Consider the following 72,089-nt stretch of genomic DNA (forward strand, 5'->3'; position numbering starts at 1 on the left):
AGAATATCACAGTACTCCTGCCGGGAGCTTCTCGAGTTTGCCGATGTATTTCGTCTGTTGACGAGGCATTTGGATACCTTAAGAGAGTCATAGTTACCACTTGCTGTTGCTCCCCATTTTACAACAGGCACATCTACAAGCTTTCTCTGGCCAATTCTCCTGAAGCGATACGCTAATATCTGTTGACATAAAGACTTTCACAGTACTCCTGCCGGGAGCTTCTCGACTTTGCCGATGTATTTCGCCTATTGACGAGGCGTTTGGCTACCTTAACAGAGTCATAGTTACTCCTGCCAGTGTCTCTCCGTTAAACCACAGTCACATCTACCATTTTCCTCTGCCCCTTTCACCAGACGCGATACGATATTATTCTTCGACATTATGACTTTCACAGTTCTCCTGCTAGGGGCTCCTCCTGTTTACCAATGTATCTCGCCTGTTGCCGAGGCATTTGGCTACCTTAAGAGATTCATAGTTACTCCTGTCAGTTGCTCCCCGTTTTAATAAAGTCACATTTTCAATCTTATTCTGGCCAGTTCACCTGAAGCGATACGCCATTTGCAGTCAACCTAAAGAATTTCACAGTACTCCTGCCGGGAGCTTCTCGAGTATGCCGATGTAATTCCCCTGTTGACGAGGCATTTGGATGCCTTAAGAGAGTCATAGTTACTCCTTGCTGTTGCTCCCCATTTTACAACAGGCACATCTACAAGCTTACTCTGGCCAGTTCTCTTGAAGCGATACGCTAATATCTGTTGACGTAAAGACTTTCACAGTACTCCTGCCGGGAGCATCTCGACTTTGCCGATGTATTTCGCACATTGTCGAGGCATTTGGCTACCTTAAGATAGTCATAGTTACTCCTGCCAGTGTCTCTCCGTTAAACCACATTCACATTTACAATTTTCCTCTGCCCTTTCACCAGACGCGATACGATATTATTTATCGACATTATGACTTTCACAGTACTCCTGCTAGGGGCTCCTCCAGTTTACCAAAGTTTTTCGCCTGTTGAAGAGGCATTTGGCTACCTTAAGAGAATCATAGTTACTCCTGTCAGTTGCTCCCCGTTTTACCAAAGTCACATTCTCAATCTTATTCTGGCCAGTTCACCTGAAGCGATACGCTATTATCAGTCAACCTAAAGAATATCACAGTACTCCTGCCGGGAGCTTCTCGAGTTTGCCGATGTATTTCGTCTGTTGACGAGGCATTTGGATACCTTAAGAGAGTCATAGTTACCACTTGCTGTTGCTCCCCATTTTACAACAGGCACATCTACAAGCTTTCTCTGGCCAATTCTCCTGAAGCGATACGCTAATATCTGTTGACATAAAGACATTCACAGTACTCCTGGCGGGAGCTTCTCGACTTTGCCGATGTATTTTGCCTATTGACGAGGCGTTTGGCTACCTTAACAGAGTCATAGTTACTCCTGCCAGTGTCTCTCCGTTAAACCACAGTCACATCTACCATTTTCCTCCGCCCCTTTCACCAGACGCGATACGATATTATTCTTCGACATTATGACTTTCACAGTTCTCCTGCTAGGGGCTCCTCCTGTTTACCAATGTATTTTGCCAGTTGACGAAGCATTTGGCTACCTTAAGAGATTCATAGTTACTCCTGTCAGTTGCTCCCCGTTTTACCAAAGTCACATTTTCAATCTTATTCCGGCCAGTTCACCTGAACCGATACGCCATTATTAGTCAACCTAAAGTATATCACAGGGCTCCTGCCGGGAGCTTCTCGAGTTTGCCGATGTATTTCGCCTGTTCACGAGGCATTTGGATACCTTAAGAGAGTCTTAGTTACTCCTTGCTGTTGCTCCCCATTTTACAACAGGCACATCTACAAGCTTACTCTGGCCAGTTCTCCTGAAGCGATACGCTAATATCTGTTGACATAAAGACTTTCACAGTACTCCTGCCGGGAGCTTCTCGACTTTACCGATGTATTTCGCCTATTGACGAGGCATTTGGCTACCTTAAGAGAGTCATAGTTACTCCTGCCAGTGTCTCTCCGTTAAACCACAGTCACATCTACAATATTCCTCTGCCCCTTTCAAAAGACGCGAGACGCCATTATTTGTCGACATTATGACTTTCACAGTACTCCTGCTAGGGGCTCCTCCAGTTTACCAAAGCATTTCGCCTGTTGACGAGGCATTTGGCTACCTTAAGAGAGTCATAGTTACACCTGTCAGTTGCTCCCCGTTTTACCAAAGTCACATTCTCAATCTTATTCTGGCCAGTTCACCTGAAGCGATACGCCATTATTAGTCAACCTAAAGAATTTCACAGTACTCCTGCCGGGAGCTTCTCGAGTATGCCGATGTATTTCGCCTGTTGACGAGGCATTTGGATGCCTTAAGAGAGTCATAGTTACTCCTTGCTGTTGCTCCCCATTTTACAACAGGCACATCTACAAGCTTACTCTAGCCAGTTCTCTTGAAGCGATACGCTAATATCTGTTGACATAAAGACTTTCACAGTACTCCTGCCGGGAGCATCTCGACTTTGCCGATGTATTTCGCACATTGTCGAGGCATTTGGCTACCTTAAGATAGTCATAGTTACTCCTGCCAGTGTCTCTCCGTTAAACCACATTCACATTTACAATTTTCCTCTGCCCTTTCACCAGACGCGATACGATATTATTTATCGACATTATGACTTTCACAGTACTCCTGCTAGGGGCTCCTCCAGTTTACCAAAGTGTTTCGCCTGTTGAAGAGGCATTTGGCTACCTTAAGAGAGTCATAGTTACTCCTGTCAGTTGCTCCCCGTTTTACCAAAGTCACATTTTCAATCTTATTCTGGCCAGTTCACCTGAAGCGATACGCCATTACCAGTCAACCTAAAGAATTTCACAGTACTCCTGCCGGGAGCTTCTCGAGTATGCCGATGTATTTCGCCTGTTCACGAGGCATTTGGATACCTTAAGAGAGTCATAGTTACTCCTTGCTGTTGCTCCCCATTTTACAACAGGCACATCTACAAGCTTACTCTGGCCAGTTCTCTTGAAGCGATACGCTAATATCTGTTGACATAAAGACTTTCACAGTACTCCTGCCGGGAGCATCTCGACTTTGCCGATGTATTTCGCACATTGTCGAGGCATTTGGCTACCTTAAGATAGTCATAGTCACTCCTGCCAGTGTCTCTCCGTTAAACCACATTCACATTTACAATTTTCCTCTGCCTCTTTCACCAGACGCGATACGATATTATTTATCGACATTATGATTTTCACAGTACTCCTGCTAGGGGCTCCTCCAGTTTACCAAAGTATTTCGCCTGTTGAAGAGGCATTTGGCTACCTTAAGAGAGTCATAGTTACTCCTGTCAGTTGCTCCCCGTTTTACCAAAGTCACATTCTCAATCTTATTCTGGCCAGTTCACCTGAAGCGATACGCAATTATCAGTCAAGCTAAAGAATATCACAGTACTCCTGCCGGGAGCTTCTCGAGTTTGCCGATGTATTTCGCCTGTTGACGAGGCATTTGGATACCTTAAGAGAGTCATAGTTACCCCTTGCTGTTGCTCCCCATTTTACAACAGGCACATCTACAAGCTTTCTCTGGCCAATTCTCCTGAAGCGATACGCTAATATCTGTTGACATAAAGACTTTCACAGTACTCCTGCCGGGAGCTTCTCGACTTTGCCGATGTATTTCGCCTATTGACGAGGCGTTTGGCTACCTTAACAGAGTCATAGTTACTCCTGCCAGTGTCTCTCCGTTAAACCACAGTCACATCTACCATTTTCCTCTGCCCCTTTCACCAGACGCGATACGATATTATTCTTCGACATTATGACTTTCACAGTTCTCCTGCTAGGGGCTCCTCCAGTTTACCAAAGCATTTCGCCTGTTGACGAGGCATTTGGCTACCTTAAGAGAGTCATAGTTACTCCTGTCAGTTGCTCCCCGTTTTACCAAAGTCACATTCTCAATCTTATTCTGGCCAGTTCACCTGAAGCGATACGCCATTATTAGTCAACCTAAAGAATTTCACAGTACTCCTGCCGGGAGCTTCTCGAGTATGCCGATGTATTTCGCCTGTTGACGAGGCATTTGGATGCCTTAAGAGAGTCATAGTTACTCCTTGCTGTTGCTCCCCATTTTACAACAGGCACATCTACAAGCTTACTCTAGCCAGTTCTCTTGAAGCGATACGCTAATATCTGTTGACATAAAGACTTTCACAGTACTCCTGCCGGGAGCATCTCGACTTTGCCGATGTATTTCGCACATTGTCGAGGCATTTGGCTACCTTAAGATAGTCATAGTTACTCCTGCCAGTGTCTCTCCGTTAAACCACATTCACATTTACAATTTTCCTCTGCCCCTTTCACCAGACGCGATACGATATTATTTATCGACATTATGACTTTCACAGTACTCCTGCTAGGGGCTCCTCCAGTTTACCAAAGTATTTCGCCTGTTGAAGAGGCATTTGGCTACCTTAAGAGAGTCATAGTTACTCCTGTCAGTTGCTCCCCGTTTTACCAAAGTCACATTTTCAATCTTATTCTGGCCACTTCAACTGAAGCGATACGCCATTATCAGTCAACCTAAAGAATTTCACAGTACTCCTGCCGGGAGCTTCTCGAGTATGCCGATGTATTTCGCCTGTTCACGAGGCATTTGGATACCTTAAGAGAGTCATAGTTACTCCTTGCTGTTGCTCCCCATTTTACAACAGGCACATCTACAAGCTTACTCTGGCCAGTTCTCTTGAAGCGATACGCTAATATCTGTTGACATAAAGACTTTCACAGTACTCCTGCCGGGAGCATCTCGACTTTGCCGATGTATTTCGCACATTGTCGAGGCATTTGGCTACCTTAAGACAGTCATAGTCACTCCTGCCAGTGTCTCTCCGTTAAACCACATTCACATTTACAATTTTCCTCTGCCTCTTTCACCAGACGCGATACGATATTATTTATCGACATTATGACTTTCACAGTACTCCTGCTAGGGGCTCCTCCAGTTTACCAAAGTATTTCGCCTGTTGAAGAGGCATTTGGCTACCTTAAGAGAGTCATAGTTACTCCTGTCAGTTGCTCCCCGTTTTACCAAAGTCACATTCTCAATCTTATTCTGGCCAGTTCACCTGAAGCGATACGCTATTATCAGTCAAGCTAAAGAATATCACAGTACTCCTGCCGCGAGCTTCTCGAGTTTGCCGATGTATTTCGCCTGTTGACGAGGCATTTGGATACCTTAAGAGAGTCATAGTTACCACTTGCTGTTGCTCCCCATTTTACAACAGGCACATCTACAAGCTTTCTCTGGCCAATTCTCCTGAAGCGATACGCTAATATCTGTTGACATAAAGACTTTCACAGTACTCCTGCCGGGAGCTTCTCGAATTTGCCGATGTATTTCGCCTATTGACGAGGCGTTTGGCTACCTTAACAGAGTCATAGTTACTCCTGCCAGTGTCTCTCCGTTAAACCACAGTCACATCTACCATTTTCCTCTGCCCCTTTCACCAGACGCGATACGATTTTATTCTTCGACATTATGACTTTCACAGTTCTCCTGCTAGGGGCTCCTCCAGTTTACCAAAGCATTTCGCCTGTTGACGAGGCATTTGGCTACCTTAAGAGAGTCATAGTTACACCTGTCAGTTGCTCCCCGTTTTACCAAAGTCACATTCTCAATCTTATTCTGGCCAGTTCACCTGAAGCGATACGCCATTATTAGTCAACCTAAAGAATTTCACAGTACTCCTGCCGGGAGCTTCTCGAGTATGCCGATGTATTTCGCCTGTTGACGAGGCATTTGGATGCCTTAAGAGAGTCATAGTTACTCCTTGCTGTTGCTCCCCATTTTACAACAGGCACATCTACAAGCTTACTCTAGCCAGTTCTCTTGAAGCGATACGCTAATATCTGTTGACATAAAGACTTTCACAGTACTCCTGCCGGGAGCATCTCCACTTTGCCGATGTATTTCGCACATTGTCGAGGCATTTGGCTACCTTAAGATAGTCATAGTTACTCCTGCCAGTGTCTCTCCGTTAAACCACATTCACATTTACAATTTTCCCCAGCCCTTTCTACAGACGCGATACGATATTATTTATCGACATTATGACTTTCACAGTACTCCTGCTAGGGGCTCCTCCAGTTTACCAAAGTATTTCGCCTGTTGAAGAGGCATTTGGCTACCTTAAGAGAATCATAGTTACTCCTGTCAGTTGCTCCCCGTTTTACCAAAGTCACATTCTCACTCTTATGCCGGCCAGTTCACCTGAAGCTATACGCTATTATCAGTCAACCTAAAGAATTTCACAGTACTCCTGCCGGGAGCATCTCGAGTTTGCCGATGTATTTCGTCTGTTGACGAGGCATTTGGATACCTTAAGAGAGTCATAGTTACCACTTGCTGTTGCTCCCCATTTTACAACAGGCACATCTACAAGCTTTCTCTGGCCAATTCTCCTGAAGCGATACGCTAATATCTGTTGACATAAAGACTTTCACAGTACTCCTGCCGGGAGCTTCTCGAATTTGCCGATGTATTTCGCCTATTGACGAGGCGTTTGGCTACCTTAACAGAGTCATAGTTACTCCTGCCAGTGTCTCTCCGTTAAACCACAGTCACATCTACCATTTTCCTCTGCCCCTTTCACCAGACGCGATACGATTTTATTCTTCGACATTATGACTTTCACAATTCTCCTGCTAGGGGCTCCTCCAGTTTACCAAAGCATTTCGCCTGTTGACGAGGCATTTGGCTACCTTAAGAGAGTCATAGTTACACCTGTCAGTTGCTCCCCGTTTTACCAAAGTCACATTCTCAATCTTATTCTGGCCAGTTCACCTGAAGCGATACGCCATTATTAGTCAACCTAAAGAATTTCACAGTACTCCTGCCGGGAGCTTCTCGAGTATGCCGATGTATTTCGCCTGTTGACGAGGCATTTGGATGCCTTAAGAGAGTCATAGTTACTCCTTGCTGTTGCTCCCCATTTTACAACAGGCACATCTACAAGCTTACTCTAGCCAGTTCTCTTGAAGCGATACGCTAATATCTGTTGACATAAAGACTTTCACAGTACTCCTGCCGGGAGCATCTCCACTTTGCCGATGTATTTCGCACATTGTCGAGGCATTTGGCTACCTTAAGATAGTCATAGTTACTCCTGCCAGTGTCTCTCCGTTAAACCACATTCACATTTACAATTTTCCCCAGCCCTTTCTACAGACGCGATACGATATTATTTATCGACATTATGACTTTCACAGTACTCCTGCTAGGGGCTCCTCCAGTTTACCAAAGTATTTCGCCTGTTGAAGAGGCATTTGGCTACCTTAAGAGAATCATAGTTACTCCTGTCAGTTGCTCCCCGTTTTACCAAAGTCACATTCTCACTCTTATGCCGGCCAGTTCACCTGAAGCTATACGCTATTATCAGTCAACCTAAAGAATTTCACAGTACTCCTGCCGGGAGCTTCTCGAGTTTGCCGATGTATTTCGTCTGTTGACGAGGCATTTGGATACCTTAAGAGAGTCATAGTTACCACTTGCTGTTGCTCCCCATTTTACAACAGGCACATCTACAAGCTTTCTCTGGCCAATTCTCCTGAAGCGATACGCTAATATCTGTTGACATAAAGACATTCACAGTACTCCTGTCGGGAGCTTCTCGACTTTGCCGATGTATTTCGCCTATTGACGAGGCGTTTGGCTACCTTAACAGAGTCATAGTTACTCCTGCCAGTGTCTCTCCGTTAAACCACAGTCACATCTACCATTTTCCTCTGCCCCTTTCACCAGACGCGATACGATATTATTCTTCGACATTATGACTTTCACAGTTCTCCTGCTAGGGGCTCCTCCTGTTTACCAATGTATTTTGCCAGTTGACGAGGCATTTGGCTACCTTAAGAGATTCATAGTTACTCCTGTCAGTTGCTCCCCGTTTTACCAAAGTCACATTTTCAATCTTATTCTGGCCAGTTCACCTGAACCGATACGCCATTATCAGTCAACCTAAAGTATATCACAGTACTCCTGCCGGGAGCTTCTCGAGTTTGCCGATGTATTTCGCCTGTTCACGAGGCATTTGGATACCTTAAGAGAGTCTTAGTTACTCCTTGCTGTTGCTCCCCATTTTACAACAGGCACATCTACAAGCTTACTCTGGCCAGTTCTCCTGAAGCGATACGCTAATATCTGTTGACATAAAGACTTTCACAGTACTCCTGCCGGGAGCTTCTCGACTTTACCGATGTATTTCGCCTATTGACGAGGCATTTGGCTACCTTAAGAGAGTCATAGTTACTACTGCCAGTGTCTCTCCGTTAAACCACAGTCACATCTACAATATTCCTCTGCCCCTTTCAAAAGACGCGATACGCCATTATTTGTCGACACTATGACTTTCACAGTACTCCTGCTAGGGGCTCCTCCAGTTTACCAAAGCATTTCGCCTGTTGACGAGGCATTTGGCTACCTTAAGAGAGTCATAGTTACACCTGTCAGTTGCTCCCCGTTTTACCAAAGTCACATTCTCAATCTTATTCTGGCCAGTTCACCTGAAGCGATACGCCATTATTAGTCAACCTAAAGAATTTCACAGTACTCCTGCCGGGAGCTTCTCGAGTATGCCGATGTATTTCGCCTGTTGACGAGGCATTTGGATGCCTTAAGAGAGTCATAGTTACTCCTTGCTGTTGCTCCCCATTTTACAACAGGCACATCTACAAGCTTACTCTAGCCAGTTCTCTTGAAGCGATACGCTAATATCTGTTGACGTAAAGACTTTCACAGTACTCCTGCCGGGAGCATCTCGACTTTGCCGATGTATTTCGCACATTGTCGAGGCATTTGGCTACCTTAAGATAGTCATAGTTACTCCTGCCAGTGTCTCTCCGTTAAACCACATTCACATTTACAATTTTCCTCTGCCCTTTCACCAGACGCGATACGATATTATTTATCGACATTATGACTTTCACAGTACTCCTGCTAGGGGCTCCTCCAGTTTACCAAAGTATTTCGCCTGTTGAAGAGTCATTTGGCTACCTTAAGAGAATCATAGTTACTCCTGTCAGTTGCTCCCCATTTTACCAAAGTCACATTCTTAATCTTATTCTGGACAGTTCACCTGAAGCGATACGCTATTATCAGTCAACCTAAAGAATATCACAGTACTCCTGCCGGGAGCTTCTCGAGTTTGCCGATGTATTTCGTCTGTTGACGAGGCATTTGGATACCTTAAGAGAGTCATAGTTACCACTTGCTGTTGCTCCCCATTTTACAACAGGCACATCTACAAGCTTTCTCTGGCCAATTCTCCTGAAGCGATACGCTAATATCTGTTGACATAAAGACTTTCACAGTACTCCTGCCGGGAGCTTCTCGACTTTGCCGATGTATTTCGCCTATTGACGAGGCGTTTGGCTACCTTAACAGAGTCATAGTTACTCCTGCCAGTGTCTCTCCGTTAAACCACAGTCACATCTACCATTTTCCTCTGCCCCTTTCACCAGACGCGATACGATATTATTCTTCGACATTATGACTTTCACAGTTCTCCTGCTAGGGGCTCCTCCTGTTTACCAATGTATCTCGCCTGTTGCCGAGGCATTTGGCTACCTTAAGAGATTCATAGTTACTCCTGTCAGTTGCTCCCCGTTTTAATAAAGTCACATTTTCAATCTTATTCTGGCCAGTTCACCTGAAGCGATGCGCCATTTGCAGTCAACCTAAAGAAATTCACAGTACTCCTGCCGGGAGCTTCTCGAGTATGCCGATGTAATTCCCCTGTTGACGAGGCATTTGGATGCCTTAAGAGAGTCATAGTTACTCCTTGCTGTTGCTCCCCATTTTACAACAGGCACATCAACAAGCTTACTCTGGCCAGTTCTCTTGAAGCGATACGCTAATATCTGTTGACGTAAAGACTTTCACAGTCCTCCTGCCGGGAGCATCTCGACTTTGCCGATGTATTTCGCACATTGTCGAGGCATTTGGCTACCTTAAGATAGTCATAGTTACTCCTGCCAGTGTCTCTCCGTTAAACCACATTCACATTTACAATTTTCCTCTGCCCTTTCACCAGACGCGATACGATATTATTTATCGACATTATGACTTTCACAGTACTCCTGCTAGGGGCTCCTCCAGTTTACCAAAGTTTTTCGCCTGCTGAAGAGGCATTTGGCTACCTTAAGAGAATCATAGTTACTCCTGTCAGTTGCTCCCCTTTTTACCAAAGTCACATTCTCAATCTTATTCTGGCCAGTTCACCTGAAGTGATACGCTATTATCAGTCAACCTAAAGAATATCACAGTACTCCTGCCGGGAGCTTCTCGAGTTTGCCGATGTATTTCGTCTGTTGACGAGGCATTTGGATACCTTAAGAGAGTCATAGTTACCACTTGCTGTTGCTCCCCATTTTACAACAGGCACATCTACAAGCTTTCTCTGGCCAATTCTCCTGAAGCGATACGCTAATATCTGTTGACATAAAGACATTCACAGTACTCCTGGCGGGAGCTTCTCGACTTTGCCGATGTATTTTGCCTATTGACGAGGCGTTTGGCTACCTTAACAGAGTCATAGTTACTCCTGCCAGTGTCTCTCCGTTAAACCACAGTCACATCTACCATTTTCCTCTGCCCCTTTCACCAGACGCGATACGATATTATTCTTCGACATTATGACTTTCACAGTTCTCCTGCTAGGGGCTCCTCCTGTTTACCAATGTATTTTGCCAGTTGACGAAGCATTTGGCTACCTTAAGAGATTCATAGTTACTCCTGTCAGATGCTCCCCGTTTTACCAAAGTCACATTTTCAATCTTATTCCGGCCAGTTCACCTGAACCGATACGCCATTATTAGTCAACCTAAAGTATATCACAGGGCTCCTGCCGGGAGCTTCTCGAGTTTGCCGATGTATTTCGCCTGTTCACGAGGCATTTGGATACCTTAAGAGAGTCTTAGTTACTCCTTGCTGTTGCTCCCCATTTTACAACAGGCACATCTACAAGCTTACTCTGGCCAGTTCTCTTGAAGCGATACGCTAATATCTGTTGACATAAAGACTTTCACAGTACTCCTGCCGGGAGCTTCTCGACTTTACCGATGTATTTCGCCTATTGACGAGGCATTTGGCTACCTTAAGAGAGTCATAGTTACTCCTGCCAGTGTCTCTCCGTTAAACCACAGTCACATCTACAATATTCCTCTGCCCCTTTCAAAAGACGCGAGACGCCATTATTTGTCGACATTATGACTTTCACAGTACTCCTGCTAGGGGCTCCTCCAATTTACCAAAGCATTTCGCCTGTTGACGAGGCATTTGGCTACCTTAAGAGAGTCATAGTTACACCTGTCAGTTGCTCCCCGTTTTACCAAAGTCACATTCTCAATCTTATTCTGGCCAGTTCACCTGAAGCGATACGCCATTATTAGTCAACCTAAAGAATTTCACAGTACTCCTGCCGGGAGCTTCTCGAGTATGCCGATGTATTTCGCCTGTTGACGAGGCATTTGGATGCCTTAAGAGAGTCATAGTTACTCCTTGCTGTTGCTCCCCATTTTACAACAGGCACATCTACAAGCTTACTCTAGCCAGTTCTCTTGAAGCGATACGCTAATATCTGTTGACATAAAGACTTTCACAGTACTCCTGCCGGGAGCATCTCGACTTTGCCGATGTATTTCGCACATTGTCGAGGCATTTGGCTACCTTAAGATAGTCATAGTTACTCCTGCCAGTGTCTCTCCGTTAAACCACATTCACATTTACAATTTTCCTCTGCCCTTTCACCAGACGCGATACGATATTATTTATCGACATTATGACTTTCACAGTACTCCTGCTAGGGGCTCCTCCAGTTTACCAAAGTATTTCGCCTGTTGAAGAGGCATTTGGCTACCTTAAGAGATTCATAGTTACTCCTGTCAGTTGCTCCCCGTTTTACCAAAGTCACATTGTCAATCTTATTCTGGCCAGTTCACCTGAAGCGATACGCTATTATCAGTCAACCTAAAGAATATCACAGTACTCCTGCCGGGAGCTTCTCGAGTTTGCCGATGTATTTCGTCTGTTGACGAGGCATTTGGATACCTTAAGAGAGTCATAGTTACCACTTGCTGTTGCTCCCCAGCCGGCCAGAGTGGCCGAGCCGTTAAAGGCGCTACAGTCTGGAACCGCACGACCGCTACGGTCGCAGGTTCGAATCCTGCCTCGGGCATGGATGTGTGTGACGTCCTTAGGTTAGTTAGGTTTAAGTAGTTCTAAGTTCTAGGGGACTTATGACCACAGCAGTTGAGTCCCATAGTGCTCAGAGCCATTTTTTTTGTTGCTCCCCATTTTACAACAGGCACATCTACAAGCTTTCTCTGGCCAATTCTCCTGAAGCGATACGCTAATATCTGTTGACATAAAGACATTCACAGTACTCCTGGCGGGAGCTTCTCGACTTTGCCGATGTATTTTGCCTATTGACGAGGCGTTTGGCTACCTTAACAGAGTCATAGTTACTCCTGCCAGTGTCTCTCCGTTAAACCACAGTCGCATCTACCATTTTCCTCTGCCCCTTTCACCAGACGCGATACGATATTATTCTTCGACATTATGACTTTCACAGTTCTCCTGCTAGGGGCTCCTCCTGTTTACCAATGTATTTTGCCAGTTGACGAAGCATTTGGCTACCTTAAGAGATTCATAGTTACTCCTGTCAGTTGCTCCCCGTTTTACCAAAGTCACATTTTCAATCTTATTCCGGCCAGTTCACCTGAACCGATACGCCATTATTAGTCAACCTAAAATATATCACAGGGCTCCTGCCGGGAGCTTCTCGAGTTTGCCGATGTATTTCGCCTGTTCACGAGGCATTTGGATACCTTAAGAGAGTCTTAGTTACTCCTTGCTGTTGCTCCCCATTTTACAACAGGCACATCTACAAGCTTACTCTGGCCAGTTCTCCTGAAGCGATACGCTAATATCTGTTGACATAAAGACTTTCACAGTACTCCTGCCGGGAGCTTCTCGACTTTACCGATGTATTTCGCCTATTGACGAGGCATTTGGCTACCTTAAGAGAGTCATAGTTACTCCTGCCAGTGTCTCTCCGTTAAACCACAGTCACGTCTACAATATTCCTCTGCCCCTTTCAAAAGACGCGAGACGCCATTATTTGTCGACATTATGACTTTCACAGTACTCCTGCTAGGGGCTCCTCCAGTTTACCAAAGCATTTCGCCTGTTGACGAGGCATTTGGCTACCTTAAGAGAGTCATAGTTACACCTGTCAGTTGCTCCCCGTTTTACCAAAGTCACATTCTCAATCTTATTCTGGCCAGTTCACCTGAAGCGATACGCCATTATTAGTCAACCTAAAGAATTTCACAGTACTCCTGCCGGGAGCTTCTCGAGTATGCCGATGTATTTCGCCTGTTGACGAGGCATTTGGATGCCTTAAGAGAGTCATAGTTACTCCTTGCTGTTGCTCCCCATTTTACAACAGGCACATCTACAAGCTTACTCTAGCCAGTTCTCTTGAAGCGATACGCTAATATCTGTTGACATAAAGACTTTCACAGTACTCCTGCCGGGAGCATCTCGACTTTGCCGATGTATTTCGCACATTGTCGAGGCATTTGGCTACCTTAAGATAGTCATAGTTACTCCTGCCAGTGTCTCTCCGTTAAACCACATTCACATTTACAATTTTCCTCTGCCCTTTCACCAGACGCGATACGATATTATTTATCGACATTATGACTTTCACAGTACTCCTGCTAGGGGCTCCTCCAGTTTACCAAAGTATTTCGCCTGTTGAAGAGGCATTTGGCTACCTTAAGAGAGTCATAGTTACTCCTGTCAGTTGCTCCCCGTTTTACCAAAGTCACATTTTCAATCTTATTCTGGCCAGTTCACCTGAAGCGATACGCCATTATCAGTCAACCTAAAGAATTTCACAGTACTCCTGCCGGGAGCTTCTCGAGTATGCCGATGTATTTCGCCTGTTCACGAGGCATTTGGATACCTTAAGAGAGTCATAGTTACTCCTTGCTGTTGCTCCCCATTTTACAACAGGCACATCTACAAGCTTACTCTGGCCAGTTCTCTTGAAGCGATACGCTAATATCTGTTGACATAAAGACTTTCACAGTACTCCTGCCGGGAGCATCTCGACTTTGCCGATGTATTTCGCACATTGTCGAGGCATTTGGCTACCTTAAGATAGTCATAGTCACTCCTGCCAGTGTCTCTCCGTTAAACCACATTCACATTTACAATTTTCCTCTGCCTCTTTCACCAGACGCGATACGATATTATTTATCGACATTATGATTTTCACAGTACTCCTGCTAGGGGCTCCTCCAGTTTACCAAAGTATTTCGCCTGTTGAAGAGGCATTTGGCTACCTTAAGAGAGTCATAGTTACTCCTGTCAGTTGCTCCCCGTTTTACCAAAGTCACATTCTCAATCTTATTCTGGCCAGTTCACCTGAAGCGATACGCAATTATCAGTCAAGCTAAAGAATATCACAGTACTCCTGCCGCGAGCTTCTCGAGTTTGCCGATGTATTTCGCCTGTTGACGAGGCATTTGGATACCTTAAGAGAGTCATAGTTACCACTTGCTGTTGCTCCCCATTTTACAACAGGCACATCTACAAGCTTTCTCTGGCCAATTCTCCTGAAGCGATACGCTAATATCTGTTGACATAAAGACTTTCACAGTACTCCTGCCGGGAGCTTCTCGACCTTGCCGATGTATTTCGCCTATTGACGAGGCGTTTGGCTACCTTAACAGAGTCATAGTTACTCCTGCCAGTGTCTCTCCGTTAAACCACAGTCACATCTACCATTTTCCTCTGCCCTTTCACCAGACGCGATACGATATTATTCTTTGACATTATGACTTTCACAGTTCTCCTGCTAGGGGCTCCTCCAGTTTACCAAAGCATTTCGCCTGTTGACGAGGCATTTGGCTACCTTAAGAGAGTCATAGTTACACCTGTCAGTTGCTCCCCGTTTTACCAAAGTCACATTCTCAATCTTATTCTGGCCAGTTCACCTGAAGCGATACGCCATTATTAGTCAACCTAAAGAATTTCACAGTACTCCTGCCGGGAGCTTCTCGAGTATGCCGATGTATTTCGCCTGTTGACGAGGCATTTGGATGCCTTAAGAGAGTCATAGTTACTCCTTGCTGTTGCTCCCCATTTTACAACAGGCACATCTACAAGCTTACTCTAGCCAGTTCTCTTGAAGCGATACGCTAATATCTGTTGACATAAAGACTTTCACAGTACTCCTGCCGGGAGCATCTCGACTTTGCCGATGTATTTCGCACATTGTCGAGGCATTTGGCTACCTTAAGATAGTCATAGTTACTCCTGCCAGTGTCTCTCCGTTAAACCACATTCACATTTACAATTTTCCTCTGCCCTTTCACCAGACGCGATACGATATTATTTATCGACATTATGACTTTCACAGTACTCCTGCTAGGGGCTCCTCCAGTTTACCAAAGTATTTCGCCTGTTGAAGAGGCATTAGGCTACCTTAAGAGAGTCATAGTTACTCCTGTCAGTTGCTCCCCGTTTTACCAAAGTCACATTTTCAATCTTATTCTGGCCAGTTCACCTGAAGCGATACGCCATTATCAGTCAACCTAAAGAATTTCACAGTACTCCTGCCGGGAGCTTCTCGAGTATGCCGATGTATTTCGCCTGTTCACGAGGCATTTGGATACCTTAAGAGAGTCATAGTTACTCCTTGCTGTTGCTCCCCATTTTACAACAGGCACATCTACAAGCTTACTCTGGCCAGTTCTCTTGAAGCGATACGCTAATATCTGTTGACATAAAGACTTTCACAGTACTCCTGCCGGGAGCATCTCGACTTTGCCGATGTATTTCGCACATTGTCGAGGCATTTGGCTACCTTAAGATAGTCATAGTCACTCCTGCCAGTGTCTCTCCGTTAAACCACATTCACATTTACAATTTTCCTCTGCCTCTTTCACCAGACGCGATACGATATTATTTATCGACATTATGATTTTCACAGTACTCCTGCTAGGGGCTCCTCCAGTTTACCAAAGTATTTCGCCTGTTGAAGAGGCATTTGGCTACCTTAAGAGAGTCATAGTTACTCCTGTCAGTTGCTCCCCGTTTTACCAAAGTCACATTCTCAATCTTATTCTGGCCAGTTCACCTGAAGCGATACGCAATTATCAGTCAAGCTAAAGAATATCACAGTACTCCTGCCGGGAGCTTCTCGAGTTTGCCGATGTATTTCGCCTGTTGACGAGGCATTTGGATACCTTAAGAGAGTCATAGTTACCACTTGCTGTTGCTCCCCATTTTACAACAGGCACATCTACAAGCTTTCTCTGGCCAATTCTCCTGAAGCGATACGCTAATATCTGTTGACATAAAAACTTTCACAGTACTCCTGCCGGGAGCTTCTCGACTTTGCCGATGTATTTCGCCTATTGACGAGGCGTTTGGCTACCTTAACAGAGTCATAGTTACTCCTGCCAGTGTCTCTCCGTTAAACCACAGTCACATCTACCATTTCCCTCTGCCCCTTTCACCAGACGCGATACGATATTATTCTTCGACATTATGACTTTCACAGTTCTCCTGCTAGGGGCTCCTCCAGTTTACCAAAGCATTTCGCCTGTTGACGAGGCATTTGGCTACCTTAAGAGAGTCATAGTTACACCTGTCAGTTGCTCCCCGTTTTACCAAAGTCACATTCTCAATCTTATTCTGGCCAGTTCACCTGAAGCGATACGCCATTATTAGTCAACCTAAAGAATTTCACAGTACTCCTGCCGGGAGCTTCTCGAATATGCCGATGTATTTCGCCTGTTGACGAGGCATTTGGATGCCTTAAGAGAGTCATAGTTACTCCTTGCTGTTGCTCCCCATTTTACAACAGGCACATCTACAAGCTTACTCTAGCCAGTTCTCTTGAAGCGATACGCTAATATCTGTTGACATAAAGACTTTCACAGTACTCCTGCCGGGAGCATCTCGACTTTGCCGATGTATTTCGCACATTGTCGAGGCATTTGGCTACCTTAAGATAGTCATAGTTACTCCTGCCAGTGTCTCTCCGTTAAACCACATTCACATTTACAATTTTCCTCTGCCCTTTCACCAGACGCGATACGATATTATTTATCGACATTATGACTTTCACAGTACTCCTGCTAGGGGCTCCTCCAGTTTACCAAAGTATTTCGCCTGTTGAAGAGGCATTTGGCTACCTTAAGAGAGTCATAGTTACTCCTGTCAGTTGCTCCCCGTTTTACCAAAGTCACATTTTCAATCTTATTCTGGCCAGTTCACCTGAAGCGATACGCCATTATCAGTCAACCTAAAGAATTTCACAGTACTCCTGCCGGGAGCTTCTCGAGTATGCCGATGTATTTCGCCTGTTCACGAGGCATTTGGATACCTTAAGAGAGTCACAGTTACTCCTTGCTGTTGCTCCCCATTTTACAACAGGCACATCTACAAGCTTACTCTGGCCAGTTCTCTTGAAGCGATACGCTAATATCTGTTGACATAAAGACTTTCACAGTACTCCTGCCGGGAGCATCTCGACTTTGCCGATGTATTTCGCACATTGTCGAGGCATTTGGCTACCTTAAGATAGTCATAGTCACTCCTGCCAGTGTCTCTCCGTTAAACCACATTCACATTTACAATTTTCCTCTGCCTCTTTCACCAGACGCGATACGATATTATTTATCGACATTATGACTTTCACAGTACTCCTGCTAGGGGCTCCTCCAGTTTACCAAAGTATTTCGCCTGTTGAAGAGGCATTTGGCTACCTTAAGAGAGTCATAGTTACTCCTGTCAGTTGCTCCCCGTTTTACCAAAGTCACATTCTCAATCTTATTCTGGCCAGTTCACGTGAAGCGATACGCTATTATCAGTCAAGCTAAAGAATATCACAGTACTCCTGCCGGGAGCCTCTCGAGTTTGCCGATGTATTTCGCCTGTTGACGAGGCATTTGGATACCTTAAGAGAGTCATAGTTACCACTTGCTGTTGCTCCCCATTTTACAACAGGCACATCTACAAGCTTTCTCTGGCCAATTCTCCTGAAGCGATACGCTAGTATCTGTTGACATAAAGACTTTCACAGTACTCCTGCCGGGAGCATCTCGACTTTGCCGATGTATTTCGCACATTGTCGAGGCATTTGGCTACCTTAAGATAGTCATAGTCACTCCTGCCAGTGTCTCTCCGTTAAACCACATTCACATTTACAATTTTCCTCTGCCTCTTTCACCAGACGCTATACGATATTATTTATCGACATTATGATTTTCACAGTACTCCTGCTAGGGGCTCCTCCAGTTTACCAAAGTATTTCGCCTGTTGAAGAGGCATTTGGCTACCTTAAGAGAGTCATAGTTACTCCTGTCAGTTGCTCCCCGTTTTACCAAAGTCACATTCTCAATCTTATTCTGGCCAGTTCACCTGAAGCGATACGCAATTATCAGTCAAGCTAAAGAATATCACAGTACTCCTGCCGGGAGCTTCTCGAGTTTGCCGATGTATTTCGCCTGTTGACGAGGCATTTGGATACCTTAAGAGAGTCATAGTTACCACTTGCTGTTGCTCCCCATTTTACAACAGGCACATCTACAAGCTTTCTCTGGCCAATTCTCCTGAAGCGATACGCTAATATCTGTTGACATAAAGACTTTCACAGTACTCCTGCCGGGAGCTTCTCGACTTTGCCGATGTATTTCGCCTATTGACGAGGCGTTTGGCTACCTTAACAGAGTCATAGTTACTCCTGCCAGTGTCTCTCCGTTAAACCACAGTCACATCTACCATTTCCCTCTGCCCCTTTCACCAGACGCGATACGATATTATTCTTCGACATTATGACTTTCACAGTTCTCCTGCTAGGGGCTCCTCCAGTTTACCAAAGCATTTCGCCTGTTGACGAGGCATTTGGCTACCTTAAGAGAGTCATAGTTACACCTGTCAGTTGCTCCCCGTTTTACCAAAGTCACATTCTCAATCTTATTCTGGCCAGTTCACCTGAAGCGATACGCAATTATCAGTCAAGCTAAAGAATATCACAGTACTCCTGCCGGGAGCTTCTCGAGTATGCCGATGTATTTCGCCTGTTCACGAGGCATTTGGATACCTTAAGAGAGTCATAGTTACTCCTTGCTGTTGCTCCCCATTTTACAACAGGCACATCTACAAGCTTACTCTGGCCAGTTCTCTTGAAGCGATACGCTAATATCTGTTGACATAAAGACTTTCACAGTACTCCTGCCGGGAGCATCTCGACTTTGCCGATGTATTTCGCACATTGTCGAGGCATTTGGCTACCTTAAGATAGTCATAGTCACTCCTGCCAGTGTCTCTCCGTTAAACCACATTCACATTTACAATTTTCCTCTGCCTCTTTCACCAGACGCGATACGATATTATTTATCGACATTATGATTTTCACAGTACTCCTGCTAGGGGCTCCTCCAGTTTACCAAAGTATTTCGCCTGTTGAAGAGGCATTTGGCTACCTTAAGAGAGTCATAGTTACTCCTGTCAGTTGCTCCCCGTTTTACCAAAGTCACATTCTCAATCTTATTCTGGCCAGTTCACGTGAAGCGATACGCTATTATCAGTCAAGCTAAAGAATATCACAGTACTCCTGCCGGGAGCCTCTCGAGTTTGCCGATGTATTTCGCCTGTTGACGAGGCATTTGGATACCTTAAGAGAGTCATAGTTACCACTTGCTGTTGCTCCCCATTTTACAACAGGCACATCTACAAGCTTTCTCTGGCCAATTCTCCTGAAGCGATACGCTAGTATCTGTTGACATAAAGACTTTCACAGTACTCCTGCCGGGAGCATCTCGACTTTGCCGATGTATTTCGCACATTGTCGAGGCATTTGGCTACCTTAAGATAGTCATAGTCACTCCTGCCAGTGTCTCTCCGTTAAACCACATTCACATTTACAATTTTCCTCTGCCTCTTTCACCAGACGCTATACGATATTATTTATCGACATTATGATTTTCACAGTACTCCTGCTAGGGGCTCCTCCAGTTTACCAAAGTATTTCGCCTGTTGAAGAGGCATTTGGCTACCTTAAGAGAGTCATAGTTACTCCTGTCAGTTGCTCCCCGTTTTACCAAAGTCACATTCTCAATCTTATTCTGGCCAGTTCACCTGAAGCGATACGCAATTATCAGTCAAGCTAAAGAATATCACAGTACTCCTGCCGGGAGCTTCTCGAGTTTGCCGATGTATTTCGCCTGTTGACGAGGCATTTGGATACCTTAAGAGAGTCATAGTTACCACTTGCTGTTGCTCCCCATTTTACAACAGGCACATCTACAAGCTTTCTCTGGCCAATTCTCCTGAAGCGATACGCTAATATCTGTTGACATAAAGACTTTCACAGTACTCCTGCCGGGAGCTTCTCGACTTTGCCGATGTATTTCGCCTATTGACGAGGCGTTTGGCTACCTTAACAGAGTCATAGTTACTCCTGCCAGTGTCTCTCCGTTAAACCACAGTCACATCTACCATTTCCCTCTGCCCCTTTCACCAGACGCGATACGATATTATTCTTCGACATTATGACTTTCACAGTTCTCCTGCTAGGGGCTCCTCCAGTTTACCAAAGCATTTCGCCTGTTGACGAGGCATTTGGCTACCTTAAGAGAGTCATAGTTACACCTGTCAGTTGCTCCCCGTTTTACCAAAGTCACATTCTCAATCTTATTCTGGCCAGTTCACCTGAAGCGATACGCAATTATCAGTCAAGCTAAAGAATATCACAGTACTCCTGCCGGGAGCTTCTCGAGTATGCCGATGTATTTCGCCTGTTCACGAGGCATTTGGATACCTTAAGAGAGTCATAGTTACTCCTTGCTGTTGCTCCCCATTTTACAACAGGCACATCTACAAGCTTACTCTGGCCAGTTCTCTTGAAGCGATACGCTAATATCTGTTGACATAAAGACTTTCACAGTACTCCTGCCGGGAGCATCTCGACTTTGCCGATGTATTTCGCACATTGTCGAGGCATTTGGCTACCTTAAGATAGTCATAGTCACTCCTGCCAGTGTCTCTCCGTTAAACCACATTCACATTTACAATTTTCCTCTGCCTCTTTCACCAGACGCGATACGATATTATTTATCGACATTATGATTTTCACAGTACTCCTGCTAGGGGCTCCTCCAGTTTACCAAAGTATTTCGCCTGTTGAAGAGGCATTTGGCTACCTTAAGAGAGTCATAGTTACTCCTGTCAGTTGCTCCCCGTTTTACCAAAGTCACATTCTCAATCTTATTCTGGCCAGTTCACCTGAAGCGATACGCAATTATCAGTCAAGCTAAAGAATATCACAGTACTCCTGCCGGGAGCTTCTCGAGTTTGCCGATGTATTTCGCCTGTTGACGAGGCATTTGGATACCTTAAGAGAGTCATAGTTACCACTTGCTGTTGCTCCCCATTTTACAACAGGCACATCTACAAGCTTTCTCTGGCCAATTCTCCTGAAGCGATACGCTAATATCTGTTGACATAAAAACTTTCACAGTACTCCTGCCGGGAGCTTCTCGACTTTGCCGATGTATTTCGCCTATTGACGAGGCGTTTGGCTACCTTAACAGAGTCATAGTTACTCCTGCCAGTGTCTCTCCGTTAAACCACAGTCACATCTACCATTTCCCTCTGCCCCTTTCACCAGACGCGATACGATATTATTCTTCGACATTATGACTTTCACAGTTCTCCTGCTAGGGGCTCCTCCAGTTTACCAAAGCATTTCGCCTGTTGACGAGGCATTTGGCTACCTTAAGAGAGTCATAGTTACACCTGTCAGTTGCTCCCCGTTTTACCAAAGTCACATTCTCAATCTTATTCTGGCCAGTTCACCTGAAGCGATACGCCATTATTAGTCAACCTAAAGAATTTCACAGTACTCCTGCCGGGAGCTTCTCGAATATGCCGATGTATTTCGCCTGTTGACGAGGCATTTGGATGCCTTAAGAGAGTCATAGTTACTCCTTGCTGTTGCTCCCCATTTTACAACAGGCACATCTACAAGCTTACTCTAGCCAGTTCTCTTGAAGCGATACGCTAATATCTGTTGACATAAAGACTTTCACAGTACTCCTGCCGGGAGCATCTCGACTTTGCCGATGTATTTCGCACATTGTCGAGGCATTTGGCTACCTTAAGATAGTCATAGTTACTCCTGCCAGTGTCTCTCCGTTAAACCACATTCACATTTACAATTTTCCTCTGCCCTTTCACCAGACGCGATACGATATTATTTATCGACATTATGACTTTCACAGTACTCCTGCTAGGGGCTCCTCCAGTTTACCAAAGTATTTCGCCTGTTGAAGAGGCATTTGGCTACCTTAAGAGAGTCATAGTTACTCCTGTCAGTTGCTCCCCGTTTTACCAAAGTCACATTTTCAATCTTATTCTGGCCAGTTCACCTGAAGCGATACGCCATTATCAGTCAACCTAAAGAATTTCACAGTACTCCTGCCGGGAGCTTCTCGAGTATGCCGATGTATTTCGCCTGTTCACGAGGCATTTGGATACCTTAAGAGAGTCATAGTTACTCCTTGCTGTTGCTCCCCATTTTACAACAGGCACATCTACAAGCTTACTCTGGCCAGTTCTCTTGAAGCGATACGCTAATATCTGTTGACATAAAGACTTTCACAGTACTCCTGCCGGGAGCATCTCGACTTTGCCGATGTATTTCGCACATTGTCGAGGCATTTGGCTACCTTAAGATAGTCATAGTCACTCCTGCCAGTGTCTCTCCGTTAAACCACATTCACATTTACAATTTTCCTCTGCCTCTTTCACCAGACGCGATACGATATTATTTATCGACATTATGACTTTCACAGTACTCCTGCTAGGGGCTCCTCCAGTTTACCAAAGTATTTCGCCTGTTGAAGAGGCATTTGGCTACCTTAAGAGAGTCATAGTTACTCCTGTCAGTTGCTCCCCGTTTTACCAAAGTCACATTCTCAATCTTATTCTGGCCAGTTCACGTGAAGCGATACGCTATTATCAGTCAAGCTAAAGAATATCACAGTACTCCTGCCGGGAGCCTCTCGAGTTTGCCGATGTATTTCGCCTGTTGACGAGGCATTTGGATACCTTAAGAGAGTCATAGTTACCACTTGCTGTTGCTCCCCATTTTACAACAGGCACATCTACAAGCTTTCTCTGGCCAATTCTCCTGAAGCGATACGCTAGTATCTGTTGACATAAAGACTTTCACAGTACTCCTGCCGGGAGCATCTCGACTTTGCCGATGTATTTCGCACATTGTCGAGGCATTTGGCTACCTTAAGATAGTCATAGTCACTCCTGCCAGTGTCTCTCCGTTAAACCACATTCACATTTACAATTTTCCTCTGCCTCTTTCACCAGACGCTATACGATATTATTTATCGACATTATGATTTTCACAGTACTCCTGCTAGGGGCTCCTCCAGTTTACCAAAGTATTTCGCCTGTTGAAGAGGCATTTGGCTACCTTAAGAGAGTCATAGTTACTCCTGTCAGTTGCTCCCCGTTTTACCAAAGTCACATTCTCAATCTTATTCTGGCCAGTTCACCTGAAGCGATACGCAATTATCAGTCAAGCTAAAGAATATCACAGTACTCCTGCCGGGAGCTTCTCGAGTTTGCCGATGTATTTCGCCTGTTGACGAGGCATTTGGATACCTTAAGAGAGTCATAGTTACCACTTGCTGTTGCTCCCCATTTTACAACAGGCACATCTACAAGCTTTCTCTGGCCAATTCTCCTGAAGCGATACGCTAATATCTGTTGACATAAAGACTTTCACAGTACTCCTGCCGGGAGCTTCTCGACTTTGCCGATGTATTTCGCCTATTGACGAGGCGTTTGGCTACCTTAACAGAGTCATAGTTACTCCTGCCAGTGTCTCTCCGTTAAACCACAGTCACATCTACCATTTCCCTCTGCCCCTTTCACCAGACGCGATACGATATTATTCTTCGACATTATGACTTTCACAGTTCTCCTGCTAGGGGCTCCTCCAGTTTACCAAAGCATTTCGCCTGTTGACGAGGCATTTGGCTACCTTAAGAGAGTCATAGTTACACCTGTCAGTTGCTCCCCGTTTTACCAAAGTCACATTCTCAATCTTATTCTGGCCAGTTCACCTGAAGCGATACGCCATTATTAGTCAACCTAAAGAATTTCACAGTACTCCTGCCGGGAGCTTCTCGAGTATGCCGATGTATTTCGCCTGTTGACGAGGCATTTGGATGCCTTAAGAGAGTCATAGTTACTCCTTGCTGTTGCTCCCCATTTTACAACAGGCACATCTACAAGCTTACTCTAGCCAGTTCTCTTGAAGCGATACGCTAATATCTGTTGACATAAAGACTTTCACAGTACTCCTGCCGGGAGCATCTCGACTTTGCCGATGTATTTCGCACATTGTCGAGGCATTTGGCTACCTTAAGATAGTCATAGTTACTCCTGCCAGTGTCTCTCCGTTAAACCACATTCACATTTACAATTTTCCTCTGCCCTTTCACCAGACACGATACGATATTATTTATCGACATTATGACTTTCACAGTACTCCTGCTAGGGGCTCCTCCAGTTTACCAAAGTATTTCGCCTGTTGAAGAGGCATTTGGCTACCTTAAGAGAGTCATAGTTACTCCTGTCAGTTGCTCCCCGTTTTACCAAAGTCACATTTTCAATCTTATTCTGGCCAGTTCACCTGAAGCGATACGCCATTATCAGTCAACCTAAAGAATTTCACAGTACTCCTGCCGGGAGCTTCTCGAGTATGCCGATGTATTTCGCCTGTTCACGAGGCATTTGGATACCTTAAGAGAGTCATAGTTACTCCTTGCTGTTGCTCCCCATTTTACAACAGGCACATCTACAAGCTTACTCTGGCCAGTTCTCTTGAAGCGATACGCTAATATCTGTTGACATAAAGACTTTCACAGTACTCCTGCCGGGAGCATCTCGACTTTGCCGATGTATTTCGCACATTGTCGAGGCATTTGGCTACCTTAAGATAGTCATAGTCACTCCTGCCAGTGTCTCTCCGTTAAACCACATTCACATTTACAATTTTCCTCTGCCTCTTTCACCAGACGCGATACGATATTATTTATCGACATTATGACTTTCACAGTACTCCTGCTAGGGGCTCCTCCAGTTTACCAAAGTATTTCGCCTGTTGAAGAGGCATTTGGCTACCTTAAGAGAGTCATAGTTACTCCTGTCAGTTGCTCCCCGTTTTACCAAAGTCACATTCTCAATCTTATTCTGGCCAGTTCACCTGAAGCGATACGCTATTATCAGTCAAGCTAAAGAATATCACAGTACTCCTGCCGGGAGCCTCTCGAGTTTGCCGATGTATTTCGCCTGTTGACGAGGCATTTGGATACCTTAAGAGAGTCATAGTTACCACTTGCTGTTGCTCCCCATTTTACAACAGGCACATCTACAAGCTTTCTCTGGCCAATTCTCCTGAAGCGATACGCTAGTATCTGTTGACATAAAGACTTTCACAGTACTCCTGCCGGGAGCTTCTCGACTTTGCCGATGTATTTCGCCTATTGACGAGGCGTTTGGCTACCTTAACAGAGTCATAGTTACTCCTGCCAGTGTCTCTCCGTTAAACCACAGTCACATCTACCATTTTCCTCTGCCCCTTTCACCAGACGCGATACGATATTATTCTTCGACATTATGACTTTCACAGTTCTCCTGCTAGGGGCTCCTCCAGTTTACCAAAGCATTTCGCCTGTTGACGAGGCATTTGGCTACCTTAAGAGAGTCATAGTTACACCTGTCAGTTGCTCCCCGTTTTACCAAAGTCACATTCTCAATCTTATTCTGGCCAGTTCACCTGAAGCGATACGCCATTATTAGTCAACCTAAAGAATTTCACAGTACTCCTGCCGGGAGCTTCTCGAGTATGCCGATGTATTTCGCCTGTTGACGAGGCATTTGGATGCCTTAAGAGAGTCATAGTTACTCCTTGCTGTTGCTCCCCATTTTACAACAGGCACATCTACAAGCTTACTCTAGCCAGTTCTCTTGAAGCGATACGCTAATATCTGTTGACATAAAGACTTTCACAGTACTCCTGCCGGGAGCATCTCGACTTTGCCGATGTATTTCGCACATTGTCGAGGCATTTGGCTACCTTAAGATAGTCATAGTTACTCCTGCCAGTGTCTCTCCGTTAAACCACATTCACATTTACAATTTTCCCCAGCCCTTTCTACAGACGCGATACGATATTATTTATCGACATTATGACTTTCACAGTACTCCTGCTAGGGGCTCCTCCAGTTTACCAAAGTATTTCGCCTGTTGAAGAGGCATTTGGCTACCTTAAGAGAATCATAGTTACTCCTGTCAGTTGCTCCCCGTTTTACCAAAGTCACATTCTCACTCTTATGCCGGCCAGTTCACCTGAAGCTATACGCTATTATCAGTCAACCTAAAGAATATCACAGTACTCCTGCCAGGAGCTTCTCGAGTTTGCCGATGTATTTCGTCTGTTGACGAGGCATTTGGATACCTTAAGAGAGTCATAGTTGCCACTTGCTGTTGCTCCCCATTTTACAACAGGCACATCTACAAGCTTTCTCTGGCCAATTCTCCTGAAGCGATACGCTAATATCTGTTGACATAAAGACATTCACAGTACTCCTGCCGGGAGCTTCTCGACTTTGCCGATGTATTTCGCCTATTGACGAGGCGTTTGGCTACCTTAACAGAGTCATAGTTACTCCTGCCAGTGTCACTCCGTTAAACCACAGTCACATCTACCATTTTCCTCTGCCCCTTTCACCAGACGCGATACGATATTATTCTTCGACATTATGACTTTCACAGTTCTCCTGCTACGGGCTCCTCCTGTTTACCAATGTATTTTGCCAGTTGACGAGGCATTTGGCTACCTTAAGAGATTCATAGTTACTCCTGTCAGTTGCTCCCCGTTTTACCAAAGTCACATTTTCAGTCTTATTCTGGCCAGTTCACCTGAACCGATACGCCATTATCAGTCAACCTAAAGTATATCACAGTACTCCTGCCGGGAGCTTCTCGAGTTTGCCGATGTATTTCGCCTGTTCACGAGGCATTTGGATACCTTAAGAGAGTCTTAGTTACTCCTTGCTGTTGCTCCCCATTTTACAACAGGCACATCTACAAGCTTACTCTGGCCAGTTCTCCTGAAGCGATACGCTAATATCTGTTGACATAAAGACTTTCACAATACTCCTGCCGGGAGCTTCTCGACTTTACCGATGTATTTCGCTTATTGACGAGTCATTTGGCTACCTTAAGAGAGTCATAGTTACTCCTGCCAGTGTCTCTCCGTTAAACCACAGTCACATCTACAATATTCCTCTGCCCCTTTCAAAAGACGCGATACGCCATTATTTGTCGACACTATGACTTTCACAGTACTCCTGCTAGGGGCTCCTCCAGTTTACCAAAGTATTTCGCCTGTTGAAGAAGCATTTGGCTACCTTAAGAGAATCATAGTTACTCCTGTCAGTTGCTCCCCATTTTACCAAAGTAACATTCTTAATCTTATTCTGGACAGTTCACCTGAAGCGATACGCTATTATCAGTCAACCTAAAGAGTATCACAGTACTCCTGCCGGGAGCTTCTCGAGTTTGCCGATGTATTTCGTCTGTTGACGAGGCATTTGGATACCTTAAGAGAGTCATAGTTACCACTTGCTGTTGCTCCCCATTTTACAACAGGCACATCTACAAGCTTTCTCTGGCCAATTCTCCTGAAGCGATACGCTAATATCTGTTGACATAAAGACTTTCACAGTACTCCTGCCGGGAGCTTCTCGACTTTGCCGCTGTATTTCGCCTATTGACGAGGCGTTTGGCTACCTTAACAGAGTCATAGTTACTCCTGCCAGTGTCTCTCCGTTAAACCACAGTCACATCTACCATTTTCCTCTGCCCCTTTCACCAGACGCGATACGATATTATTCTTCGACATTATGACTTTCACAGTTCTCCTGCTAGGGGCTCCTCCTGTTTACCAATGTATCTCGCCTGTTGCCGAGGCATTTGGCTACCTTAAGAGATTCATAGTTACTCCTGTCAGTTGCTCCCCGTTTTACCAAAGTCACATTTTCAATCTTATTCTGGCCAGTTCACCTGAAGCGATACGCCATTTTCAGTCAACCTAAAGAATTTCACAGTACTCCTGCCGGGAGCTTCTCGAGTATGCCGATGTATCTCCCCTGTTGACGAGGCATTTGGATGCCTTAAGAGAGTCATAGTTACTCCTTGCTGTTGCTCCCCATTTTACAACAGGCACATCTACAAGCTTACTCTGGCCAGTTCTCTTGAAGCGATACGCTAATATCTGTTGACATAAAGACTTTCACAGTACTCCTGCCGGGAGCATCTCGACTTTGCCGATGTATTTCGCACATTGTCGAGGCATTTGGCTACCTTAAGATAGTCATAGTTACTCCTGCCAGTGTCTCTCCGTTAAACCACATTCACATTTACAATTTTCCTCTGCCTCTTTCACCAGACGCGATACGATATTATTTATCGACATTATGACTTTCACAGTACTCCTGCTAGGGGCTCCTCCAGTTTACCAAAGTATTTCGCCTGTTGAAGAGGCATTTGGCTACCTTAAGAGAGTCATAGTTACTCCTGTCAGTTGCTCCCCGTTTTACCAAAGTCACATTCTCAATCTTATTCTGGCCAGTTCACCTGAACCGATACGCCATTATCAGTCAACCTAAAGTATTTCACAGTACTCCTGCCGGGAGCTTCTCGAGTTTGCCGATGTATTTCGCCTGTTCACGAGGCATTTGGATACCTTAAGAGAGTCTTAGTTACTCCTTGCTGTTGCTCCCCATTTTACAACAGGCACATCTACAAGCTTACTCTGGCCAGTTCTCCTGAAGCGATACGCTAATATCTGTTGACATAAAGACTTTCACAGTACTCCTGCCGGGAGCTTCTCGACTTTACCGATGTATTTCGCCTATTGACGAGGCATTTGGCTACCTTAAGAGAGTCATAGTTACTCCTGCCAGTGTCTCTCCGTTAAACCACAGTCACATCTACAATATTCCTCCGCCCCTTTCAAAAGACGCGGTACGCCATTATTTGTCGACATTATGACTTTCACAGTACTCCTGCTAGGGGCTCCTCCAGTTTACCAAAGCATTTCGCCTGTTGACGAGGCATTTGGCTACCTTAAGAGAGTCATAGTTACACCTGTCAGTTGCTCCCCGTTTTACCAAAGTCACATTCTCAATCTTATTCTGGCCAGTTCACCTGAAGCGATACGCCATTATTAGTCAACCTAAAGAATTTCACAGTACTCCTGCCGGGAGCTTCTCGAGTATGCCGATGTATTTCGCCTGTTGACGAGGCATTTGGATGCCTTAAGAGAGTCATAGTTACTCCTTGCTGTTGCTCCCCATTTTACAACAGGCACATCTACAAGCTCACTCTAGCCAGTTCTCTTGAAGCGATACGCTAATATCTGTTGACATAAAGACTTTCACAGTACTCCTGCCGGGAGCATCTCGACTTTGCCGATGTATTTCGCACATTGTCGAGGCATTTGGCTACCTTAAGATAGTCATAGTTACTCCTGCCAGTGTCTCTCCGTTAAACCACATTCACATTTACAATTTTCGTCTGCCCTTTCACCAGACGCGATACGATATTATTTATCGACATTATGACTTTCACAGTACTCCTGCTAGGGGCTCCTCCAGTTTACCAAAGTATTTCGCCTGTTGAAGAGGCATTTGGCTATATTAAGAGAATCATAGTTACTCCTGTCAGTTGCTCCCCATTTTACCAAAGTCACATTCTTAATCTTATTCTGGACAGTTCACCTGAAGCGATACGCTATTATCAGTCAACCTAAAGAATATCACAGTACTCCTGCCGGGAGCTTCTCGAGTTTGCCGATGTATTTCGTCTGTTGACGAGGCATTTGGATACCTTAAGAGAGTCATAGTTACCACTTGCTGTTGCTCCCCATTTTACAACAGGCACATCTACAAGCTTTCTCTGGCCAATTCTCCTGAAGCGATACGCTAATATCTGTTGACATAAAAACTTTCACAGTACTCCTGCCGGGAGCTTCTCGACTTTGCCGATGTATTTCGCCTATTGACGAGGCGTTTGGCTACCTTAACCGAGTCATAGTTACTCCTGCCAGTGTCTCTCCGTTAAACCACAGTCACATCTACAATATTCCTCTGCCCCTTTCAAAAGACGCGATACGCCATTATTTGTCGACATTATGACTTTCACAGTACTCCTGCTAGGGGCTCCTCCAGTTTACCAAAGCATTTCGCCTGTTGACGAGGCATTTGGCTACCTTAAGAGAGTCATAGTTACACCTGTCAGTTGCTCCCCGTTTTACCAAAGTCACATTCTCAATCTTATTCTGTCCAGTTCACCTGAAGCGATACGCCATTATTAGTCAACCTAAAGAATTTCACAGTACTCCTGCCGGGAGCTTCTCGAGTATGCCGATGTATTTCGCCTGTTGACGAGGCATTTGGATGCCTTAAGAGAGTCATAGTTACTCCTTGCTGTTGCTCCCCATTTTACAACAGGCACATCTTCAAGCTTACTCTAGCCAGTTCTCTTGAAGCGATACGCTAATATCTGTTGACATAAGGACTTTCACAGTACTCCTGCCGGGAGCATCTCGACTTTGCCGATGTATTTCGCACATTGTCGAGGCATTTGGCTACCTTAAGATAGTCATAGTTACTCCTGCCAGTGTCTCTCCGTTAAACCACATTCACATTTACAATTTTCCTCTGCCCTTTCACCAGACGCGATACGATATTATTTATCGACATTATGACTTTCACAGTCCTCCTGCTAGGGGCTCCTCCAGTTTACCAAAGTATTTCGCCTGTTGAAGAGGCATTTGGCTACCTTAAGAGAATCATAGTTACTCCTTTCAGTTGCTCCCCATTTTACCAAAGTCACATTCTTAATCTTATTCTGGACAGTTCACCTGAAGCAATACGCTATTATCAGTCAACCTAAAGAATATCACAGTACTCCTGCCGGGAGCTTCTCGAGTTTGCCGATGTATTTCGTCTGTTGACGAGGCATTTGGATACCTTAAGAGAGTCATAGTTACCACTTGCTGTTGCTCCCCATTTTACAACAGGCACATCTACAAGCTTTCTCTGGCCAATTCTCCTGAAGCGATACGCTAATATCTGTTGACATAAAAACTTTCACAGTACTCCTGCCGGGAGCTTCTCGACTTTGCCGATGTATTTCGCCTATTGACGAGGCGTTTGGCTACCTTAACCGAGTCATAGTTACTCCTGCCAGTGTCTCTCCGTTAAACCACAGTCACATCTACAATATTCCTCTGCCCCTTTCAAAAGACGCGATACGTCATTATTTGTCGACATTATGACTTTCACAGTACTCCTGCTAGGGGCTCCTCCAGTTTACCAAAGCATTTCGCCTGTTGACGAGGCATTTGGCTACCTTAAGAGAGTCATAGTTACACCTGTCAGTTGCTCCCCGTTTTACCAAAGTCACATTCTCAATCTTATTCTGTCCAGTTCACCTGAAGCGATACGCCATTATTAGTCAACCTAAAGAATTTCACAGTACTCCTGCCGGGAGCTTCTCGAGTATGCCGATGTATTTCGCCTGTTGACGAGGCATTTGGATGCCTTAAGAGAGTCATAGTTACTCCTTGCTGTTGCTCCCCATTTTACAACAGGCACATCTTCAAGCTTACTCTAGCCAGTTCTCTTGAAGCGATACGCTAATATCTGTTGACATAAGGACTTTCACAGTACTCCTGCCGGGAGCATCTCGACTTTGCCGATGTATTTCGCACATTGTCGAGGCATTTGGCTACCTTAAGATAGTCATAGTTACTCCTGCCAGTGTCTCTCCGTTAAACCACATTCACATTTACAATTTTCCTCTGCCCTTTCACCAGACGCGATACGATATTATTTATCGACATTATGACTTTCACAGTCCTCCTGCTAGGGGCTCCTCCAGTTTACCAAAGTATTTCGCCTGTTGAAGAGGCATTTGGCTACCTTAAGAGAATCATAGTTACTCCTGTCAGTTGCTCCCCATTTTACCAAAGTCACATTCTTAATCTTATTCTGGACAGTTCACCTGAAGCAATACGCTATTATCAGTCAACCTAAAGAATATCACAGTACTCCTGCCGGGAGCTTCTCGAGTTTGCCGATGTATTTCGTCTGTTGACGAGGCATTTGGATACCTTAAGAGAGTCATAGTTACCACTTGCTGTTGCTCCCCATTTTACAACAGGCACATCTACAAGCTTTCTCTGGCCAATACTCCTGAAGCGATACGCTAATATCTGTTGACATAAAGACTTTCACAGTACTCCTGCCGGGAGCTTCTCGACTTTGCCGATGTATTTCGCCTATTGACGAGGCGTTTGGCTACCTTAACAGAGTCATAGTTACTCCTGCCAGTGTCTCTCCGTTAAACCACAGTCACATCTACCATTTTCCTCTGCCCCTTTCACCAGACGCGATACGATATTATTCTTCGACATTATGACTTTCACAGTTCTCCTGCTAGGGGCTCCTCCTGTTTACCAATGTATCTCGCCTGTTGCCGAGGCATTTGGCTACCTTAAGAGATTCATAGTTACTCCTGTCAGTTGCTCCCCGTTTTACCAAAGTCACATTTTCAATCTTATTCTGGCCAGTTCACCTGAAGCGATACGCCATTTTCAGTCAACCTAAAGAATTTCACAGTACTCCTGCCGGGAGCTTCTCGAGTATGCCGATGTATTTCGCCTGTTGACGAGGCATTTGGATGCCTTAAGAGAGTCATAGTTACTCCTTGCTGTTGCTCACCATTTTACAACAGGCACATCTACAAGCTTACTCTGGCCAGTTCTCTTGAAGCGGTACGCTAATATCTGTTGACATAAAGACTTTCACAGTACTCCTGCCGGGAGCATCTCGACTTTGCCGATGTATTTCGCACATTGTCGAGGCATTTGGCTACCTTAAGATAGTCATAGTTACTCCTGCCAGTGTCTCTCCGTTAAACCACATTCACATTTACAATTTTCCTCTGCCCTTTCACCAGACGCGATACGATATTATTTATCGACATTATGACTTTCACAGTCCTCCTGCTAGGGGCTCCTCCAGTTTACCAAAGTATTTCGCCTGTTGAAGAGGCATTTGGCTACCTTAAGAGAATCATAGTTACTCCTGTCAGTTGCTCCCCATTTTACCAAAGTCACATTCTTAATCTTATTCTGGACAGTTCACCTGAAGCAATACGCTATTATCAGTCAACCTAAAGAATATCACAGTACTCCTGCCGGGAGCTTCTCGAGTTTGCCGATGTATTTCGTCTGTTGACGAGGCATTTGGATACCTTAAGAGAGTCATAGTTACCACTTGCTGTTGCTCCCCATTTTACAACAGGCACATCTACAAGCTTTCTCTGGCCAATTCTCCTGAAGCGATACGCTAATATCTGTTGACATAAAAACTTTCACAGTACTCCTGCCGGGAGCTTCTCGACTTTGCCGATGTATTTCGCCTATTGACGAGGCGTTTGGCTACCTTAACCGAGTCATAGTTACTCCTGCCAGTGTCTCTCCGTTAAACCACAGTCACATCTACAATATTCCTCTGCCCCTTTCAAAAGACGCGATACGCCATTATTTGTCGACATTATGACTTTCACAGTACTCCTGCTAGGGGCTCCTCCAGTTTACCAAAGCATTTCGCCTGTTGACGAGGCATTTGGCTACCTTAAGAGAGTCATAGTTACACCTGTCAGTTGCTCCCCGTTTTACCAAAGTCACATTCTCAATCTTATTCCGTCCAGTTCACCTGAAGCGATACGCCATTATTAGTCAACCTAAAGAATTTCACAGTACTCCTGCCGGGAGCTTCTCGAGTATGCCGATGTATTTCGCCTGTTGACGAGGCATTTGGATGCCTTAAGAGAGTCATAGTTACTCCTTGCTGTTGCTCCCCATTTTACAACAGGCACATCTTCAAGCTTACTCTAGCCAGTTCTCTTGAAGCGATACGCTAATATCTGTTGACATAAGGACTTTCACAGTACTCCTGCCGGGAGCATCTCGACTTTGCCGATGTATTTCGCACATTGTCGAGGCATTTGGCTACCTTAAGATAGTCATAGTTACTCCTGCCAGTGTCTCTCCGTTAAACCACATTCACATTTACAATTTTCCTCTGCCCTTTCACCAGACGCGATACGATATTATTTATCGACATTATGACTTTCACAGTCCTCCTGCTAGGGGCTCCTCCAGTTTACCAAAGTATTTCGCCTGTTGAAGAGGCATTTGGCTACCTTAAGAGAATCATAGTTACTCCTGTCAGTTGCTCCCCATTTTACCAAAGTCACATTCTTAATCTTATTCTGGACAGTTCACCTGAAGCAATACGCTATTATCAGTCAACCTAAAGAATATCACAGTACTCCTGCCGGGAGCTTCTCGAGTTTGCCGATGTATTTCGTCTGTTGACGAGGCATTTGGATACCTTAAGAGAGTCATAGTTACCACTTGCTGTTGCTCCCCATTTTACAACAGGCACATCTACAAGCTTTCTCTGGCCAATACTCCTGAAGCGATACGCTAATATCTGTTGACATAAAGACTTTCACAGTACTCCTGCCGGGAGCTTCTCGACTTTGCCGATGTATTTCGCCTATTGACGAGGCGTTTGGCTACCTTAACAGAGTCATAGTTACTCCTGCCAGTGTCTCTCCGTTAAACCACAGTCACATCTACCATTTTCCTCTGCCCCTTTCACCAGACGCGATACGATATTATTCTTCGACATTATGACTTTCACAGTTCTCCTGCTAGGGGCTCCTCCTGTTTACCAATGTATCTCGCCTGTTGCCGAGGCATTTGGCTACCTTAAGAGATTCATAGTTACTCCTGTCAGTTGCTCCCCGTTTTACCAAAGTCACATTTTCAATCTTATTCTGGCCAGTTCACCTGAAGCGATACGCCATTTTCAGTCAACCTAAAGAATTTCACAGTACTCCTGCCGGGAGCTTCTCGAGTATGCCGATGTATTTCGCCTGTTGACGAGGCATTTGGATGCCTTAAGAGAGTCATAGTTACTCCTTGCTGTTGCTCACCATTTTACAACAGGCACATCTACAAGCTTACTCTGGCCAGTTCTCTTGAAGCGGTACGCTAATATCTGTTGACATAAAGACTTTCACAGTACTCCTGCCGGGAGCATCTCGACTTTGCCGATGTATTTCGCACATGGTCGAGGCATTTGGCTACCTTAAGATAGTCATAGTTACTCCTGCCAGTGCCTCTCCGTTAAACCACATTCACATTTACAATTTTCCTCTGCCTCTTTCACCAGACGCGATACGATATTATTTATCGACAATATGACTTTCACAGTACTCCTGCTAGGGGCTCCTCCAGTTTACCAAAGTATTTCGCCTGTTGAAGAGGCATTTGGCTACCTTAAGAGAGTCATAGTTACTCCTGTCAGTTGCTCCCCGTTTTACCAAAGTCACATTCTCAATCTTATTCTGGCCAGTTCACCTGAAGCGATACGCTATTATCAGTCAACCTAAAGAATATCACAGTACTCCTGCCGGGAGCTTCTCGAGTTTGCCGATGTATTTCGCCTGTTCACGAGGCATTTGGATACCTTAAGAGAGTCATAGTTACTCCTTGCTGTTGCTCCCCATTTTACAACTGGCACATATACAAGCTTACTCTGGCCAGTTCTCCTGAAGCGATACGCTAATATCTGTTGACATAAAGACTTTCACAGTACTCCTGCCGGGAGCTTCTCGACTTTACCGATGTATTTCGCCTATTGACGAGGCATTTGGCTACCTTAAGAGAGTCATAGTTACTCCTGTTAGTGTCTCTCCGTTAAACCACGTTCACATTTACAATTTTCCTCTGCCCCTTTCACGAGACGCGATACGATATTATTTATCGACATTATGACTTTCACAGTACTCCTGCTAGGGGCTCCTCCAGTTTACCAAAGTATTTCGCCTGTTGAAGAGGCATTTGGCTACCTCAAGAGAGTCATAGTTACTCCTGTCAGTTGCTCCCCGTTTTACCAAAGTCACATTCTCAATCTTATTCTGGCCAGTTCACCTTAACCGATACGCCATTATCAGTCAACCTAAAGTATATCACAGTACTCCTGCCGGGAGCTTCTCGAGTTGGCCGATGTATTTCGCCTGTTGACGAGGCATTTGGATACCTTAAGAGAGTCATAGTGACTCCTTGCTGTTGCTCCCCATTTCACAACAGGCACATCTACAAGCTTACTCTGGCCAGTTCTCCTGAAGCGATACGCTAATATCTGTTGACATAAAGACTTTCACAGTACTCCTGCCGGGAGCTTCTCGACTTTACCGATGTATTTCGCCTATTGACGAGGCATTTGGCTACCTTAAGAGAGTCATAATTACTCCTGCCAGTGTCTCTCCGATAAACCACAGTCACATCTACAATATTCCTCTGCCCCTATCACCAGACGCGATACGCCATTATTTGTCGACATTATGACTTTCACAGTACTCCTGCTAGGGGCTCCTCCAGTTTACAAATGTATTTCGCCTGTTGACAAGGCATTTGGCTACCTTAAGAGAGTCATAGTTACTCCTGTCAGTCGCTCCCCGTTTTACCACAGTCACATTTTCAATCTTATTCTGGCCAGTTCACCTGAAGCGATACGCCATTATCAGTTAACCTTAAGAATTTCACAGTACTCCTGCCGGGAGCTTCTCGAGTATGCCGATGTATTTCGCCTGTTGACGAGGCATTTGGATGCCTTAAGAAAATCATAGTTACTACTTGCTGTTGCTCCCCATTTTACAACAGGCACATCTACAAGCTTACTCTGGCCAGTTCTCTTGCAGCGATACGCTAATATCTGTTGACATAAAGACTTTCACAGTACTCCTGCCGGGAGCATCTCGACTTTGCCGATGTATTTCGCACATTGTCGAGGCATTTGGCTACCTTAAGATAGTCATAGTTACTCCTGCCAGTGTCTCTCCGTTAAACCACATTCACATTTACAATTTTCCACTGCCCCTTTCACCAGACGCGATACGATATTATTTATCGACATTACGACTTTCACAGTACTCCTGCTAGGGGCTCCTCCAGTTTACCAAAGTATTTCGCCTGTTGAAGAGGCATTTGGCTACCTTAAGAGATTCATAGTTACTCCTGTCAGTTGCTCCCCGTTTTACCAAAGTCACATTTTCAATCTTATTCTGGCCAGTTCACCTGAACCGATACGCCATTATCAGTCAACCTAAAGTATATCACAGTACTCCTGCCGGGAGCTTCTCGAGTTTGCCGATGTATTTCGCCTGTTCACGAGGCATTTGGATACCTTAAGAGAGTCATAGTTACTCCTTGCTGTTGCTCCCCATTTTACAACTGGCACATATACAAGCTTACTCTGGCCAGTTCTCCTGAAGCGATACGCTAATATCTGTTGACATAAAGACTTTCACAGTACTCCTGCCGGGAGCTTCTCGACTTTACCGATGTATTTCGCCTATTGACGAGGCATTTGGCTACCTTAAGAGAGTCATAGTTACTCCTGTTAGTGTCTCTCCGTTAAACCACGTTCACATTTACAATTTTCCTCTGCCCCTTTCACGAGACGCGATACGATATTATTTATCGACATTATGACTTTCACAGTACTCCTGCTAGGGGCTCCTCCAGTTTACCAAAGTATTTCGCCTGTTGAAGAGGCATTTGGCTACCTTAAGAGAGTCATAGTTACTCCTGTCAGTTGCTCCCCGTTTTACCAAAGTCACATTCTCAATCTTATTCTGGCCAGTTCACCTTAACCGATACGCCATTATCAGTCAACCTAAAGTATATCACAGTACTCCTGCCGGGAGCTTCTCGAGTTGGCCGATGTATTTCGCCTGTTGACGAGGCATTTGGATACCTTAAGAGAGTCATAGTGACTCCTTGCTGTTGCTCCCCATTTCACAACAGGCACATCTACAAGCTTACTCTGGCCAGTTCTCCTGAAGCGATACGCTAATATCTGTTGACATAAAGACTTTCACAGTACTCCTGCCGGGAGCTTCTCGACTTTACCGATGTATTTCGCCTATTGACGAGGCATTTGGCTACCTTAAGAGAGTCATAATTACTCCTGCCAGTGTCTCTCCGATAAACCACAGTCACATCTACAATATTCCTCTGCCCCTATCACCAGACGCGATACGCCATTATTTGTCGACATTATGACTTTCACAGTACTCCTGCTAGGGGCTCCTCCAGTTTACAAATGTATTTCGCCTGTTGACAAGGCATTTGGCTACCTTAAGACAGTCATAGTTACTCCTGTCAGTCGCTCCCCGTTTTACCACAGTCACATTTTCAATCTTATTCTGGCCAGTTCACCTGAAGCGATACGCCATTATCAGTCAACCTTAAGAATTTCACAGTACTCCTGCCGGGAGCTTCTCGAGTATGCCGATGTATTTCGCCTGTTGACGAGGCATTTGGATGCCTTAAGAGAGTCATAGTTACTCCTTGCTGTTGCTCCCCATTTTACAACAGGCACATCTACAAGCTTACTCTGGCCAGTTCTCTTGAAGCGATACGCTAATATCTGTTGACATAAAGACTTTCACAGTACTCCTGCCGGGAGCATCTCGACTTTGCCGATGTATTTCGCACATTGTCGAGGCATTTGGCTACCTTAAGAGAGTCATAGTTACTCCTGCCAGTGTCTCTCCGTTAAACCACATTCACATTTACAATTTTCCACTGCCCCTTTCACCAGACGCGATACGATATTATTTATCGACATTATGACTTTCACAGTACTCCTGCTAGGGGCTCCTCGAGTTTACCAAAGTATTTCGCCTGTTGAAGAGGCATTTGGCTACCTTAAGAGAGTCATAGTTACTCCTGTCAGTTGCTCCCCGTTTTACCAAAGTCACATTCTCAATCTTATTCTGGCCAGTTCACCTGAAGCGATACGCTATTATCAGTCAACCTAAAGAATATCACAGTACTCCTGCCGGGAGCTTCTCGAGTTTGCCGATGTATTTCGCCTGTTGACGAGGCATTTGGATACCTTAAGAGAGTCATAGTTACCACTTGCTGTTGCTCCCCATTTTACAACAGGCACATCTACAAGCTTTCTCTGGCCAATTCTCCTGAAGCGATACGCTAATATCTGTTGACATAAAGACTTTCACAGTACTCCTGCCGGGAGCTTCTCCACTTTGCCGATGTATTTCGCCTATTGACGAGGCGTTTGGCTACCTTAACAGAGTCATAGTTACTCCTGCCAGTGTCCCTCCGTTAAACCACAGTCACATCTACCATTTTCTTCTGCCCCTTTCACCAGACGCGATACGACATTATTCTTCGACATTATGACTTTCACAGTTCTCCAGCTAGGGGCTCCTCCTGTTTACCAATGTATTTCGCCTGTTGACGAGGCATTTGGCTACCTTAAGAGAGTCATAGTTACTCCTGTCAGTTGCTCCCCGTTTTACCAAAGTCACATTCTCAATCTTATTCTGGCCAGTTCACCTGAAGCGATACGCTATTATCAGTCAACCTAAAGAATATCACAGTACTCCTGCCGGGAGCTTCTCGAGTTTGCCGATGTATTTCGCCTGTTGACGAGGCATTTGGATACCTTAAGAGAGTCATAGTTACCACTTGCTGTTGCTCCCCATTTTACAACAGGCACATCTACAAGCTTTCTCTGGCCAATTCTCCTGAAGCGATACGCTAATATCTGTTGACATAAAGACTTTCACAGTACTCCTGCCGGGAGCTTCTCGACTTTACCGATGTATTTCGCCTATTGACGAGGCATTTGGCTACCTTAAGAGAGTCATAGTTACTCCTGTTAGTGTCTCTCCGTTAAACCACGTTCACATTTACAATTTTCCTCTGCCCCTTTCACGAGACGCGATACGATATTATTTATCGACATTATGACTTTCACAGTACTCCTGCTAGGGGCTCCTCCAGTTTACCAAAGTATTTCGCCTGTTGAAGAGGCATTTGGCTACCTTAAGAGAGTCATAGTTACTCCTGTCAGTTGCTCCCCGTTTTACCAAAGTCACATTCTCAATCTTATTCTGGCCAGTTCACCTTAACCGATACGCCATTATCAGTCAACCTAAAGTATATCACAGTACTCCTGCCGGGAGCTTCTCGAGTTGGCCGATGTATTTCGCCTGTTGACGAGGCATTTGGATACCTTAAGAGAGTCATAGTGACTCCTTGCTGTTGCTCCCCATTTCACAACAGGCACATCTACAAGCTTACTCTGGCCAGTTCTCCTGAAGCGATACGCTAATATCTGTTGACATAAAGACTTTCACAGTACTCCTGCCGGGAGCTTCTCGACTTTACCGATGTATTTCGCCTATTGACGAGGCATTTGGCTACCTTAAGAGAGTCATAATTACTCCTGCCAGTGTCTCTCCGATAAACCACAGTCACATCTACAATATTCCTCTGCCCCTATCACCAGACGCGATACGCCATTATTTGTCGACATTATGACTTTCACAGTACTCCTGCTAGGGGCTCCTCCAGTTTACAAATGTATTTCGCCTGTTGACAAGGCATTTGGCTACCTTAAGAGAGTCATAGTTACTCCTGTCAGTCGCTCCCCGTTTTACCACAGTCACATTTTCAATCTTATTCTGGCCAGTTCACCTGAAGCGATACGCCATTATCAGTCAACCTTAAGAATTTCACAGTACTCCTGCCGGGAGCTTCTCGAGTTTGCCGATGTATTTCGCCTGTTGACGACGCATTTGGATACCTTAAGAGAGTCATAGTTACCACTTGCTGTTGCTCCCCATTTTACAACAGGCACATCTACAAGCTTTCTCTGGCCAATTCTCCTGAAGCGATACGCTAATATCTGTTGACATAAAGACTTTCACAGTACTCCTGCCGGCAGCTTCTCGACTTTGCCGATGTATTTCGCCTATTGACGAGGCGTTTGGCTACCTTAACAGAGTCATAGTTACTCCTGCCAGTGTCTCTCCGTTAAACCACAGTCACATCTACAATATTCCTCTGCCCCTTTGAAAAGACGCGATACGCCATTATTTGTCGACATTATGACTTTCACAGTACTCCTGCTAGGGGCTCCTCCAGTTTACCAAAGTATTTCGCCTGTTGACGAGGCATTTGGCTACCTTAAGAGAGTCATAGTTACTCCTGTCAGTTGCTCCCCGTTTTACCAAAATCACATTCTCAATCTTATTCTGGCCAGTTCACCTGAAGCGATACGCTATTATCAGTCAACCTAAAGAATATCACAGTACTCCTGCCGGGAGCTTCTCGAGTTTGCCGATGTATTTCGCCTGTTGACGAGGCATTTGGATACCTTAAGAGAGTCATAGTTACCACTTGCTGTTGCTCCCCATTTTACAACAGGCACATCTACAAGCTTTCTCTGGCCAATTCTCCTGAAGCGATACGCTAATATCTGTTGACATAAAGACTTTCACAGTACTCCTGCCGGGAGCTTCTCGACTTTGCCGATGTATTTCGCCTATTGACGGGGCGTTTGGCTACCTTAACAGAGTCATAGTTACTCCTGCCAGTGTCTCTCCGTTAAACCACAGTCACATCTACAATATTCCTCTGCCCCTTTGAAAAGACGCGATACGCCATTATTTGTCGACATTATGACTTTCACAGTACTCCTGCTAGGGGCTCCTCCAGTTTACCAAAGTATTTCGCCTGTTGACGAGGCATTTGGCTACCTTAAGAGAGTCATAGCTACTCCTGTCAGTTGCTCCCCGTTTTACCAAAGTCACATTCTCAATCTTATTCTGGCCAGTTCACCTGAAGCGATACGCCATTATTAGTCAACCTAAAGAATTTCACAGTACTCCTGCCGGGAGCTTCTCGAGTATGCCGATGTATTTCGCCTGTTGACGAGGCATTTGGATGCCTTAAGAGAGTCTTAGTTACTCCTTGCTGTTGCTCCCCATTTTACAACAGGCACATCTACAAGCTTACTCTGGCCAGTTCTCTTGAAGCGATACGCTAATATCTGTTGACATAAAGACTTTCACAGTACTCCTGCCGGGAGCTTCTCGACTTTACCGATGTATTTAGCCTATTGACGAGGCATTTGGCTACCTTAAGAGAGTCATAGTTACTCCTGTTAGTGTCTCTCCGTTAAACCACGTTCACATTTACAATTTTCCTCTGCCCCTTTCACGAGACGCGATACGATATTATTTATCGACATTATGACTTTCACAGTACTCCTGCTAGGGGCTCCTCCAGTTTACCAAAGTATTTCGCCTGTTGAAGAGGCATTTGGCTACCTTAAGAGAGTCATAGTTACTCCTGTCAGTTGCTCCCCGTTTTACCAAAGTCACATTCTCAATCTTATTCTGGCCAGTTCACCTTAACCGATACGCCATTATCAGTCAACCTAAAGTATATCACAGTACTCCTGCCGGGAGCTTCTCGAGTTGGCCGATGTATTTCGCCTGTTGACGAGGCATTTGGATACCTTAAGAGAGTCATAGTGACTCCTTGCTGTTGCTCCCCATTTCACAACAGGCACATCTACAAGCTTACTCTGGCCAGTTCTCCTGAAGCGATACGCTAATATCTGTTGACATAAAGACTTTCACAGTACTCCTGCCGGGAGCTTCTCGACTTTACCGATGTATTTCGCCTATTGACGAGGCATTTGGCTACCTTAAGAGAGTCATAGTTACTCCTGTTAGTGTCTCTCCGTTAAACCACGTTCACATTTACAATTTTCCTCTGCCCCTTTCACCAGACGCGATACGATATTATTTATCGACATTATGACTTTCACAGTACTCCTGCTAGGGGCTCCTCGAGTTTACCAAAGTATTTCGCCTGTTGAAGAGGCATTTGGCTACCTTAAGAGAGTCATAGTTACTCCTGTCAGTTGCTCCCCGTTTTACCAAAGTCACATTCTCAATCTTATTCTGGCCAGTTCACCTGAAGCGATACGCTATTATCAGTCAACCTAAAGAATATCACAGTACTCCTGCCGGGAGCTTCTCGAGTTTGCCGATGTATTTCGCCTGTTGACGAGGCATTTGGATACCTTAAGAGAGTCATAGTTACCACTTGCTGTTGCTCCCCATTTTACAACAGGCACATCTACAAGCTTTCTCTGGCCAATTCTCCTGAAGCGATACGCTAATATCTGTTGACATAAAGACTTTCACAGTACTCCTGCCGGGAGCTTCTCCACTTTGCCGATGTATTTCGCCTATTGACGAGGCGTTTGGCTACCTTAACAGAGTCATAGTTACTCCTGCCAGTGTCCCTCCGTTAAACCACAGTCACATCTACCATTTTCTTCTGCCCCTTTCACCAGACGCGATACGACATTATTCTTCGACATTATGACTTTCACAGTTCTCCAGCTAGGGGCTCCTCCTGTTTACCAATGTATTTCGCCTGTTGACGAGGCATTTGGCTACCTTAAGAGAGTCATAGTTACTCCTGTCAGTTGCTCCCCGTTTTACCAAAGTCACATTCTCAATCTTATTCTGGCCAGTTCACCTGAAGCGATACGCTATTATCAGTCAACCTAAAGAATATCACAGTACTCCTGCCGGGAGCTTCTCGAGTTTGCCGATGTATTTCGCCTGTTGACGAGGCATTTGGATACCTTAAGAGAGTCATAGTTACCACTTGCTGTTGCTCCCCATTTTACAACAGGCACATCTACAAGCTTTCTCTGGCCAATTCTCCTGAAGCGATACGCTAATATCTGTTGACATAAAGACTTTCACAGTACTCCTGCCGGGAGCTTCTCGACTTTACCGATGTATTTCGCCTATTGACGAGGCATTTGGCTACCTTAAGAGAGTCATAGTTACTCCTGTTAGTGTCTCTCCGTTAAACCACGTTCACATTTACAATTTTCCTCTGCCCCTTTCACGAGACGCGATACGATATTATTTATCGACATTATGACTTTCACAGTACTCCTGCTAGGGGCTCCTCCAGTTTACCAAAGTATTTCGCCTGTTGAAGAGGCATTTGGCTACCTTAAGAGAGTCATAGTTACTCCTGTCAGTTGCTCCCCGTTTTACCAAAGTCACATTCTCAATCTTATTCTGGCCAGTTCACCTTAACCGATACGCCATTATCAGTCAACCTAAAGTATATCACAGTACTCCTGCCGGGAGCTTCTCGAGTTGGCCGATGTATTTCGCCTGTTGACGAGGCATTTGGATACCTTAAGAGAGTCATAGTGACTCCTTGCTGTTGCTCCCCATTTCACAACAGGCACATCTACAAGCTTACTCTGGCCAGTTCTCCTGAAGCGATACGCTAATATCTGTTGACATAAAGACTTTCACAGTACTCCTGCCGGGAGCTTCTCGACTTTACCGATGTATTTCGCCTATTGACGAGGCATTTGGCTACCTTAAGAGAGTCATAATTACTCCTGCCAGTGTCTCTCCGATAAACCACAGTCACATCTACAATATTCCTCTGCCCCTATCACCAGACGCGATACGCCATTATTTGTCGACATTATGACTTTCACAGTACTCCTGCTAGGGGCTCCTCCAGTTTACAAATGTATTTCGCCTGTTGACAAGGCATTTGGCTACCTTAAGAGAGTCATAGTTACTCCTGTCAGTCGCTCCCCGTTTTACCACAGTCACATTTTCAATCTTATTCTGGCCAGTTCACCTGAAGCGATACGCCATTATCAGTCAACCTTAAGAATTTCACAGTACTCCTGCCGGGAGCTTCTCGAGTTTGCCGATGTATTTCGCCTGTTGACGACGCATTTGGATACCTTAAGAGAGTCATAGTTACCACTTGCTGTTGCTCCCCATTTTACAACAGGCACATCTACAAGCTTTCTCTGGCCAATTCTCCTGAAGCGATACGCTAATATCTGTTGACATAAAGACTTTCACAGTACTCCTGCCGGCAGCTTCTCGACTTTGCCGATGTATGTCGCCTATTGACGAGGCGTTTGGCTACCTTAACAGAGTCATAGTTACTCCTGCCAGTGTCTCTCCGTTAAACCACAGTCACATCTACAATATTCCTCTGCCCCTTTGAAAAGACGCGATACGCCATTATTTGTCGACATTATGACTTTCACAGTACTCCTGCTAGGGGCTCCTCCAGTTTACCAAAGTATTTCGCCTGTTGACGAGGCATTTGGCTACCTTAAGAGAGTCATAGTTACTCCTGTCAGTTGCTCCCCGTTTTACCAAAATCACATTCTCAATCTTATTCTGGCCAGTTCACCTGAAGCGATACGCTATTATCAGTCAACCTAAAGAATATCACAGTACTCCTGCCGGGAGCTTCTCGAGTTTGCCGATGTATTTCGCCTGTTGACGAGGCATTTGGATACCTTAAGAGAGTCATAGTTACCACTTGCTGTTGCTCCCCATTTTACAACAGGCACATCTACAAGCTTTCTCTGGCCAATTCTCCTGAAGCGATACGCTAATATCTGTTGACATAAAGACTTTCACAGTACTCCTGCCGGGAGCTTCTCGACTTTGCCGATGTATTTCGCCTATTGACGGGGCGTTTGGCTACCTTAACAGAGTCATAGTTACTCCTGCCAGTGTCTCTCCGTTAAACCACAGTCACATCTACAATATTCCTCTGCCCCTTTGAAAAGACGCGATACGCCATTATTTGTCGACATTATGACTTTCACAGTACTCCTGCTAGGGGCTCCTCCAGTTTACCAAAGTATTTCGCCTGTTGACGAGGCATTTGGCTACCTTAAGAGAGTCATAGCTACTCCTGTCAGTTGCTCCCCGTTTTACCAAAGTCACATTCTCAATCTTATTCTGGCCAGTTCACCTGAAGCGATACGCCATTATTAGTCAACCTAAAGAATTTCACAGTACTCCTGCCGGGAGCTTCTCGAGTATGCCGATGTATTTCGCCTGTTGACGAGGCATTTGGATGCCTTAAGAGAGTCTTAGTTACTCCTTGCTGTTGCTCCCCATTTTACAACAGGCACATCTACAAGCTTACTCTGGCCAGTTCTCTTGAAGCGATACGCTAATATCTGTTGACATAAAGACTTTCACAGTACTCCTGCCGGGAGCTTCTCGACTTTACCGATGTATTTCGCCTATTGACGAGGCATTTGGCTACCTTAAGAGAGTCATAGTTACTCCTGTTAGTGTCTCTCCGTTAAACCACGTTCACATTTACAATTTTCCTCTGCCCCTTTCACGAGACGCGATACGATATTATTTATCGACATTATGACTTTCACAGTACTCCTGCTAGGGGCTCCTCCAGTTTACCAAAGTATTTCGCCTGTTGAAGAGGCATTTGGCTACCTTAAGAGAGTCATAGTTACTCCTGTCAGTTGCTCCCCGTTTTACCAAAGTCACATTCTCAATCTTATTCTGGCCAGTTCACCTTAACCGATACGCCATTATCAGTCAACCTAAAGTATATCACAGTACTCCTGCCGGGAGCTTCTCGAGTTGGCCGATGTATTTCGCCTGTTGACGAGGCATTTGGATACCTTAAGAGAGTCATAGTGACTCCTTGCTGTTGCTCCCCATTTCACAACAGGCACATCTACAAGCTTACTCTGGCCAGTTCTCCTGAAGCGATACGCTAATATCTGTTGACATAAAGACTTTCACAGTACTCCTGCCGGGAGCTTCTCGACTTTACCGATGTATTTCGCCTATTGACGAGGCATTTGGCTACCTTAAGAGAGTCATAATTACTCCTGCCAGTGTCTCTCCGATAAACCACAGTCACATCTACAATATTCCTCTGCCCCTAGCACCAGACGCGATACGCCATTATTTGTCGACATTATGACTTTCACAGTACTCCTGCTAGGGGCTCCTCCAGTTTACAAATGTATTTCGCCTGTTGACAAGGCATTTGGCTACCTTAAGACAGTCATAGTTACTCCTGTCAGTCGCTCCCCGTTTTACCACAGTCACATTTTCAATCTTATTCTGGCCAGTTCACCTGAAGCGATACGCCATTATCAGTCAACCTTAAGAATTTCACAGTACTCCTGCCGGGAGCTTCTCGAGTATGCCGATGTATTTCGCCTGTTGACGAGGCATTTGGATGCCTTAAGAGAGTCATAGTTACTCCTTGCTGTTGCTCCCCATTTTACAACAGGCACATCTACAAGCTTACTCTGGCCAGTTCTCTTGAAGCGATACGCTAATATCTGTTGACATAAAGACTTTCACAGTACTCCTGCCGGGAGCATCTCGACTTTGCCGATGTATTTCGCACATTGTCGAGGCATTTGGCTACCTTAAGATAGTCATAGTTACTCCTGCCAGTGTCTCTCCGTTAAACCACATTCACATTTACAATTTTCCACTGCCCCTTTCACCAGACGCGATACGATATTATTTATCGACATTATGACTTTCACAGTACTCCTGCTAGGGGCTCCTCCAGTTTACCAAAGTATTTCGCCTGTTGAAGAGGCATTTGGCTACCTTAAGAGATTCATAGTTACTCCTGTCAGTTGCTCCCCGTTTTACCAAAGTCACATTTTCAATCTTATTCTGGCCAGTTCACCTGAACCGATACGCCATTATCAGTCAACCTAAAGTATATCACAGTACTCCTGCCGGGAGCTTCTCGAGTTTGCCGATGTATTTCGCCTGTTCACGAGGCATTTGGATACCTTAAGAGAGTCATAGTTACTCCTTGCTGTTGCTCCCCATTTTACAACTGGCACATCTACAAGCTTACTCTGGCCAGTTCTCCTGAAGCGATACGCTAATATCTGTTGACATAAAGACTTTCACAGTACTCCTGCCGGGAGCTTCTCGACTTTACCGATGTATTTCGCCTATTGACGAGGCATTTGGCTACCTTAAGAGAGTCATAGTTACTCCTGTTAGTGTCTCTCCGTTAAACCACGTTCACATTTACAATTTTCCTCTGCCCCTTTCACCAGACGCGATACGATATTATTTATCGACATTATGACTTTCACAGTACTCCTGCTAGGGGCTCCTCGAGTTTACCAAAGCATTTCGCCTGTTGAAGAGGCATTTGGCTACCTTAAGAGAGTCATAGTTACTCCTGTCAGTTGCTCCCCGTTTTACCAAAGTCACATTCTCAATCTTATTCTGGCCAGTTCACCTGAAGCGATACGCTATTATCAGTCAACCTAAAGAATATCACAGTACTCCTGCCGGGAGCTTCTCGAGTTTGCCGATGTATTTCGCCTGTTGACGAGGCATTTGGATACCTTAAGAGAGTCATAGTTACCACTTGCTGTTGCTCCCCATTTTACAACAGGCACATCTACAAGCTTTCTCTGGCCAATTCTCCTGAAGCGATACGCTAATATCTGTTGACATAAAGACTTTCACAGTACTCCTGCCGGGAGCTTCTCCACTTTGCCGATGTATTTCGCCTATTGACGAGGCGTTTGGCTACCTTAACAGAGTCATAGTTACTCCTGCCAGTGTCCCTCCGTTAAACCACAGTCACATCTACCATTTTCTTCTGCCCCTTTCACCAGACGCGATACGACATTATTCTTCGACATTATGACTTTCACAGTTCTCCAGCTAGGGGCTCCTCCTGTTTACCAATGTATTTCGCCTGTTGACGAGGCATTTGGCTACCTTAAGAGAGTCATAGTTACTCCTGTCAGTTGCTCCCCGTTTTACCAAAGTCACATTCTCAATCTTATTCTGGCCAGTTCACCTGAAGCGATACGCTATTATCAGTCAACCTAAAGAATATCACAGTACTCCTGCCGGGAGCTTCTCGAGTTTGCCGATGTATTTCGCCTGTTGACGAGGCATTTGGATACCTTAAGAGAGTCATAGTTACCACTTGCTGTTGCTCCCCATTTTACAACAGGCACATCTACAAGCTTTCTCTGGCCAATTCTCCTGAAGCGATACGCTAATATCTGTTGACATAAAGACTTTCACAGTACTCCTGCCGGGAGCTTCTCGACTTTACCGATGTATTTCGCCTATTGACGAGGCATTTGGCTACCTTAAGAGAGTCATAGTTACTCCTGTTAGTGTCTCTCCGTTAAACCACGTTCACATTTACAATTTTCCTCTGCCCCTTTCACGAGACGCGATACGATATTATTTATCGACATTATGACTTTCACAGTACTCCTGCTAGGGGCTCCTCCAGTTTACCAAAGTATTTCGCCTGTTGAAGAGGCATTTGGCTACCTTAAGAGAGTCATAGTTACTCCTGTCAGTTGCTCCCCGTTTTACCAAAGTCACATTCTCAATCTTATTCTGGCCAGTTCACCTTAACCGATACGCCATTATCAGTCAACCTAAAGTATATCACAGTACTCCTGCCGGGAGCTTCTCGAGTTGGCCGATGTATTTCGCCTGTTGACGAGGCATTTGGATACCTTAAGAGAGTCATAGTGACTCCTTGCTGTTGCTCCCCATTTCACAACAGGCACATCTACAAGCTTACTCTGGCCAGTTCTCCTGAAGCGATACGCTAATATCTGTTGACATAAAGACTTTCACAGTACTCCTGCCGGGAGCTTCTCGACTTTACCGATGTATTTCGCCTATTGACGAGGCATTTGGCTACCTTAAGAGAGTCATAATTACTCCTGCCAGTGTCTCTCCGATAAACCACAGTCACATCTACAATATTCCTCTGCCCCTATCACCAGACGCGATACGCCATTATTTGTCGACATTATGACTTTCACAGTACTCCTGCTAGGGGCTCCTCCAGTTTACAAATGTATTCCGCCTGTTGACAAGGCATTTGGCTACCTTAAGAGAGTCATAGTTACTCCTGTCAGTCGCTCCCCGTTTTACCACAGTCACATTTTCAATCTTATTCTGGCCAGTTCACCTGAAGCGATACGCCATTATCAGTCAACCTTAAGAATTTCACAGTACTCCTGCCGGGAGCTTCTCGAGTTTGCCGATGTATTTCGCCTGTTGACGACGCATTTGGATACCTTAAGAGAGTCATAGTTACCACTTGCTGTTGCTCCCCATTTTACAACAGGCACATCTACAAGCTTTCTCTGGCCAATTCTCCTGAAGCGATACGCTAATATCTGTTGACATAAAGACTTTCACAGTACTCCTGCCGGCAGCTTCTCGACTTTGCCGATGTATTTCGCCTATTGACGAGGCGTTTGGCTACCTTAACAGAGTCATAGTTACTCCTGCCAGTGTCTCTCCGTTAAACCACAGTCACATCTACAATATTCCTCTGCCCCTTTGAAAAGACGCGATACGCCATTATTTGTCGACATTATGACTTTCACAGTACTCCTGCTAGGGGCTCCTCCAGTTTACCAAAGTATTTCGCCTGTTGACGAGGCATTTGGCTACCTTAAGAGAGTCATAGTTACTCCTGTCAGTTGCTCCCCGTTTTACCAAAATCACATTCTCAATCTTATTCTGGCCAGTTCACCTGAAGCGATACGCTATTATAAGTCAACCTAAAGAATATCACAGTACTCCTGCCGGGAGCTTCTCGAGTTTGCCGATGTATTTCGCCTGTTGACGAGGCATTTGGATACCTTAAGAGAGTCATAGTTACCACTTGCTGTTGCTCCCCATTTTACAACAGGCACATCTACAAGCTTTCTCTGGCCAATTCTCCTGAAGCGATACGCTAATATCTGTTGACATAAAGACTTTCACAGTACTCCTGCCGGGAGCTTCTCGACTTTGCCGATGTATTTCGCCTATTGACGGGGCGTTTGGCTACCTTAACAGAGTCATAGTTACTCCTGCCAGTGTCTCTCCGTTAAACCACAGTCACATCTACAATATTCCTCTGCCCCTTTGAAAAGACGCGATACGCCATTATTTGTCGACATTATGACTTTCACAGTACTCCTGCTAGGGGCTCCTCCAGTTTACCAAAGTATTTCGCCTGTTGACGAGGCATTTGGCTACCTTAAGAGAGTCATAGCTACTCCTGTCAGTTGCTCCCCGTTTTACCAAAGTCACATTCTCAATCTTATTCTGGCCAGTTCACCTGAAGCGATACGCCATTATTAGTCAACCTAAAGAATTTCACAGTACTCCTGCCGCGAGCTTCTCGACTTTGCCGATGTATTTCGCCTATTGACGGGGTGTTTGGCTACCTTAACAGAGTCATAGTTACTCCTGCCAGTGTCTCTCCGTTAAACCACAGTCACATCTACCATTTTCCTCTGCCCCTTTCACGAGACGCGATACGATATTATTCTTCGACATTATGACTTTCACAGTTCTCCTGCTAGGGGCTCCTCCTGTTTACCAAAGTATTTCGCCTGTTGACGAAGCATTTGGCTACCTTAAGAGAGTCATAGTTACTCCTGTCAGTTGGTCCCCGTTTTACCAAAGTCACATTTTCAATCTTATTCTGGCCAGTTCAACTGAACCGATACGCCATTATCAGTCAACCTAAAGTATATCACAGTACTCCTGCCGGGAGCTTCTCGAGTTTGCCGATGTATTTCGCCTGTTCACGAGGCATTTGGATACCTTAAGAGAGTCATAGTTACTCCTTGCTGTTGCTCCCCATTTTACAACAGGCACATCTACAAGCTTACTGTGGCCAGTTCTCCTGGAGCGATACGCTAATATCTGTTGACATAAAGACTTTCACAGTACTCCTGCCGGAAGCATCTCGACTTTGCCGATGTATTTCGCACATTGTCGAGGCATTTGGCTACCTTAAGATAGTCATAGTTACTCCTGCCAGTGTCTCTCCGTTAAACCACATTCACATTTACAATTTTCCTCTGCCCCTTTCACCAGACGCGATACGATATTATTTATCGACATTATGACTTTCACAGTACTCCTGCTAGGGGCTCCTCCAGTTTACCAAAGTATTTCGCCTGTTGAAGAGGCATTTGGCTACCTTAAGAGAGTCATAGTTACTCCTGTCAGTTGCTCCCCGTTTTACCAAAGTCGCATTCTCAATCTTATTCTGGCCAGTTCACCTGAAGCGATACGCTATTATCAGTCAACCTAAAGAATATCACAGTACTCCTGCCGGGAGCTTCTCGAGTTTGCCGATGTATTTCGCCTGTTGACGAGGCATTTGGATACCTTAAGAGAGTCATAGTTACCACTTGCTGTTGCTCCCCATTTTACAACAGGCACATCTACAAGCTTTCTCTGGCCAATTCTCCTGAAGCGATGCGCTAATATCTGTTGACATAAAGACTTTCACAGTACTCCTGCCGGGAGCTTCTCGACTTTGCCGATGTATTTCGCCTATTGACGGGGCGTTTGGCTACCTTAACAGAGTCATAGTTACTCCTGCCAGTGTCTCTCCGTTAAACCACAGTCACATCTACAATATTCCTCTGCCCCTTTGAAAAGACGCGATACGCCATTATTTGTCGACAATATGACTTTCACAGTACTCCTGCTAGGGGCTCCTCCAGTTTACCAAAGTATTTCGCCTGTTGACGAGGCATTTGGCTACCTTAAGAGAGTCATAGCTACTCCTGTCAGTTGCTCCCCGTTTTACCAAAGTCACATTCTCAATCTTATTCTGGCCAGTTCACCTGAAGCGATACGCCATTATTAGTCAACCTAAAGAATTTCACAGTACTCCTGCCGGGAGCTTCTCGAGTATGCCGATGTATTTCGCCTGTTGACGAGGCATTTGGATGCCTTAAGAGAGTCTTAGTTACTCCTTGCTGTTGCTCCCCATTTTACAACAGGCACATCTACAAGCTTACTCTGGCCAGTTCTCTTGAAGCGATACGCTAATATCTGTTGACATAAAGACTTTCACAGTACTCCTGCCGGGAGCTTCTCGACTTTACCGATGTATTTCGCCTATTGACGAGGCATTTGGCTACCTTAAGAGAGTCATAGTTACTCCTGCCAGTGTCTCTCCGTTAAACCACAGTCACATCTACAATATTCCTCTGCCCCTTTCAAAAGACGCGATACGCCATTATTTGTCGACATTATGACTTTCACAGTTCTCCTGCTAGGGGCTCCTCCTTTTTACCAAAGTATTTCGCCTGTTGACGAAGCATTTGGCTACCTTAAGAGAGTCATAGTTACTCCTGTCAGTTGCTCCCCGTTTTACCAAAGTCACATTTTCAATCTTATTCTGGCCAGTTCACGTGAACCGATACGCCATTATCAGTCAACCCAAAGTATATCACAGTACTCCTGCCGGGAGCTTCTCGAGTTTGCCGATGTATTTCGCCTGTTCACGAGGCATTTGGATACCTTAAGAGAGTCATAGTTACTCCTTGCTGTTGCTCCCCATTTTACAACAGGCACATCTACAAGCTTACTCTGGCCAGTTCTCCTGAAGCGATACGCTAATATCTGTTGACATAAAGACTTTCACAGTACTAATGCCGGAAGCATCTCGACTTTGCCGATGTATTTCGCACATTGTCGAGGCATTTGGCTACCTTAAGATTGTCATAGTTACTCCTGCCAGTGTCTCTCCGTTAAACCACATTGACATTTACAATTTTCCTCTGCCCCTTTCACCAGACGCGATACGATATTATTTATCGACATTATGACTTTCACAGTACTCCTGCTAGGGGCTCCTCCAGTTTACCAAAGTATTTCGCCTGTTGAAGAGGCATTTGGCTACCTTAAGAGAGTCATAGTTACTCCTGTCAGTTGCTCCCCGTTTTACCAAAGTCACATTCTCAATCTTATTCTGGCCAGTTCACCTGGAGCGATACGCTATTATCAGTCAACCTAAAGATTATCACAGTACTCCTGCCGGGAGCTTCTCGAGTTTGCCGATGTATTTCGCCTGTTGACGAGGCATTTGGATACCTTAAGAGAGTCATAGTTACCACTTGCTGTTGCTCCTCATTTTACAACTGGCACATCTACAAGCTTTCTCTGGCCAATTCTCCTGAAGCGATACGCTAATATCTGTTGACATAAAGACTTTCACAGTACTCCTGCCGGGAGCTTCTCGACTTTGCCGATGTATTTCGCCTATTGACGAGGCGTTTGGCTACCTTAACAGAGTCATAGTTACTCCTGCCAGTGTCTCTCCGTTAAACCACAGTCACATCTACAATATTCCTCTGCCCCTTTGAAAAGACGCGATACGCCATTATTTGTCGACATTATGACTTTCACAGTACTCCTGCTAGGGGCTCCTCCAGTTTACCAAAGTATTTCGCCTGTTGACGAGGCATTTGGCTACCTTAAGAGAGTCATAGTTACTCCTGTCAGTTGCTCCCCGTTTTACCAAAGTCACATTCTCAATCTTATTCTGGCCAGTTCACCTGAAGCGATACGCCATTATTAGTCAACCTATAGAGTTTCACAGTACTCCTGCCGGGAGCTTCTCGAGTATGCCGATGTATTTCGCCTGTTGACGAGGCATTTGGATGCCTTAACAGAGTCTTAGTTACTCCGTGCTGTTGCTCCCCATTTTACAACAGGCACATCTACAAGCTTACTCTGGCCAGTTCTCTTGAAGCGATACGCTAATATCTGTTGACATAAAGACTTTCACAGTACTCCTGCCGGAAGCTTCTCGACTTTGCCGATGTATTTCGCCTATTGACGAGGCGTTTGGCTACCTTAACAGAGTCATAGTTACTCCTGCCAGTGTCTCTCATTTAAACTACAGTCACATCTACCATTTTCCTCTGCCCCTTTCACCAGACGCGATACGATATTATTCTTCGACATTATGACTTTCACAGTTCTCCTGCTAGGGGCTCCTCCTGTTTACCAATGTATTTCGCCTGTTGACGAGGCATTTGGCTACCTTAAGAGATTCATAGTTACTCCTGTCAGTTGCTCCCCGTTTTACCAAAGTCACATTCTCAATCTTATTCTGGCCAGTTCACCTGAAGCGATACGCTATTATCAGCCAACCTAAAGAATATCACAGTACTCCTGCCGGGAGCTTCTCGAGTTTGCCGATGTATTTCGCCTGTTGACGAGGCATTTGGATACCTTAAGAGAGTCATAGTTACCACTTGCTGTTGCTCCCCATTTTACAACAGGCACATCTACAAGCTTTCTCTGGCCAATTCTCCTGAAGCGATACGCTAATATCTGTTGACATAAAGACTTTCGCAGTACTCCTGCCGGGAGCTTCTCGACTTTGCCGATGTATTTCGCCTATTGACGTTTGGCTACCTTAACAGAGTCATAGTTACTCCTGCCAGTGTCTCTCCGTTAAACCACAGTCACATCTACAATATTCCTCTGCCCCTTTGAAAAGACGCGATACGCCATTATTTGTCGACATTATGACTTTCACAGTACTCCTGCTAGGGGCTCCTCCAGTTTACCAAAGTATTTCGCCTCTTGAAGAGGCATTTGGCTACCTTAAGAGAGTCATAGCTACTCCTGTCAGTTGCTCCCCGTTTTACCAAAGTCACATTCTCAATCTTATTCTGGCCAGTTCACCTGAAGCGATACGCCATTATTAGTCAACCTAAAGAATTTCACAGTACTCCTGCCGGGAGCTTCTCGAGTATGCCGATGTATTTCGCCTGTTGACGAGGCATTTGGATGCCTTAAGAGAGTCTTAGTTACTCCTTGCTGTTGCTCCCCATTTTACAACAGGCACATCTACAAGCTTACTCTGGCCAGTTCTCTTGAAGCGATACGCTAATATCTGTTGACATAAAGACTTTCACAGTACTCCTGCCGGGAGCTTCTCGACTTTACCGATGTATTTCGCCTATTGACGAGGCATTTGGCTACCTTAAGAGAGTCATAGTTACTCCTGCCAGTGTCTCTCCGTTAAACCACAGTCACATCTACAATATTCCTCTGCCCCTTTCAAAAGACGCGATACGCCATTATTTGTCGACATTATGACTTTCACAATTCTCCTGCTAGGGGCTCCTCCTTTTTACCAAAGTATTTCGCCTGTTGACGAAGCATTTGGCTACCTTAAGAGAGTCATAGTTACTCCTGTCAGTTGCTCCCCGTTTTACCAAAGTCACATTTTCAATCTTATTCTGGCCAGTTCACGTGAACCGATACGCCATTATCAGTCAACCCAAAGTATATCACAGTACTCCTGCCGGGAGCTTCTCGAGTTTGCCGATGTATTTCGCCTGTTCACGAGGCATTTGGATACCTTAAGAGAGTCATAGTTACTCCTTGCTGTTGCTCCCCATTTTACAACAGGCACATCTACAAGCTTACTCTGGCCAGTTCTCCTGAAGCGATACGCTAATATCTGTTGACATAAAGACTTTCACAGTACTCCTGCCGGAAGCATCTCGACTTTGCCGATGTATTTCGCACATTGTCGAGGCATTTGGCTACCTTAAGATTGTCATAGTTACTCCTGCCAGTGTCTCTCCGTTAAACCACATTGACATTTACAATTTTCCTCTGCCCCTTTCACCAGACGCGATACGATATTATTTATCGACATTATGACTTTCACAGTACTCCTGCTAGGGGCTCCTCCAGTTTACCAAAGTATTTCGCCTGTTGAAGAGGCATTTGGCTACCTTAAGAGAGTCATAGTTACTCCTGTCAGTTGCTCCCCGTTTTACCAAAGTCACATTCTCAATCTTATTCTGGCCAGTTCACCTGGAGCGATACGCTATTATCAGTCAACCTAAAGATTATCACAGTACTCCTGCCGGGAGCTTCTCGAGTTTGCCGATGTATTTCGCCTGTTGACGAGGCATTTGGATACCTTAAGAGAGTCATAGTTACCACTTGCTGTTGCTCCTCATTTTACAACTGGCACATCTACAAGCTTTCTCTGGCCAATTCTCCTGAAGCGATACGCTAATATCTGTTGACATAAAGACTTTCACAGTACTCCTGCCGGGAGCTTCTCGACTTTGCCGATGTATTTCGCCTATTGACGAGGCGTTTGGCTACCTTAACAGAGTCATAGTTACTCCTGCCAGTGTCTCTCCGTTAAACCACAGTCACATCTACAATATTCCTCTGCCCCTTTGAAAAGACGCGATACGCCATTATTTGTCGACATTATGACTTTCACAGTACTCCTGCTAGGGGCTCCTCCAGTTTACCAAAGTATTTCGCCTGTTGACGAGGCATTTGGCTACCTTAAGAGAGTCATAGTTACTCCTGTCAGTTGCTCCCCGTTTTACCAAAGTCACATTCTCAATCTTATTCTGGCCAGTTCACCTGAAGCGATACGCCATTATTAGTCAACCTATAGAGTTTCACAGTACTCCTGCCGGGAGCTTCTCGAGTATGCCGATGTATTTCGCCTGTTGACGAGGCATTTGGATGCCTTAACAGAGTCTTAGTTACTCCGTGCTGTTGCTCCCCATTTTACAACAGGCACATCTACAAGCTTACTCTGGCCAGTTCTCTTGAAGCGATACGCTAATATCTGTTGACATAAAGACTTTCACAGTACTCCTGCCGGAAGCTTCTCGACTTTGCCGATGTATTTCGCCTATTGACGAGGCGTTTGGCTACCTTAACAGAGTCATAGTTACTCCTGCCAGTGTCTCTCATTTAAACTACAGTCACATCTACCATTTTCCTCTGCCCCTTTCACCAGACGCGATACGATATTATTCTTCGACATTATGACTTTCACAGTTCTCCTGCTAGGGGCTCCTCCTGTTTACCAATGTATTTCGCCTGTTGACGAGGTATTTGGCTACCTTAAGAGATTCATAGTTACTCCTGTCAGTTGCTCCCCGTTTTACCAAAGTCACATTTTCAATCTTATTCTGGCCAGTTCACCTGAACCGATACGCCATTATCAGTCAACCTAAAGTATATCACAGTACTCCTGCCGGGAGCTTCTCGAGTTTGCCGATGTATTTCGCCTGTTCACGAGGCATTTGGATACCTTAAGAGAGTCATAGTTACTCCTTGCTGTTGCTCCCCATTTTACAACAGGCACATCTACAAGCTTACTCTGGCCAGTTCTCCTGAAGCGATACGCTAATATCTGTTGACATAAAGACTTTAACAGTACTCCTGCCGGAAGCATCTCGACTTTGCCGATGTATTTCGCACATTGTCGAGGCATTTGGCTACCTTAAGATAGTCATAGTTACTCCTGCCAGTGTCTCTCCGTTAAACCACATTCACATTTACAATTTTCCTCTGCCCCTTTCACCAGACGCGATACGATATTATTTATCGACATTATGACTTTCACAGTACTCCTGCTAGGGGCTCCTCCAGTTTACCAAAGTATTTCGCCTGTTGAAGAGGCATTTGGCTACCTTAAGAGAGTCATAGTTACTCCTGTCAGTTGCTCCCCGTTTTACCAAAGTCACATTCTCAATCTTATTCTGGCCAGTTCACCTGAAGCGATACGCTATTATCAGCCAACCTAAAGAATATCACAGTACTCCTGCCGGGAGCTTCTCGAGTTTGCCGATGTATTTCGCCTGTTGACGAGGCATTTGGATACCTTAAGAGAGTCATAGTTACCACTTGCTGTTGCTCCCCATTTTACAACAGGCACATCTACAAGCTTTCTCTGGCCAATTCTCCTGAAGCGATACGCTAATATCTGTTGACATAAAGACTTTCGCAGTACTCCTGCCGGGAGCTTCTCGACTTTGCCGATGTATTTCGCCTATTGACGTTTGGCTACCTTAACAGAGTCATAGTTACTCCTGCCAGTGTCTCTCCGTTAAACCACAGTCACATCTACAATATTCCTCTGCCCCTTTGAAAAGACGCGATACGCCATTATTTGTCGACATTATGACTTTCACAGTACTCCTGCTAGGGGCTCCTCCAGTTTACCAAAGTATTTCGCCTGTTGAAGAGGCATTTGGCTACCTTAAGAGAGTCATAGTTACTCCTGTCAGTTGCTCCCCGTTTTACCAAAGTCACATTTTCAATCTTATTCTGGCCAGTTCACCTGAAGCGATACGCCATTATTAGTCAACCTAAAGAATTTCACAGTACTCCTGCCGGGAGCTTCTCGAGTATGCCGATGTATTTCGCCTGTTGACGAGGCATTTGGATGCCTTAAGAGAGTCTTAGTTACTCCTTGCTGTTGCTCCCCATTTTACAACAGGCACATCTACAAGCTTACTCTGGCCAGTTCTCTCGAAGCGATACGCTAATATCTGTTGACATAAAGACTTTCACAGTACTCCTGCCGGGAGCTTCTCGACTTTACCGATGTATTTCGCCTATTGACGAGGCATTTGGCTACCTTAAGAGAGTCATAGTTACTCCTGTCAGTGTCTCTCCGTTAAACCACAGTCACTTCTACAATATTCCTCTGCCCCTTTCAAAAGACGCGATACGCCATTATTTGTCGACATTATGACTTTCACAGTTCTCCTGCTAGGGGCTCCTCCTGTTTACCAAAGTATTTCGCCTGTTGACGAAGCATTTGGCTACCTTAAGAGAGTCATAGTTACTCCTGTCAGTTGCTCCCCGTTTTACCAAAGTCACATTTTCAATCTTATTCTGGCCAGTTCACGTGAACCGATACGCCATTATCAGTCAACCTAAAGTATATCACAGTACTCCTGCCGGGAACTTCTCGAGTTTGCCGATGTATTTCGCCTGTTCACGAGGCATTTGGATACCTTAAGAGAGTCATAGTTACTCCTTGCTGTTGCTCCCCATTTTACAACAGGCACATCTACAAGCTTACTCTGGCCAGTTCTCCTGAAGCGATACGCTAATATCTGTTGACATAAAGACTTTCACAGTACTCCTGCCGGAAGCATCTCGACTTTGCCGATGTATTTCGCACATTGTCGAGGCATTTGGCTACCTTAAGATAGTTATAGTTACTCCTGCCAGTGTCTCTCCGTTAAACCACATTGACATTTACAATTTTCCTCTGCCCCTTTCACCAGACGCGATACGATATTATTTATCGACATTATGACTTTCACAGTACTCCTGCTAGGGGCTCCTCCAGTTTACCAAAGTATTTCGCCTGTTGAAGAGGCATTTGGCTACCTTAAGAGAGTCATAGTTACTCCTGTCAGTTGCTCCCCGTTTTACCAAAGTCACATTCTCAATCTTATTCTGGCCAGTTCACCTGATGCGATACGCTATTATCAGTCAACCTAAAGAATATCACAGTACTCCTGCCGGGAGCTTCTCGAGTTTGCCGATGTATTTCGCCTGTTGACGAGGCATTTGGATACCTTAAGAGAGTCATAGTTACCACTTGCTGTTTCTCCCCATTTTACAACAGGCACATCTACAAGCTTTCTCTGGCCCATTCCCCTGAAGCGATACGCTAATATCTGTTGACATAAAGACTTTCACAGTACTCCTGCCGGGAGCTTCTCGACTTTGCCGATGTATTTCGCCTATTGACGAGGCGTTTGGCTACCTTAACAGAGTCATAGTTACTCCTGCCAGTGTCTCTCCGTTAAACCACAGTCACATCTACAATATTCCTCTGCCCCTTTGAAAAGACGCGATACGCCATTATTTGTCGACATTATGACTTTCACAGTACTCCTGCTAGGGGCTCCTCCACTTTACCAACGTATTTCGCCTGTTGACGAGGCATTTGGCTACCTTAAGAGAGTCATAGTTACTCCTGTCAGTTGCTCCCCGTTTTACCAAAGTCACATTCTCAATCTTATTCTGGCCAGTTCACCTGAAGCGATACGCCATTATTAGTCAACCTAAAGAATTTCACAGTACTCCTGCCGCGAGCTTCTCGACTTTGCCGATGTATTTCGCCTATTGACGGGGTGTTTGGCTACCTTAACAGAGTCATAGTTACTCCTGCCAGTGTCTCTCCGTTAAACCACAGTCACATCTACCATTTTCCTCTGCCCCTTTCACGAGACGCGATACGATATTATTCTTCGACATTATGACTTTCACAGTTCTCCTGCTAGGGGCTCCTCCTGTTTACCAAAGTATTTCGCCTGTTGACGAAGCATTTGGCTACCTTAAGAGAGTCATAGTTACTCCTGTCAGTTGGTCCCCGTTTTACCAAAGTCACATTTTCAATCTTATTCTGGCCAGTTCACCTGAACCGATACGCCATTATCAGTCAACCTAAAGTATATCACAGTACTCCTGCCGGGAGCTTCTCGAGTTTGCCGATGTATTTCGCCTGTTCACGAGGCATTTGGATACCTTAAGAGAGTCATAGTTACTCCTTGCTGTTGCTCCCCATTTTACAACAGGCACATCTACAAGCTTACTGTGGCCAGTTCTCCTGGAGCGATACGCTAATATCTGTTGACATAAAGACTTTCACAGTACTCCTGCCGGAAGCATCTCGACTTTGCCGATGTATTTCGCACATTGTCGAGGCATTTGGCTACCTTAAGATAGTCATAGTTACTCCTGCCAGTGTCTCTCCGTTAAACCACATTCACATTTACAATTTTCCTCTGCCCCTTTCACCAGACGCGATACGATATTATTTATCGACATTATGACTTTCACAGTACTCCTGCTAGGGGCTCCTCCAGTTTACCAAAGTATTTCGCCTGTTGAAGAGGCATTTGGCTACCTTAAGAGAGTCATAGTTACTCCTGTCAGTTGCTCCCCGTTTTACCAAAGTCACATTCTCAATCTTATTCTGGATAGTTCACCTGAAGCGATACGCTATTATCAGTCAACCTAAAGAATATCACAGTACTCCTGCCGGGAGCTTCTCGAGTTTGCCGATGTATTTCGCCTGTTGACGAGGCATTTGGATACCTTAAGAGAGTCATAGTTACCACTTGCTGTTGCTCCCCATTTTACAACAGGCACATCTACAAGCTTTCTCTGGCCAATTCTCCTGAAGCGATACGCTAATATCTGTTGACATAAAGACTTTCACAGTACTCCTGCCGGGAGCTTCTCGACTTTGCCGATGTATTTCGCCTATTGACGGGGCGTTTGGCTACCTTAACAGAGTCATAGTTACTCCCGCCAGTGTCTCTCCGTTAAACCACAGTCACATCTACAATATTCCTCTGCCCCTTTGAAAAGACGCGATACGCCATTATTTGTCGACATTATGACTTTCACAGTACTCCTGCTAGGGGCTCCTCCAGTTTACCAAAGTATTTCGCCTGTTGACGAGGCATTTGGCTACCTTAAGAGAGTCATAGCTACTCCTGTCAGTTGCTCCCCGTTTTACCAAAGTCACATTCTCAATCTTATTCTGGCCAGTTCACCTGAAGCGATACGCCATTATTAGTCAACCTAAAGAATTTCACAGTACTCCTGCCGGGAGCTTCTCGAGTATGCCGATGTATTTCGCCTGTTGACGAGGCATTTGGATGCCTTAAGAGAGTCTTAGTTACTCCTTGCTGTTGCTCCCCATTTTACAACAGGCACATCTACAAGCTTACTCTGGCCAGTTCTCTTGAAGCGATACGTTAATATCTGTTGACATAAAGACTTTCACAGTACTCCTGCCGGGAGCTTCTCGACTTTACCGATGTATTTCGCCTATTGACGAGGCATTTGGCTACCTTAAGAGAGTCATAGTTACTCCTGCCAGTGTCTCTCCGTTAAACCACAGTCACATCTACAATATTCCTCTGCCCCTTTCAAAAGACGCGATACGCCATTATTTGTCGACATTATGACTTTCACAGTTCTCCTGCTAGGGGCTCCTCCTTTTTACCAAAGTATTTCGCCTGTTGACGAAGCATTTGGCTACCTTAAGAGAGTCATAGTTACTCCTGTCAGTTGCTCCCCGTTTTACCAAAGTCACATTTTCAATCTTATTCTGGCCAGTTCACGTGAACCGATACGCCATTATCAGTCAACCCAAAGTATATCACAGTACTCCTGCCGGGAGCTTCTCGAGTTTGCCGATGTATTTCGCCTGTTCACGAGGCATTTGGATACCTTAAGAGAGTCATAGTTACTCCTTGCTGTTGCTCCCCATTTTACAACAGGCACATCTACAAGCTTACTGTGGCCAGTTCTCCTGAAGCGATACGCTAATATCTGTTGACATAAAGACTTTCACAGTACTCCTGCCGGAAGCATCTCGACTTTGCCGATGTATTTCGCACATTGTCGAGGCATTTGGCTACCTTAAGATTGTCATAGTTACTCCTGCCGGTGTCTCTCCGTTAAACCACATTGACATTTACAATTTTCCTCTGCCCCTTTCACCAGACGCGATACGATATTATTTATCGACATTATGACTTTCACAGTACTCCTGCTAGGGGCTCCTCCAGTTTACCAAAGTATTTCGCCTGTTGAAGAGGCATTTGGCTACCTTAAGAGAGTCATAGTTACTCCTGTCAGTTGCTCCCCGTTTTACCAAAGTCACATTCTCAATCTTATTCTGGCCAGTTCACCTGAAGCGATACGCTATTATCAGTCAACCTAAAGAATATCACAGTACTCCTGCCGGGAGCTTCTCGAGTTTGCCGATGTATTTCGCCTGTTGACGAGGCATTTGGATACCTTAAGAGAGTCATAGTTACAACTTGCTGTTGCTCCCCATTTTACAACAGGCACATCTACAAGCTTTCTCTGGCCAATTCTCCTGAAGCGATACGCTAATATCTGTTGACATAAAGACTTTCACAGTACTCCTGCCGGGAGCTTCTCGACTTTGCCGATGTATTTCGCCTATTGACGGGGCGTTTGGCTACCTTAACAGAGTCATAGTTACTCCTGCCAGTGTCTCTCCGTTAAACCACAGTCATATCTACAATATTCCTCTGCCCCTTTGAAAAGACGCGATACGCCATTATTTGTCGACATTATGACTTTCACAGTACTCCTGCTAGGGGCTCCTCCAGTTTACCAAAGTATTTCGCCTGTTGACGAGGCATTTGGCTACCTTAAGAGAGTCATAGCTACTCCTGTCAGTTGCTCCCCGTTTTACCAAAGTCACATTCTCAATCTTATTCTGGCCAGTTCACCTGAAGCGATACGCCATTATTAGTCAACCTAAAGAATTTCACAGTACTCCTGCCGGGAGCTTCTCGAGTATGCCGATGTATTTCGCCTGTTGACGAGGCATTTGGATGCCTTAAGAGAGTCTTAGTTACTCCTTGCTGTTGCTCCCCATTTTACAACAGGCACATCTACAAGCTTACTCTGGCCAGTTCTCTTGAAGCGATACGTTAATATCTGTTGACATAAAGACTTTCACAGTACTCCTGCCGGGAGCTTCTCGACTTTACCGATGTATTTCGCCTATTGACGAGGCATTTGGCTACCTTAAGAGAGTCATAGTTACTCCTGCCAGTGTCTCTCCGTTAAACCACAGTCACATCTACAATATTCCTCTGCCCCTTTCAAAAGACGCGATACGCCATTATTTGTCGACATTATGACTTTCACAGTTCTCCTGCTAGGGGCTCCTCCTTTTTACCAAAGTATTTCGCCTGTTGACGAAGCATTTGGCTACCTTAAGAGAGTCATAGTTACTCCTGTCAGTTGCTCCCCGTTTTACCAAAGTCACATTTTCAATCTTATTCTGGCCAGTTCACGTGAACCGATACGCCATTATCAGTCAACCCAAAGTATATCACAGTACTCCTGCCGGGAGCTTCTCGAGTTTGCCGATGTATTTCGCCTGTTCACGAGGCATTTGGCTACCTTAAGATTGTCATAGTTACTCCTGCCAGTGTCTCTCCGTTAAACCACATTGACATTTACAATTTTCCTCTGCCCCTTTCACCAGACGCGATACGATATTATTTATCGACATTATGACTTTCACAGTACTCCTGCTAGGGGCTCCTCCAGTTTACCAAAGTATTTCGCCTGCTGAAGAGGCATTTGGCTACCTTAAGAGAGTCATAGTTACTCCTGTCAGTTGCTCCCCGTTTTACCTAAGTCACATTCTCAATCTTATTCTGGCCAGTTCACCTGGAGCGATACGCTATTATCAGTCAACCTAAAGAATATCACAGTACTCCTGCCGGGAGCTTCTCGAGTTTGCCGATGTATTTCGCCTGTTGACGAGACATTTGGATACCTTAAGAGAGTCATAGTTACCACTTGCTGTTGCTCCCCATTTTACAACAGGCACATCTACAAGCTTTCTCTGGCCAATTCTCCTGAAGCGATACGATAATATCTGTTGACATAAAGACTTTCACAGTACTCCTGCCGGGAGCTTCTCGACTTTGCCGATGTATTTCGCCTATTGACGAGGCGTTTGGCTACCTTAACAGAGTCATAGTTACTCCTGCCAGTGTCTCTCCGTTAAACCACAGTCACATCTACAATATTCCTCTGCCCCTTTGAAAAGACGCGATACGCCATTATTTGTCGACATTATGACTTTCACAGTACTCCTGCTAGGGGCTCCTCCAGTTTACCAAAGTATTTCGCCTGTTGACGAGGCATTTGGCTACCTTAAGAGAGTCATAGTTACTCCTGTCAGTTGCTCCCCGTTTTACCAAAGTCACATTCTCAATCTTATTCTGGCCAGTTCACCTGAAGCGATACGCTATTATCAGTAAACCTAAAGAATATCACAGTACTCCTGCCGGGAGCTTCTCGAGTATGCCGATGTATTTCGCCTGTTGACGAGGCATTTGGATGCCTTAAGAGAGTCTTAGTTACTCCTTGCTGTTGCTCCCCATTTTACAACAGGCACATCTACAAGCTTACTCTGGCCAGTTCTCTTGAAGCGATACGCTAATATCTGTTGACATAAAGACTTTCACAGTACTCCTGCCGGGAGCTTCTCGACTTTACCGATGTATTTCGCCTATTGACGAGGCATTTGGCTACCTTAAGAGAGTCATAGTTACTCCTGCCAGTGTCTCTCCGTTAAACCACAGTCACATCTACAATATTCCTCTGCCCCTTTCAAAAGACGCGATACGCCATTATTTGTCGACATTATGACTTTCACAGTTCTCCTGCTAGGGGCTCCTCCTTTTTACCAAAGTATTTCGCCTGTTGACGAAGCATTTGGCTACCTTAAGAGAGTCATAGTTACTCCTGTCAGTTGCTCCCCGTTTTACCAAAGTCACATTTTCAATCTTATTCTGGCCAGTTCACGTGAACCGATACGCCATTATCAGTCAACCCAAAGTATATCACAGTACTCCTGCCGGGAGCTTCTCGAGTTTGCCGATGTATTTCGCCTGTTCACGAGGCATTTGGCTACCTTAAGATTGTCATAGTTACTCCTGCCAGTGTCTCTCCGTTAAACCACATTGACATTTACAATTTTCCTCTGCCCCTTTCACCAGACGCGATACGATATTATTTATCGACATTATGACTTTCACAGTACTCCTGCTAGGGGCTCCTCCAGTTTACCAAAGTATTTCGCCTGCTGAAGAGGCATTTGGCTACCTTAAGAGAGTCACAGTTACTCCTGTCAGTTGCTCCCCGTTTTACCTAAGTCACATTCTCAATCTTATTCTGGCCAGTTCACCTGGAGCGATACGCTATTATCAGTCAACCTAAAGAATATCACAGTACTCCTGCCGGGAGCTTCTCGAGTTTGCCGATGTATTTCGCCTGTTGACGAGGCATTTGGATACCTTAAGAGAGTCATAGTTACCACTTGCTGTTGCTCCCCATTTTACAACAGGCACATCTACAAGCTTTCTCTGGCCAATTCTCCTGAAGCGATACGATAATATCTGTTGACATAAAGACTTTCACAGTACTCCTGCCGGGAGCTTCTCGACTTTGCCGATGTATTTCGCCTATTGACGAGGCGTTTGGCTACCTTAACAGAGTCATAGTTACTTCTGCCAGTGTCTCTCCGTTAAACCACAGTCACATCTACAATATTCCTCTGCCCCTTTCAAAAGACGCGATACGCCATTATTTGTCGACATTATGACTTTCACAGTTCTCCTGCTAGGGGCTCCTCCTGTTTACCAAAGTATTTCGCCTGTTGACGAAGCATTTGGCTACCTTAAGAGAGTCATAGTTACTCCTGTCAGTTGCTCCCCGTTTTACCAAAGTCACATTTTCAATCTTATTCTGGCCAGTTCACGTGAACCGATACGCCATTATCAGTCAACCTAAAGTATATCACAGTACTCCTGCCGGGAGCTTCTCGAGTTTGCCGATGTATTTTGCCTGTTCACGAGGCATTTGGATACCTTAAGAGAGTCATAGTTACTCCTTGCTGTTGCTCCCCATTTTACAACAGGCACATCTACAAGCTTACTCTGGCCAGTTCTCCTGAAGCGATACGCTAATATCTGTTGACATAAAGACTTTCACAGTACTCCTGCCGGAAGCATCTCGACTTTGCCGATGTATTTCGCACATTGTCGAGGCATTTGGCTACCTTAAGATAGTTATAGTTACTCCTGCCAGTGTCTCTCCGTTAAACCACATTGACATTTACAATTTTCCTCTGCCCCTTTCACCAGACGCGATACGATATTATTTATCGACATTATGACTTTCACAGTACTCCTGCTAGGGGCTCCTCCAGTTTACCAAAGTATTTCGCCTGTTGAAGAGGCATTTGGCTACCTTAAGAGAGTCATAGTTACTCCTGTCAGTTGCTCCCCGTTTTACCAAAGTCACATTCTCAATCTTATTCTGGCCAGTTCACCTGATGCGATACGCTATTATCAGTCAACCTAAAGAATATCACAGTACTGCTGCCGGGAGCTTCTCGAGTTTGCCGATGTATTTCGCCTGTTGACGAGGCATTTGGATACCTTAAGAGAGTCATAGTTACCACTTGCTGTTGCTCCCCATTTTACAACAGGCACATCTACAAGCTTTCTCTGGCCAATTCTCCTGAAGCGATACGCTAATATCTGTTGACATAAAGACTTTCACAGTACTCCTGCCGGGAGCTTCTCGACTTTGCCGATGTATTTCGCCTATTGACGACGCGTTTGGCTACCTTAACAGAGTCATAGTTACTCCTGCCAGTGTCTCTCCGTTAAACCACAGTCACATCTACAATATTCCTCTGCCCCTTTGAAAAGACGCGATACGCCATTATTTGTCGACATTATGACTTTCACAGTACTCCTGCTAGTTGCTCCTCCAGTTTACCAACGTATTTCGCCTGTTGACGAGGCATTTGGCTACCTTAAGAGAGTCATAGTTACTCCTGTCAGTTGCTCCCCGTTTTACCAAAGTCACATTCTCAATCTTATTCTGGCCAGTTCACCTGAAGCGATACGCCATTATTAGTCAACCTATAGAATTTCACAGTACTCCTGCCGGGAGCTTCTCGAGTATGCCGATGTATTTCGCCTGTTGACGAGGCATTTGGATGCCTTAACAGAGTCTTAGTTACTCCTTGCTGTTGCTCCCCATTTTACAACAGGCACATCTACAAGCTTACTCTGGCCAGTTCTCTTGAAGCGATACGCTAATATCTGTTGACATAAAGACTTTCACAGTACTCCTGCCAGGAGCTTTTCGACTTTACCGATGTATTTCGCCTATTGACGAGGCATTTGGCTACCTTAAGAGAGTCATAGTTACTCCTGCCAGTGTCTCTCCGTTAAACCACAGTCACATCTACAATATTCCTCTGCCCCTTTCAAAAGACGCGATACGCCATTATTTGTCGACATTATGACTTTCACAGTTCTCCTGCTAGGGGCTCCTCCTGTTTACCAAAGTATTTCGCCTGTTGACGAAGCATTTGGCTACCTTAAGAGAGTCATAGTTACTCCTGTCAGTTGCTCCCCGTTTTACCAAAGTCACATTCTCAATCTTATTCTGGCCAGTCCACCTGAAGCGATACGCTATTATCAGTCAACCTAAAGAATATCACAGTACTCCTGCCGGGAGCTTCTCGAGTTTGCCGATGTATTTCGCCTGTTGACGAGGCATTTGGATACCTTAAGAGAGTCATAGTTACCACTTGCTGTTGCTCCCCATTTTACAACAGGCACATCTACAAGCTTTCTCTGGCCAATTCTCCTGAAGCGATACGCTAATATCTGTTGACATAAAGACTTTCACAGCACTCCTGCCGGGAGCTTCTCGACTTTGCCGATGTATTTCGCCTATTGACGAGGCGTTTGGCTACCTTAACAGAGTCATAGTTACTCCTGCCAGTGTCTCTCCGTTAAACCACAGTCACATCTACAATATTCCTCTGCCCCTTTCAAAAGACGCGATACGCCATTATTTGTCGACATTATGACTTTCACAGTACTCCTGCTAGGGGCTCCTCCAGTTTACCAAAGTACTTCGCCTGTTGACGAGGCATTTGGCTACCTTAAGAGAGTCATAGTTACTCCTTGCTGTTGCTCCCCATTTTACAACAGGCAACTTCTACAAGCTTACTCTGGCCAGTTCTCCTGAAGCGATACGCTAACATCTGTTGACATAAAGACTTTCACAGTACTCCTGCCGGAAGCATCTCGACTTTGCCGATGTATTTCGCACATTGTCGAGGCATTTGGCTACCTTAAGATAGTCATAGTTACTCCTGCCAGTGTCTCTCCGTTAAACCACATTGACATTTACAATTTTCCTCTGCCCCTTTCACCAGACGCGATACGATATTATTTATCGACATTATGACTTTCACAGTACTCCTGCTAGGGGCTCCTCCAGTTTACCAAAGTATTTCGCCTGTTGAAGAGGCATTTGGCTACCTTAAGAGAGTCATAGTTACTCCTGTCAGTTGCTCCCCGTTTTACCAAAGTCACATTCTCAATCTTATTCTGGCCAGTTCACCTGAAGCGATACGCTATTATCAGTCAACCTAAAGAATATCACAGTACTCCTGCCGGGAGCTTCTCGAGTTTGCCGATGTATTTCGCCTGTTGACGAGGCATTTGGATACCTTAAGAGAGTCATAGTTACCACTTGCTGTTGCTCCCCATTTTACAACAGGCACATCTACAAGCTTTCTCTGGCCAATTCTCCTGAAGCGATACGCTAATATCTGTTGACATAAAGACTTTCACAGTACTCCTGCCGGGAGCTTCTCGACTTTGCCGATGTGTTTCGCCTATTGACGAGGCGTTTGGCTACCTTAACAGAGTCATAGTTACTCCTGCCAGTGTCTCTCCGTTAAACCACAGTCACATCTACAATATTCCTCTGCCCCTTTCAAAAGACGCGATACGCCATTATTTGTCGACATTATGACTTTCACAGTACTCCTGCTAGGGGCTCCTCCAGTTTACCAAAGTACTTCGCCTGTTGACGAGGCATTTGGCTACCTTAAGAGAGTCATAGTTACTCCTGTCAGTTGCTCCCCGTTTTACCAAAGTCACATTCTCAATCTTATTCTGGCCAGTTCACCTGAAGCGATACGCCATTATTAGTCAACCTATAGAATTTCACAGTACTCCTGCCGGGAGCTTCTCGAGTATGCCGATGTATTTCGCCTGTTGACGAGGCATTTGGATGCCTTAACAGAGTCTTAGTTACTCCTTGCTGTTGCTCCCCATTTTACAACAGGCACATCTACAAGCTTACTCTGGCCAGTTCTCTTGAAGCGATACGCTAATATCTGTTGACATAAAGACTTTCACAGTACTCCTGCCGGGAGCTTCTCGACTTTACCGATGTATTTCGCCTATTGACGAGGCATTTGGCTACCTTAAGAGAGTCATAGTTACTCCTGCCAGTGTCTCTCCGTTAAACCACAGTCACATCTACAATATTCCTCTGCCCCTTTCAAAAGACGCGATACGCCATTATTTGTCGACATTATGACTTTCACAGTTCTCCTGCTAGGGGCTCCTCCTGTTTACCAAAGTATTTCGCCTGTTGACGAAGCATTTGGCTACCTTAAGAGAGTCATAGTTACTCCTGTCAGTTGCTCCCCGTTTTACCAAAGTCACATTTTCAATCTTATTCTGGCCAGTTCACGTGAACCGATACGCCATTATCAGTCAACCTAAAGTATATCACAGTACTCCTGCCGGGAGCTTCTCGAGTTTGCCGATGTATTTCGCCTGTTCACGAGGCATTTGGATACCTTAAGAGAGTCATAGTTACTCCTTGCTGTTGCTCCCCATTTTACAACAGGCACATCTACAAGCTTACTCTCGCCAGTTCTCCTGAAGCGATACGCTAATATCTGTTGACATAAAGACTTTCACAGTACTCCTGCCGGAAGCATCTCGACTTTGCCGATGTATTTCGCACATTGTCGAGGCATTTGGCTACCTTAAGATAGTTATAGTTACTCCTGCCAGTGTCTCTCCGTTAAACCACATTGACATTTACAATTTTCCTCTGCCCCTTTCACCAGACGCGATACGATATTATTTATCGACATTATGACTTTCACAGTACTCCTGCTAGGGGCTCCTCCAGTTTACCAAAGTATTTCGCCTGTTGAAGAGGCATTTGGCTACCTTAAGAGAGTCATAGTTACTCCTGTCAGTTGCTCCCCGTTTTACCAAAGTCACATTCTCAATCTTATTCTGGCCAGTTCACCTGAAGCGATACGCTATTATCAGTCAACCTAAAGAATATCACAGTACTCCTGCCGGGAGCTTCTCGAGTTTGCCGATGTATTTCGCCTGTTGACGAGGCATTTGGATACCTTAAGAGAGTCATAGTTACCACTTGCTGTTGCTCCCCATTTTACAACAGGCACATCTACAAGCTTTCTCTGGCCAATTCTCCTGAAGCGATACGCTAATATCTGTTGACATAAAGACTTTCACAGTACTCCTGCCGGGAGCTTCTCGACTTTGCCGATGTATTTCGCCTATTGACGAGGCGTTTGGCTACCTTAACAGAGTCATAGTTACTCCTGCCAGTGTCTCTCCGTTAAACCACAGTCACATCTACAATATTCCTCTGCCCCTTTGAAAAGACGCGATACGCCATTATTTGTCGACATTATGACTTTCACAGTACTCCTGCTAGGGGCTCCTCCAGTTTACCAACGTATTTCGCCTGTTGACGAGGCATTTGGCTACCTTAAGAGAGTCATAGTTACTCCTGTCAGTTGCTCCCCGTTTTACCAAAGTCACATTCTCAATCTTATTCTGGCCAGTTCACCTGAAGCGATACGCCATTATTAGTCAACCTATAGAATTTCACAGTACTCCTGCCGGGAGCTTCTCGAGTATGCCGATGTATTTCGCCTGTTGACGAGGCATTTGGATGCCTTAACAGAGTCTTAGTT

Source organism: Schistocerca americana, chromosome X, assembly GCF_021461395.2.
Source record: "Schistocerca americana isolate TAMUIC-IGC-003095 chromosome X, iqSchAmer2.1, whole genome shotgun sequence".
Lineage (NCBI taxonomy): Eukaryota > Metazoa > Arthropoda > Insecta > Orthoptera > Acrididae > Schistocerca > Schistocerca americana.